The 71311-nt window shown below is 30.5% G+C and overlaps 7 protein-coding genes and 1 non-coding gene across 10 annotated transcripts in view; 6 read left to right on the forward strand and 2 right to left on the reverse strand.

Moving 5' to 3' along the window:
• The window catches only part of LOC137809952 (uncharacterized), a 4715-nt gene extending 4290 nt beyond the window's left edge, over positions 1-425 (reverse strand). Inside the window, exon 1 of the mRNA XM_068611019.1 lies at positions 1-425. This exon is cut by the window's left edge and continues 315 nt beyond it. Coding sequence (XP_068467120.1) covers positions 1-63 — 63 coding nt within the window. The 5' untranslated portion in view covers positions 64-425.
• Positions 426-4250: 3825 nt separating this feature from the next.
• LOC137809951 (serine/threonine-protein kinase SRK2A-like) lies at positions 4251-7485 on the reverse strand. Its single transcript, XM_068611018.1, has 10 exons — positions 7366-7485; positions 6973-7133; positions 6425-6499; positions 5930-6031; positions 5791-5844; positions 5616-5708; positions 5392-5484; positions 5175-5279; positions 4985-5083; positions 4251-4668 (listed from the first exon to the last, which is right to left on the reverse strand). Exons 2-10 carry the CDS (start codon positions 7096-7098, stop codon positions 4399-4401), a joined length of 1017 nt encoding a protein of 338 aa, XP_068467119.1. The 5' UTR covers positions 7099-7133; positions 7366-7485; the 3' UTR covers positions 4251-4398.
• Positions 7486-9706: 2221 nt separating this feature from the next.
• Positions 9707-14152, forward strand: LOC137809574 (calcineurin B-like protein 1). The gene is made up of 9 exons (XM_068610686.1): positions 9707-9909; positions 10596-10746; positions 11090-11172; positions 11855-11914; positions 12238-12346; positions 12436-12488; positions 12976-13056; positions 13185-13297; positions 13403-14152. Exons 2-9 carry the CDS (start codon positions 10674-10676, stop codon positions 13467-13469), a joined length of 639 nt encoding a protein of 212 aa, XP_068466787.1. The 5' UTR covers positions 9707-9909; positions 10596-10673; the 3' UTR covers positions 13470-14152.
• A 1647-nt stretch (positions 14153-15799) lies between these two features.
• Positions 15800-20308, forward strand: LOC137809954 (NAD-capped RNA hydrolase DXO1). Its single transcript, XM_068611021.1, has 13 exons — positions 15800-16243; positions 16831-17078; positions 17350-17415; positions 17527-17605; positions 17762-17841; positions 17938-17961; positions 18221-18345; positions 18737-18953; positions 19073-19126; positions 19212-19258; positions 19475-19559; positions 19864-19927; positions 20007-20308. The coding sequence occupies exons 1-13, from the start codon at positions 15907-15909 to the stop codon at positions 20108-20110; spliced, it is 1530 nt and encodes a 509-aa protein (XP_068467122.1). The 5' UTR covers positions 15800-15906; the 3' UTR covers positions 20111-20308.
• A 3229-nt stretch (positions 20309-23537) lies between these two features.
• On the forward strand, positions 23538-26830 carry LOC137809955 (casein kinase II subunit beta-1-like). Of its 2 annotated transcripts, none has more exons than XM_068611022.1 (6): positions 23538-24052; positions 24382-24600; positions 25055-25164; positions 25249-25414; positions 26334-26490; positions 26598-26830. In XM_068611022.1, the coding sequence occupies exons 1-5, from the start codon at positions 23821-23823 to the stop codon at positions 26462-26464; spliced, it is 858 nt and encodes a 285-aa protein (XP_068467123.1). In that variant the 5' UTR covers positions 23538-23820; the 3' UTR covers positions 26465-26490; positions 26598-26830. The 2 variants fall into 2 exon arrangements, 1 of the variants encoding a protein (XP_068467123.1); XR_011080827.1 differs by having other exon boundaries at positions 23553-24052; positions 25249-26021; positions 26081-26490.
• A 4792-nt stretch (positions 26831-31622) lies between these two features.
• On the forward strand, positions 31623-31695 carry TRNAE-CUC (transfer RNA glutamic acid (anticodon CUC)). The gene has a single exon. It is a non-coding gene; the product is annotated as a tRNA-Glu (tRNA).
• A 1984-nt stretch (positions 31696-33679) lies between these two features.
• On the forward strand, positions 33680-37155 carry LOC137809956 (probable serine/threonine-protein kinase PBL19). The gene is made up of 4 exons (XM_068611023.1): positions 33680-34339; positions 35413-35673; positions 36167-36289; positions 36481-37155. The coding sequence occupies exons 1-4, from the start codon at positions 34013-34015 to the stop codon at positions 36895-36897; spliced, it is 1128 nt and encodes a 375-aa protein (XP_068467124.1). The 5' UTR covers positions 33680-34012; the 3' UTR covers positions 36898-37155.
• A 20223-nt stretch (positions 37156-57378) lies between these two features.
• On the forward strand, positions 57379-59424 carry LOC137809957 (BOI-related E3 ubiquitin-protein ligase 1-like). 2 transcript variants are annotated; one of them, XM_068611024.1, is made up of 4 exons: positions 57379-57962; positions 58040-58128; positions 58206-58516; positions 58675-59424. In XM_068611024.1, exons 1-4 carry the CDS (start codon positions 57913-57915, stop codon positions 59176-59178), a joined length of 954 nt encoding a protein of 317 aa, XP_068467125.1. In that variant the 5' UTR covers positions 57379-57912; the 3' UTR covers positions 59179-59424. The 2 variants fall into 2 exon arrangements, with proteins under 2 accessions (XP_068467125.1, XP_068467126.1); XM_068611025.1 differs by having other exon boundaries at positions 57700-57962; positions 58043-58128.
• The last annotated feature ends 11887 nt before the right edge of the window (positions 59425-71311 follow it).

Genomic DNA, 71311 nt, shown 5'->3' on the forward strand with positions numbered 1-71311 from the left:
CACAAGGAGGAGTATCAAACGGTGAGAGAGAACAGAGTTTAGTTCATCGTTCCTCCGACCCATTGGAGAGTTTAGCAGGAAAAGGATAAACTTGTAAAAAATTGAGTCAGGAAAATATAAAGACAAAGACCGTTGACCTTGAAATGAAAGTGGGAAACAACAGTGACAGTGCAAATGAAATGGAAGAGAGAACGATCATGTCATGTCGTGGCGATTCAAAAGCATAGAATGGAAGAATTGGTGAAAAAGAGTTCTGAATTGGGTGCTCTGTGTTCAGAGTTCAGAGTTCAGATCGTTTGCATTTTGTCCATTTTTTGGTCCCAAATGAGTCTTTCACAATGTTACAAGAACGTGTTCTTTTGTTTCTGTTTTCGATTAGATACTGACACCAAACGTTAAAGAAAAATAGAAAGTGGTGAAATAATTGAGCTCCATTATTAGAAATTTAAGTTATATTATAATATAATTAAATTGCAAAAAAATGAATAATATAATTCAAATAATAATGAACCATTAATATTTTGTGATTATTTCAACAGTAGCCTAACATGTTTGGTAAATAATTATTTTTTGTTTTTCTTTTAAAGCTCTCAATTCTTTATACAACACATCCTTTTATTAATTAGTAGCTGATCTGTTAAGAAGAGTAAATTCAACCATTGAACATTTTTTTTATTAAAGAGATAATATTATATTGTTCATATGTTCAATTTAATAAATAATGAAAAATAAAAAATACAGAAAAATGAATCAAGTCATTTGGTTCATTGCAAATATTAGTTGAAAGTAAAAAGTCAATCCATTGTATAATGTTGGGTTAAAATTGTTTCGTGCATATTTGATTTTACTTATTTTTGGAAAAAGACTCATTTAAAGTGTCTATTTTATTATTATTTAAGATAAATCAAACCAATTTTAATATATTTTAACTTCGTTTTCAAGATTGCCACTTAACAAAGTTAAGATTTATCTCGTATTAACAGTATATCCAATATTATAAAAAAGTTTATTAAAACATTATAAATATAATTGAATTTTCAATTGTCCTCTCCAATAATGAAGATGTTAAAGAGATAATATTGTGTGATCAATTTAGTAGATTGTATTTTTATCCACTTTTTTTAAATGTGATAATGTTAATAGAGATATATGTTAAAAAAATTATAAAATTTGTTATTAAGAAAGTATTTATTGTATTAAATATTATAAAATATCTAAAATCTATCATTTTAAGAGATTAATAAAAAGTCGTTGCTTGCATATAATGTAACTTTTTTCCTCTTCTAACATTCCTCTTCAATAAAATTATATATTTTATATATTTGCATGTTATTAAATAAATAACCCACGTGTCAAGATATTTCTTATCGTATTAGGTCATATCAAATTGTTATAATGAAGTAATAAATTGGAGATTAGAGTCTGTGTATTAAATTTTATTAAAATATCTCGAATGCAAATAGGTATACAAGTTCCTAAAATGCAAAGTCTTAATATAATATAAATCAAGAAGATGGATTGTGATAACTATTTAAATTGATATTTAAGTAGAATAAAAGAGTTTTGAACAACTTCACTATTTTTTATATTTTTTCAGCTTAGTGTATGTTCAAGCTTAGTAAAACAAATGTTTATGTTTATAGTAGAGTTTTGTATTACAATTCTTGAAATAATGTCATATATGACTAACCATTTATTCCAAAATGATAAGATCCTTTAAATGATTGTGTTTTGTTTCTTAAAAGTTATCTTAAATGATTGTGTTTTGTTTCTTAAAAGTTGTCTTAAATTATGTCACTTAGTGAGTAAGTCTCTTTAATAAAAATAAATAAATCTAAATAGAATAAAGTATGATGAAAAACTTACAAATCTCAATCATCAAAATCAATTCAAAATAAAATTTGATGATAAAACTTAAGATTTGAACTTTGTATGAATAGTTGAATTCAATATCCAAATTGTTTATAAGGTATAAAATAGACATAAAAGTTAAGTTTTGGAATCAAAATTTTGTGAATAGCTCAGTATGAATGTGAAACATCTGACTTTGATAATGTGTTGATAAACTAGGTTTGAATATTATTAAAAAATAAAGTTTGATATTACAAACATAAAATTACATGTAAATCATGAAATAAAAATCAATTTTAGAGATTAAAAATAATTAGTTGTTATAATGACTAAATTAGAGATCATTTTAGGAACTAAATAAATTTTTGATTTCTAAATTAGTTTCTATTATGCTTAAATGGTTTCTAAATTGGTATCTAATTAGCAACTAAGGTTTTTGCTACCAAATTTAGAATCTAAATAATTGGTAGTTAAAACCTTAGTTGCTAATTAGATACCAATTTAAAAACTATCTAACAATAATAGAAACTAATTTAGAAACCAATTTTTTTTTTTAGTTTCTAAAATGGTCTCTGATTTAGTTACTATTGCAACTAATTATTTTAGTATCTAAATATTGATTTCTTTTTTATGATTTTCTTGTAATGTTAGTAAGTTGATTTGTTAATCGAGCTCGTTGTAATTAATAAGAATATAAGGTAATCCTTGAATTATGTTATGTTAAGTATGTTTACATTAGACATTCTATGAAATTGAATGTTTATGCTCGGGATAACTTGATGTCCAAATTAAAATGAAGTTGAATACTATTATATAATTTTTTGAGTTTTATCTTTTAGTTAATTTATGTAATATATTTTATCATATAAAATTGTTGCTATTAAGCAATATATTAGAAATAAGAAATTGTATTTTAGGATGATTATCTAACTATAAGGATATATTAAAGATAATAGGTTAGGTTGTTTATAAGGATTTAGAAAATAATTATTAAGTATAAGTGGTATATTTTAAATGACATTAATATTTTATTATTAAAATAAAAAATGTAGTTATTCAGGCTTCATTTTAAAACGATCATTATCACTATATAAGTTTCCTTTATTGCTTTCTTTACCTTTTCTCTAACTTTTTGAATTCATTGTCATTAGATTAACAATTAGAGTCTACCATTGGACTTCTAACAATGATTACTACAAGACTGTTTGATCAAAAATTCAGTTTGAATAAGTTCAATTTTTCTTATATTTCCTTTGAGTCAGATTTTAATCTTTAGGTTGTCTGGTTGGTATGTTGCATGTGACGTTTAAAGCTTCAAGATTAGTCAATGTTAATTTAGAATCATAGTAATATAGTTAGATTTTTTTATAAAAGTTTTCATGTTATGCATCAATATGCAACTTGACATCTCAGCTAGGCTGACACCTCAAGCAACAACAATCATTTGTCATCACATGAAAAAATATTATTAAAAAAATAAAAAAGAAAGAAAACACAAAAATATGGGGGACTAGACCAAAACTCATATTCTAACAAAAATGATACATAGACTATACCTATTCATAAAAATTTTAAGAACATACTAGATGGAAGGCTATTATACCAATGAAATGATTTTTTATGAATATATGATCCTTACTTTACTGATATCTTGGAATCATATAGATAAAGAGTATTAGGTAATGACAGTTGAAAGAGGTTCATATGACGGAGTATGACATTTGAAAGAACTGATCAATGCATATCTCATAGATTTACCCTATCATATGAGGTGATTTGATATTGAGATGATTATGCGTGTGGATTCACAGTGGGTAATATGACATATGTTGGTCTCTGAGTGTTAATTTCAATACACGAGTCTTCCAAAAGTAAAGTCAAGTGCTATGTATTGGTGTGAATGAATTTCTAGTATGAATGGTGTGGAATATGAAATAAATTTATAAACACTTAACTATTTGTGAATCATATAATGATTGATACGTTTGTGAATGAAATTTGTTTTATTTAAAACTTTACTAAAAAAATTAAAATTTCTATTGTGTTGTATGTTTTCTTTATATATGATGATTTTATATTTACACGAGAACCGATGATGTTTCAGGTGATAGAACTTCACTCCTTAGTGAGGAGATGATGTTTTATTTTGAATGTTGTTTTAATTTTATGCAAATAGGGATATATTTTGAAATAATGTGAGAAAGAAATGCATATATGTAAATATTTAATTTGATACATATTATAGTTTTTATATGTGGTAAAACTAGGGATATTACACGGTTAAATTTTATTTAATTTAATAAAATCACTAATTATTTAAATATATAAAGTAATAATTAATTTATAAGATAATTAAATAAACATTTAATCATATTAGTGAAAAAAATAACAATGGTAAATACACAAAACTTGTTTTTCATATTGGTGTTTTATAAAAAAAACTTCCATTGGAAGTGGTGCAAATTGTTACAAACCCAACCTCATGAAGAAGGCATAGTAAATTTGGTAAACAAAAATATATAGAATCTGCTGAACCATAAATTTAAATTACTGAAGGGCTACATATTTGGTAAAGTGGTCATTGAGTTCCTCATTAGCCTCATCACCATGCACAACATTTGAGGATCCTGTGGAAGTTTGCTCACTAGTGTGGATTTTTGTCCTTGCTTCATCTATGATTTTCATTACTTCTTCCACACTTTGGCTTGGTTGTTCCTTTTGTGTTTCCTCGTAACCCCTTCTTTCACCCTCAATTATCTCCCTTGCCAAGTTCTTCCTAAACCAAAGGTGTTGTTTTATCTCCGACATCGTGATCCTCTTTTAACAAGGATCAAAACAAATACACATGAATAGATTAGTCATAAACAAAATGTTTAAATGTTTTATATCAACAACATATTCATAACATTTAATCATGACAACTACAAAGTAAAGTATCAATTTAGTTAGGTGCACAGTAAAGTGTTAGAAACTTAAGACAAACTCTTCCCTACCAAGTTAAAATTTAAGGTGAATCTCATTACATACAAATTGAAACCAATAAAATTATTTGGTTTTCAATAAATTTCAATGCAAATTGCATCTAAATGAATGTGTTAAACACCAGAAAGGAATGGTTTTCACTAATACTTACCTTTGCAGGATTGGCAACAAAAATACAAGAGATAAGATGTCTGCACTCCTTGGAAACACGTACATAGTCGGGTATGGCGTATTGAACACTCATAATTCTCTGCCAACGAGAGAATCAGAGTTTAAACTTGCTGCTATAGATCAAAGGTATTAATCATAAAGGATCTCTTTTAAGTTAAGTAAGAGTTCACCCCAATACTCTTTCTGAAATTCTTAGGATCTTCTGGATCTTCAAATGGGTATGCTCCAACTAACATCACATAAAGAGTCACACCACACGACCAAACATCTGCAATCTACATAATTGCCAATTTGTAAGCGAAATTGAGCATGTTTTTGACAATGTCATGAACTGTTTACTTTATGTGATACTGTGAGTTTCACTCTGCAAAACTATGTACACAATACCTTTCCATCATATTCCTTTCGTGACAAAACTTCTGGAGCAATGTATGCAGGAGTTCCAACTGTTGACTTAGGCTGAGAGTGCAGCAAAGCAGACTACATTCCAATATTAAATTCATTAGGGAAGTCAACAAACAGATATATGAAAGAACTGATCCATAAAGGTTCACTTTGGTGAGACGTTACTACTAAAAACAAAATCACAAATTTTAAGTCTAGGAGCTAACCTTGGAGAAACCAAAGTCACATATTTTAAGTCTAGGAGCTGGATTTTCATCAAGTAGAGTGTTTTCCAATTTCAGATCTCTATGACATATTTGCTGCAGTAGGATAGGATACATAAGATGATATTGCACGGGTCTTAAAATGAACAACAACAAAATTTTGTGAATGCCTAGATACCATGGAATGACAATAGCTAACTCCAGATACTAGTTGCTGGAAGAAAAATCTTGCCTGCGATAAAGGGAATTCATCAAAACCATCACTTGATAATTTATACTCATAGAGGATATTACACACACACAACCAAGTGATCAACCTCATCTTCACTCAATCGACCAGCATTGCATATCCTCTCGAAGAGTTCACCTCCAGCAGCATACTCCAGGACAATTGCTAAATGAGTATGGGTCAGAAATACCTGTTGAAAATAATTTGAATTCCAGAATGAGCTCTTAATAGAACACATCGTATCTGTTTAATCTTAGCTCACACAAAAGAACTGACACACTCATCACAACATGAAAATGCATGGAACCCAAATGGTGTGTACTTTTCCCACTAACAAAAAATGTCACAAGCAAGATAGCAGGATGCAGCTACACACCCTATTATGAGTTACACCTACATTTCTTTATGAGCCAATAACATCAATGAACTGCACAGTTTTGTTTTGTCTATATTCTTAAATCAAGTCTGAAGCAGAAGCAGTGTTTGTATGATAGCTGTAAGAGAAAAAAACGCATACAACTATCACATAACTTCAAAAAAATCCTACTCAAGGAACAGCTTGAGTACAGAAACAAACTTTTACCTCTTTGAACCTAATAATATTCGGATGCCTTAGAGATCGGTGGTTTACTATCTCCCTTTGGACATTTGCATCAATCTGAAACGGCAAACATAAGTTACTCAGAGGAATGTAAGATGAGAACGAATTTGGGAAAAAATAATTAGAAAACAAAAATGTGAGGTTGATCTAAGGATAAGGAGGATCAGGTGACATGAGCTAATTATGTTTAATATATTCCAAACGATAGAGCTGCATCTGGGGATCTAAGCTAATTAAGCTTGATAATAAAGAACACAGTTTGATTTTTATCATCACAAACATGAAATCCATCACGTATCAGCTTTAGGTAATGAACAAAATTGATAGATATCTTTCCAACACAATGAGATCAGCAAAGGGTCAAGGCACTAGATTGTATCTGGAAATTGAGGTGAATAGAGTTTTCACTAATGACACACAAATCAAATTCAGAATGCAAAGCAGAAGAGAAATCTGGATGAGTTAAACTCAGATTTCTCAAGGAAAAACTGAATCATCAAATGCTTCATAAAATTTCATGCATACTGAACCTTTTTTCCCCTTTCTATGTATTTGATAGCAACAAGTTCCCCTGTCTTCTTGTCTTTGGCCAACCTCGCCACTCCAAAGTTCCCCGAACCAAGCTCCTTCAGAGTCTCGTACCGTTCTTCCTCCATATCCACTCTCACCAAAGCCTCAAATCAGACCAAGCCTTTTCACAATAGAAGACCCAAATAAGGAAATGAATATGGCTTTATCTACTCACTATCACCTTACATTAAAAGTCCAATGAGGCCAAATATAACAAACAGTTACGCAAGTGAAACAAAGAAGACTTCAAATTAAATTAAAATAAAAACGAAAGCCAAGAGGGAAGGAAGCATGTGCAGTTGTCATCAATGGGGGAAGCGGAAAAGAGTTAAAACTCAATAAACTGAACTCACCCTCTACCTTAGTTGTTCTTCAACTGTAAAAGCAATTTATGTTCATTATTTTTGTGGTATAAATCCTTGGTCTGAGTACAAAGTACGATGATGAGGTTCGATAAAAAAAAAAAAAAAAAAAAAACAGTGTAAAAGACAAGGACATTATTCAAGAGGAAAAAGTAAAGTTTACTACAAAGAAATTAGTCGCTACTAGCTAGCTAACTGTCCATTACAACATCCTTGTTCACACCAAACATAAAGGAGTGGCATTTATGTGTGCTTGTTGCATAAATTGATGTATCATTACATGCCAAAAATTTTTTAATGATTGGTAACTCATAATCATGATTACTCCAATCCAACCAACACATGTCTTCAGAAATAAACAAAAAAAATAATATATTTAACTGCATCATGGTAATATGAGCCATACCCAAAAGAAAAATGAGAATGGCCAATACTGTTGTCTTATGAAAATATACCCACAAGAGAATTCTAGATTAGATGTGAAATATAAAATAAAGAAAAAGAAAAAGAAAACATTTTAAGCGTGCGTAGTCTGAAACTGAAGGCGTGATAAGGTTGCTTCCGCTTTGAGCTTTGGAGAATAACGTACGCGCAGCACTGGGTCCCACCGATTAAGCTTTCCTATTATTATTTTTTATAACATTAATTATATCCAGTGATTTGAAACTAATATAAATCCTTAGCTTTATACCATTCAATGTATTTAAAATATATAAATAATATATATTTTGTAATATAATATAAGCATATGTCATTATAGAGTCCTCGTATATTCCTAAAGTAAATATTGTTCTTTTATCCTAAAATAAATATTAAACAATAAAAATAATGTTAAAAAATTGGAAGAATAAAAAATTTACAAAAACTAAACCAAGAGTAATTAATTTTAAGAAGCTAAAAATATATCTAAATTACTTTTTATTTTATTATTATAAACAATTGTCTATTAACATTATTTTATAAATCAACAAGTTACTTCAAACTTCATCTCCGCCGTTAACTTCCTTCCAACCGTGTTATCTGAACGGCCCACAAAACAGCTCCAGTTAAAACCATTGTTCTTTTTCATATTCCTTAGGAATAAAAAGAGTAAAAATATTAAACGAAAATATATCTATATATTTGCATTATAGTATCATGTAAGAAAAGTCATATTTTGAATAATTATTTAACTTTCATTTAAAACGCCAAAAAAATATCTCTGGAATCATTTAAGTTTTATTATTTTACAACATTTAAAATGAAAATTCTTTTTTAATCCATGTTGTGTAAGAAAACATATTAAATTAATTATTATTATTATTATTATAATACTTCAAAAGATATTAATATATAAAAAACGACTAGGCTTCACCTCACCGGTGGGTGGGTGAGCCATCAAATTAGAATTTTGAAAAAAAATAAAGAAACAGTCTTTATCTAACTCAACGCATAGCTAACGGTGTTACGTTTTCATCTTTTTTTTTTAATCTGTTAACTAGGTCAGAATTTTGTTCTCTTACCATTATTTAAGGTTTTAGTAATTTTTTAGTTATTTATAATTTTGGATACTTATATTTTTAAATTATTGTTCTATTTCTATTTTTTTTTAAATATGAATGTGCTGAAAAGAAAAAAAAAACGTTACTTCCGTTTTTTTTTCACATATAAATAAAACTATATCTTATAGTAAATCAATCTTTTATATTTAAATAAAAATACTCTTAAAAGTTAAAAGAAAGATCGCACGCATACTTTACATATTCGGAAATTGAAAACACCATTTTGTCAAACAATTATTACTTTCATAAATTATTTCAAGAAATTAATGAAAAAGTAATAATATATATTTATCAACACTTTACCATACCATAATACAGAAATAGATTATATATATATATATATATATATATATATATATATCAACGTTAACATGTGTGTTATCAATTTTAGAATGTAGATAAGAGTTATTAGAGTTTTTTTTTTCAAAAATAACTGATTTTTTTAAGTGCATCAAAACATGAAAATAAATTATAGAAGTGTGAATTTTTTTTGCATAAAATTACAACGTGAAAGCTATAAATATAAAATAGTTTTATCTATGTAGGATATGGGATGTAGTTAAAAAAATAGAGTTATGATTTAAAAATTTGTAATTTGAGAAGTGAGTCTAACATTTTCAATAATGAAAATATGAATTCTAATTATAAATTATGTGGAAGAATTTTTTTAATTATTTACTAAAATACTTTTGTTGTTGAAGTTTATAATATGTGGAGTTATTGTATAGCTGTCTAGTTTCTTTTAAGAGTACGTAATTGGTTAAATGACTTGTCGAAAGCGGTTTTTTGTTGGCCATTTCCAACCTTACTTCGGTTGAGGATCCCATGGTTTAGGGCACCAACACCCCTTCAATTTCAAACCCCACTCTTAGATTTCACTTTCATCTCTCAACAATTTTTTAACCCTTTTCCTTATATTTACATACATCTTATTCAACCAATGGACAAATATATAGTTAAAACATCAAAATCCAAACACCAAATTTTCAAATTGGTGAGTCTTCTTCCCCACGTCATTCATGCACGACACTGTGTTCCCGCATTCATGTTTTTTCATGATACATGAAATGTTTTATCTTTTGTTTCATTTAGGGTTTCTCGTTGATTGCCATAAGGTTTGAGTGCATGCATGCATGCATGCACGAAGAGGGGAACGTAGTTTCAATGTCTCAAAATTTAACGGATTTCGTTTTACAATTGTATCGTTTGTTTACCAGATTCTACATAATTAGCACGCGTTGTCTTGTTTGATGTGTGCGTTAACGATACAACGTTGGTGATGGAATCCTTAATTTATACAACAATTGATCAAATAATGTTCGAAATTGTGGCTTTGGTAGGTTTGATTCTGTGAGTTTGTTGCATACGAACCCTTTTTCCCAGAAAGAGAAATCTAACATCTATTTTTAATCAATTAATCGATCATACTTTTCTCGTCAATATCCATGTTGTCTTGATGATCAAAATTATCTCTTTTTCTGCAATATTTTTTTTAAACAAACGATGAATTTAAGAGTTGGTCTTCCAGAAAGTCTCGTTTTGCGATCACGATCAAATATATATCATGTGATGGTTAATTTAGTTTCATTTGCTCCTTTTACAATGCTAATTAATGTAATTTGCAGTGATGATAATGATTTATTATTGACTATTTCTTCCTTTTCAATTGGCAATTTTAAGATGTTTTAGCGATATATTTGACTGAAGCTCGAACACTACTACTCCAGTACGTGTTGCGTTGCTTATATTTCCTTCATAATGGGTTGTTTCCACTCCAAAGTACGTGAATTTCCCATGGAAGATCCCTTTGCTCTTGCATCTGAGACAGCTTGTAAGTATTTTTTTTTCTGATGAATAATGCAAAATTATGATTCTTGCAGAGTTGTTACCTTGTTATTTGAGATGCTTGTTGTTTACACATTGTACAACCTTTGTAACATTTTGAAAAATGGTGTTTCCTTGAGGAAAAAAGCTTTTTGTGATGTTTTTATCAAGACAAAACCAACCTTATTTTTGGAAGAAAAATTTATAGTAATATATTCACTTGAGTCATGTTGCTTGTTATATAATATTGTTTTAAGAAAAATAACCTTTGTTGTACAGTTTTCTGAACCTTTCTTTCACGTAATAGACTCTTGTAGTTTTAACTTATTTGTTAATTTTTGGTTTGCCAGTTAGCGTCAGTGATGTTGAAGCACTATATGAGCTTTTTAAGAATATTAGCAGGTCCGTCATCGATGATGGTCTCATAAGTAAGGTAACAAACAGAACCTCCATTAATGATTTCTACCCTCTCTCTTTCTTCTGCATTATCATGCATTATCAGAAGGAAAAAAAATTTCTTTTTTACACCAGTACACAGTAAAAATATATACTTTACACCACGTTATAATAATATAATAATATTAAAAATAAAAAATAAATTAAATATAATCAAGATATTATTTTATTGCTGTGTAAAGTGAATGTTTTTTTATTGTTCTAAGAGATTGTTCATATGATATATCTTGTTTGAATATTAGGTTAGTAATCACTATAATTTTCAAACTAATTATTTCTAATTATTAAAGTGAATAATGAGGATATTTGATTCTATCTTTCTTAAATGACACTTTAATCTAAGTGAATTATGTGATGTATTGAATTTTTAAGTTAGAGTTTTATTTAAGTCATCTCATTCAGACTGATTAGTATGTATATAGATTCTTTAGATGGTACTTGTTTGGTTCTAATGAGTTCTGGTATAGAGATATCTATTTTATTTTTTTTATGTATAGGGTCAGAACATTTTTTAATTATTCCATTTTATTTAATGTGTTAGTTTAGATAAAAAATAAGTTGTTTTATTTTTGCTTATTTAATCATATTTATGTTTTTAATATTTTGTGTTCTTTTATATTACCTAAATGTGAAGACTGATAACAAGTGTTGTTTTGCAGGAAGAATTTCAACTGGCAATTTTTAATAATAAGAAGAAGGAAAATCTCTTTACGAGTCGGGTACTTACAATTTTTTTTTCTTTTTTAAATAGTTGTTGCAGAAATGCATTTTTTAGCACTTTAAATAATGCATTGTAATGCAAGTAATATACAAAAATTTCCAGAAAATCTTGTGTGCTATAATTGAGAACTTATAACTAATCATTCTAATTAATTGGATTCATTTAAAAATGGCTAACTTTTCTTAAGAAAGGCCCTTTTATACTCACTGTTCTTGATATCAGATCCTAATTATATATGGCATATGATTAAATAATATAGTATATATCATTTTCTATTGTTTGAAAGTACTCAGTTAAAATTAGATTTCTTTTTACATGCAGATCTTTGATCTATTTGATGTGAAGAAGAAAGGAGTGATTGACTTTGGTGATTTCGTTAGAGCACTCAATGTTTTTCACCCATCTGCACCAATAGAAGTCAAAATAGATTGTGAGTTAAAACATAATTCATCTTAATCTTTTGGTTTATCCTTATTAATCCATAATTGAACTGATATAATTGCTTCAATTTTCCTACAGTTTCGTTTAAGCTGTACGATTTAGATAATACAGGATTCATAGAGCGTCACGAGGTAATTAAGATACTAACTATTTTTTTATAAAAAAATTTTATGTTAGACATCAATATGCTACTTGACATCTCAGTTAGGCTGACACCTCAAATAACAAGAATTATTTGTCGTCATTGAAAAAAGTATTATTAAAAAAAAATATGGAGGGACTAGACCAAAACTCGTATGTTAACAAAAACGATATATAGGTAAACTATACCTATTGATAAAGAATTTTAAGAACAGACTAGATGGAAGTCTATTATACCAATGAAAGTATTATCTATGAATAAATCATAAATTAGTCAACTTATCAACACACATTCTCTTAACGAAAAATATGAATAACCTTAAACCTGATTTTTCTACGGTAATTAAGACAAGTATTTCATACGAAGCAAATGCTAACCATTTTCTTGCATGTATTTTTTTTATATATAAATGAAATTTCAATCTAAATGTTCATATATTCGTAATTTATCTATGAATATGTTATGATTTTTTACAGGTGAAGCAAATGATAAATGCCCTTCTATGTGAAGCAGAAATTAAGTTATCAGATGACATGATAGAAACAATTATTAATAAGGTGAGTTATGTTTGTTAAAAACGATTAAAGCTTTCATTTTACTTTTATTAATTAATTTCCTCTTTATCTTTCATTAGTTATCTAAAAAAAGGATTATTATTGTGTTGACATTTTATTTTTACGAGTAGACTTTCATGGATGCTGACCCTAATCAAGATGGGAAAATAGACAAATATGAGTGGAAAAACTTTGTTTTCGAAAACCCTTCATTGTTAAAAGTCATGACGTTGCCCTACTTGAGGTATGTTAGAATAAGTTTTTGGTTAAATTTAAAATCACTTTTTTTGGTTCATAAATTCTAATTATTATTGTGTAATTTAACTCGTGAATTGTGGATATAATGCAGGGACGTAACAACTGCGTTTCCAAGTTTTGTATTTCATTCGAAGGTGGAAGATGAAATTACAGAATAAGGGGTTATTGTGGCTCAATCATTACTAATAGGAGAAATATTAGGTTGATTCTCCTGTACCATGTCATTTATGATCTCTACTTAACATGTCTATTTTATTTTTAATTATTTTAAATTTTGTTTTATGGATATTCATATCCGTAAGTCAAATTATAAAGTTCTAAATATATAAATCCAGAACTAATATGTTACTTCTGGATTTCACCATCTGAAAGCTTATTTGGACAGCATAAATGACCTTCCGGATGCTTAAGATCTGAAAGCAAACATAAATGACTTCTGGATTTCAATCTTCAACACCATTTACAACACATCATTTCGGATATGAAAATCCATAACTCATTACTCACTTCTGGATATGACCATCCAGAAGCTTAAATGAAATATGAAAATAACCTTTTAGATTTTGAAATCCAGAATGTATAAAAATGACTTCTGGATATTGAAATCCATAAGCAAATGTGTGAAAAGGGTATAATAGGATTTTAAAATTTTCGTTGGGTGCTAGTCAAAATTGATTGAGTTGGGTGCAGGAAGCAATTGTCAAATATTAGTAGTTTAACTTACTCTTTTTGGTTGGTTTTTTTTTTTTTTCTTTAACAAAATAGTGAATTTTTTAGATGACTCTTACTCCTTTTATTATTTTCAATCAATTTCAATCAATAATATTAAAAAATATATTATATTAGAAAATATGTTGCCAACACTTTTCTTAGTTAATCAAATCTGGATTGTATTTTTTTTTAATATATATAGAAGACCAATTTTATTTTATTTAAACTGGTTGCGTGCAAAAAAAATAGAAAAATGAAGTCAAGATAGGTAAATATTAAAAAAGATGCTGACAAAAAAACATGATTATTAAGAGATTAAATTCACTTGCTGTCGCAAACTAGCAAAATTTCACTGTGATATAATTAATTATTAATCTTTGCGCACTCATTTTTTTTCCTTAATGAACTCAATTGACAAATCTAGAAAAAACGTAAATCATTTTTAAAGAAAAACTATATTAAGTACAATAAACTTATTATTTTTTACAATCAACACTTTAAAAACTACATCAATGAATTTTACTGTATTAATAATGTACAACTATTATGTAGAATATATTAAACTACATTTTGAAAAACGCTGTTAAAAGTAAAGCTAAGAATATTCTCCTTTAACTTTTAAAAATAACATTAGAGAAATATAATATTATAATTTAATAATATTAACAGTAAAAATTACATATTTCATAAGTTTTTAACATTCAACATATACTTAAAAATCAAATTATATTATAACATATAGTTTAATGCTTCAACAATGCATGATAATATTTTTTTTTAAATTAAAAAATTAAAAATGTGGCAAATACTTTATACTTTTAAAAGAAAAATAAAATAAAATATTTTTCAAGAAAATCACTTACCTGGCTCTGAACCAAATTTTAGCTAGATTTATCTAAGTTTCCAGATTTCAATTATGTTATTTTAATGAATAACACCAATTCACCAATTATCCCATTGAATGGGTTTATCTAGTCTTATTCTCAAAACTAGTCTGTTTTCTGTAACCTTTGTTTTTATGTTTCTTAGGCCAAAAATCTAAAAAAATCACTTAAAAAAATAGTGATATTAGAGTTCAAAGAGTGACTTACTTATAAAATAAATTTATAATTTAAAAAAAATCAAAATAGATTTTAAACTCGTAATAAAGTAATTTCGAAATGATATTTTATTTTAAAGTGTTTTGAAATGTAAAATGCATAATAGTAAAATTAATTAATTATAGAATATATTCTAGAGACTTTTATATAATTTTTCTAGAGGTAATCCTTTCTGATAATACTTTTTCTTAAAAAAATGTTCAGATTTTAAAAGATCATTTTAGTTATTTAAGGAGTATAAAAACAATTAAGGAGTTGTTAAAAGTAATTCCATACTCTGAAATATGTACCCATTACTCTTTTATTGGGCTGAAAGGGGATGAGTGTGGGGGAGAGTAATACTTCCATAATTTTTCTGCTTAAGTGTTAAAAGAAAAACTTCAAATTGTCCATAAATAAAAAATATTTCAGTTTGTATAAATAAAAAAATTATTTAAATTTTTAAATTAAAAAATATTATAAATCTTGAAAACATAATTTAGATTGGATAATCTATAGTACTTTTTTAAAATAGATTATATAATTTAAAATACACTTTTAGATTTTTTATGTTAAAAATAATTCTAGATTATGTAATATAGAATGTATTGTGGATATTTCAAATTTTATAATAAAAAAACTAAGATTCGATCATTTTAATATTTCTAGAGGTGCACAAAGAATAGACAAGTGTAAAAAGCAATTGGTGAGAGTTGTAAGTAGTGGCCCAAATAAAAGAGAAAAAACAAGAAACGAAGAATGCTTTGATGAGCATTGCATCCCACTGAAACGAAAAGCGTGTCGAATGGATTTCACGGAGAAGGACCTATTCGGCGAAGATTCCGACAACGACAATGGGTCCCACTCCTCAGCTTCCTCTTCCTCCTCCTCCGCCGCTTCCTCTTCCTCCTCCTCGTCATCTTCCACCTCTTCCTCTAAATCCAGCGAGGGCGCCGCTGACTCCTCCTCCGCCAGCGGCAGCGCCAGCAGCGGCGCCGAGGAAGACGATGGTAATGGTGACGTCGTAGACAGCAATAAGGCCGGCGCCTATCACCCTCACGACTACGAAGACAAAGATCTGTTTGACTCCGATAACGAAGATTACTGTAAAACCCTCGCCAGAAGTCCTTATCCTATTCCTGGTAAATTCTCTTTCTCTCTTTGGTTTGAAGTATGTGCTGAACAATTGTTTTGCTACTTTTTCGTGATTTATGGATTGGAAAATTAAATAGTGAGTGTTAGTCTTGTTGCTCACGTGTGAACGAATCCTGTTATGCGATGGTGAATTACTATGTCTGATGGAAAATAATATAGCATGTATGTATTACTTGGAAAGAAATCTGTTATAGTGAAAATCGGGGTAGCTTATGTAGTTGAAAAATTTGTAGAATGTCGCATGAGGTGGTTCGGGCATGTATAGAGAAAAGGAGTAGAAGAATAGAGAGTGAATCAGGTGGAGGGCATTAGGAATGATTTAGAGGTTAATGTTTGTATATAAATGTGATATTATTGACTATAAATCATTGTGGGTCGTATGACTTTTCTAGTCATCCCTACTTAATAGAAAAAAAAGTTTTGATTGCTTGTTGCCAGGCATTTTAGGTATTCATCTCATAATGGTGCTTCTGTTTTTCTGCAGAAGTTAAACATGTTGATGAATTAAAAAAAATATGATTGTTGATTTTATTTCTTAATTCGTTTTATGGCAAGATGTGATTTTCTCTGGCAGTATTGCCTGCCACCCGCAATGCGAATAATCAGGGTAGAGGGGGCTTTGGCCGCGGTCGTTGGCAGCAAGGGTATCAAAATGATAGAGGAGCCGGCCTTCTTCCTCGTCCTGGACCCTATCCTCAGAGGCAGAATTTTGGATACGGAAATAGGTTTCAGAACGGTCGCCATGATGAGCGCTTTGTCTCTGAGTTGAAGCTTTCAAAAAGTGAAGAAACTCTGTCAAGAAAGTGCATTGCTTTTCAGGAGGTAGGGGAATGCTATTTTCCTATATTTAACTTCTGCTGCATCAAGCAATTTATTGTTCATTTAAGAATTTGAGAAATTATCACAAAGACAGAGTTTTATATGTCAATATTAAACTTTACTCATTATGTTGAAGCTGGTGAGCCAAGGAAAATGAATTATTCTTTTTTCCTGTGGTGGTTTCTTGATGCGATGGTTTAGTCTAATGTTATAAATTTCCTTTCTGGATTTATGTGTTGATTATGTCATTATCTTTTCTTGATTATTCTGGCAGCCTTGTGAAATTGCCTGCTATAGTCGTGTAGAAGGCGGTGAAGTATTCTTTGATGATCGAAGCTTGGTAAGCTGTTTGATATCCTCAATTATTTTATTGCTTTTGTTTCGTTCTCTTTGCAATATATTGTCATGGTATTATGCTCATTTAAGTGCTTTCTTTTTCCTGTTTATTTAGAGACTTTTTAAGCGCCATATTACTGAGGACGTTGGAGCTGATTTGAATGAAGGTTATGATACATTCATTCCCAAAAAAGGTACATGATTTGTCTATTAATCCAATCTTCTGGTTCGTGAATTTAGTTGGAATATGGAATGCTACTTGGATGATTTGTGTATGAGAAACAATGTCCAGTTGTACACCACTATTTATGTTACCAATACTCTTGTTCTGTTGTTAATTTGTAACGCAGACTTAGGCTCAGAGGGCTTTGGTGATCTTCTTGCTTGCATTAGAGACAAAAATGTCCCCCTTCAAAACATTCATTTTGTGGTATGATATGTATTATGATCTATATTTTGAAAATATTTAATATGTTACTGAATTAATTTCTGATCGTTGTGCATCAATCTTGTTTCATCTTTGCAGACATTCCGTAACAATCTTAACAAGGTAATTTATACATTTTGAATTGGTTTGCTTTTGGTCAGAGCCTTATCAGATCTTTATTTTTTAGAAAACACTATCCCAATTTGTGATAACCTTTGTTGTTAACTTTAATTGCAACTAACTGCATGTGAACATATTTTTGGTATTGCCACGGGTTTTCCCAAACCTCACTAGGCCAGGCACAAATTCCAGTTGTGGTACTGTGATTGCCGCTGGTCCTACAAAGCATATGAGTATTAACTAAGTACTTTTGTCTTAGCAGATACTGGCAACAGCTTATATCCGCCACGAGCCTTGGGAAATGGGGGTGCACAAAAGGAATGGTGTTGTCTATCTTGATGTGCATAAGTTACCAGAAAGACCACAAAGTGATTTAGACCGTAGGAGGTAGGCTTACCTACCTTTGAATTTCTTGATGCGTGGATTTGTAAGTATTTAATATAATCAACAGAGCAGCAGTCAAGGCAGATTATTTGGGTATGTTGACTGTGCTAAAGAGAAGTAGTCAATATAACAAAACAGAGTAGATTTTAGGTAAAATGAAAAAGAATTTTGCTAAGGTGAAGTGTGTGGTATCGAGCTGATAGAAATGGTTTTGCATCCACGTCACACTACCTTCTTCCCTCTGCATGGTTGGAAATAATGCCTTATATTGTAAAAAAAATGTTTTATTTTCTACTGCTCAAGCTCAGCTGGTACACAAAATAAATTTTTTCTTCCCCCTTTTTGCTTTGATTTTATTGGGATAAACCTTAAACTTAATGAGTTTTGCAATTAGATGTTATGTAGGATATTGTTTTGAGAGCCTTGCCACTGAAGATCCTAGAAGAGCAGATGGAGAAGGGATACATCATGTTGATGCCAATGTTGAATTCTGTTCTGTGATTAAGACAAAATTAGGAGCTCACCGCATCTTAATGGGTGCTGAGATGGATTGCTGTGATTCAACTAATGAGGGAAAGAGATTTTATGTGGAGTTAAAGACAAGTTGTGAGGTTCACATAGTTCTGGCTGTCTTCTGTTATACTTCAATTTTGGCTCTTATTTTTCTTTTCTAATTAATAATACCTTAATGTTGTCTTAATAATACGCAACTGTTATTTTTATGATCCAGTTAAATTATCATTCTGAGGAAAGATTCGAGAGAGAAAAACTGTTGAAGTTTTGGGTAACATTTCCTATATTTTGAAACCAATCCATTTGTTTTTCATCTCCATGTGATATATTCAACAAGGCTCTGTTTGTGCTTGCAGATTCAGTCATTTCTGGCAGGTGTTCCATATATTGTCATAGGATTTAGGTAACTGTTGTTTCTGCTTCATATCATTACAAAATCTTTGGTTTTCCTCAACATTGTGTGGGAAAGTTACCCAATTCAACTAGGTTTGGAGAAATTGATTTATGCTCATTTTAACATAATCATCTTCTTACATCTGGCATGTATGAAAACTGAAAATTCATACTGCTAGTGCTTTCTACTTGTTTGTTTATATTGTTTATTTTCACTGTGGTACAGGGACGATGCAGGTCGTCTTGTACGGACAGAAAGACTTAGAACCAAAGATATAACTCAGAGAGTAAAAATGAAGAACTACTGGCAGGTATAACTGCTGTAGGCATGGGGCTAATCTTTTATCTGGCTGGATACTGCATCATTAGTCAATTTAAATCGCAGTAAACCCACCTGTGGGTCATGGACGACGTTTCAGATGTTATTTCCTTCTCTCACATCAATGAGTATAAAAACATACGTACTTATACATGCAATTAATCGTCGCATAGCTAATTAAGGGTCGTTCAAAATCATCTTAGGAGAATAAAATATTGGAAAACCACATTCATATCTGTAAGTTCTGAAGTGTGATAATTTTCCTTCTCATCATGATTAACAAAATCTGTTGGCAGGGAGGAGTCTGCTTGGCTTTTGCGGATGAGGTATTATGCTGGCTTTATGGAACAGTAAAAGAAGGTGAGTATACTAGGCGTACACCCTCTCTGTTTTTCGTTTTGTTGAAGTAGTGACCAATTGCTTGTATTTTTGGTTTCAGATGAAGATTACATTTTGCAGTTTGCTCCACCTTTCAACCGTTTGGAGCTTCTGCAAGGCCAGTCCTGCCCAGATGTAATTATTAGTCATTTGGAGCTGTTGTGAAAATTTGGAGACCTTAACAGTTAAGGGGAATCAACTCTGGTGTTTTCCCCGCTGCTTTGATAATTTCACGAACCTTTTTAGTATAGGGTTACCCTCTGTGAGTGCTGAGAATTGCATTCACAACTTAATAGAATTTTGCCCAAATATTATCTATGGCCTTGTTTAGTTGGAATATAGTTTTTCATTTTACTGTTCTCAGCTTTATGCCCTTCCCCATTTTCTAAACCTCACTAACTGCATAGACAACACATTTATGTTAAATACATTTATAGGACTTGTCACTTGGTATTCACCTCCGAAACAATTGTTTCCTGTGTGTTGTTATCCGCTGGAAAAAGCACTCACAGACTAATTATTCCAACTCAATTGAAACTAATTGTCTTCCAAATCTCCAATTACGGAATGATGAAGACAGTTTTATGGACCATTTAGAGTTTGGTTGAGGAATATTTATACAAAATTAAAAATGTTTTATGTTAAAAAGGATATATAACGTTTAGGTAAGTAAAAACAAACATAGCCTAAAAGAAATTTAAATTTAAAAAATTTATAAACAGTATAATCACTTAAAATTATACAATTTTAAATTTTATAATAAAAATAAATTTTGATTTTTTTTTATATTTAATGTCCATTTATGTATCTTATGGATTTTTTTTTTCTGTTCTCAGGTTTTACTTATTGTTAATGTTAACTAGGATACTAAGATTTTTTTTTCTTCTAAAATGTCGATTAAATTTATTTTTCTAATCAATGTAGATTCGTTATATTTTTCCACAACATTTAGTTGTTTGTTTTGATAGATTCCAGTGTAGATTAGGGTTATTTAGTGGTCAATGTTGGTAAAGGTTTTTTTTAACCAATATTAACTTTTGGCAAATGTTTTCCAAATTTTTTTAATTAACGTTTAATATTTTGGTTGATGTTTCGGATGTTTTAATCAAGATTGGTAGGGTTAAGTTTTTTCGAAGTTAGTTATAATTTTTTATATTATTAATTTGCGCAACGTTTAGTCAATCTCGAGTATATATACATATATATATATATATATATATATATATATTGGTTAAATTTCATCCGATTTTGATTAAACAAATTAATTAAAAGAAAACCTCATCAACCACGTAGAAAAAAACTATATTAATTAATATTATTCAAAATAATTTCGATCTACATAAATTAAAAAATATATAATTACTGTCAATTAAGAAAAACTCTTATCAACCTAGGTTGAAGTTGAGAAATCTAGTCCAAACATTTAACTCTATCTACACAAACTACTCATATTTTTACATTATCAAATATGATTTAATATTAAATTCAGTTTTATATTTAGTGGTAATTAAAATATTTCATCCAAATAAAAAAATTAAATTCAATAAATATTTTTTCTCCAAACAAAACATCTAAAGATGAAAAAATACAAAAAATAATTTGATTTTGATTTCAATTTCTTAAAGGTTGTCATGCTATAAAAGTTTTGAAATGTCAGGTTTACAGAATTTCATGAGAGTTTCTTTCTCAATGTGGTATGCTGTTCTTCCTTATTCTGTTCGGACCATTGGTTAATAATAAGGCTTACTAATTTCTTTTAAAATATTAAAATTATCAAAACTAATAAAAAAATTATTGATATTCATTTAAAATAAAACAAAAAAAATATTATTTTGTATTTTTGTTATGTTGAGAAGGGAAGCAAAATTTGTTTTATAAGCCAAATTGTGAAATTACAAAAATTCATCATAACTCTTAAAAGAGGTGTTTTGTTCTTTCATATATTTTGGCTTTTCTTTATGTTTAGAAAAGAACAAAATATACTAAACAAGAGAGAAAAGATAATAAAAAATATAAAGACAGCTGGTGAGAATTGAAAGATAGAGTGGTGTTGTGTTAAGATATTAGGAGACATAAAATGAAAGTGTGATGAAACCAACAAGAATTGTAGTTTGGATAAAATAACAATGAAACAGCTCAATTAGTGTTCATCAAACTTACAATTTTTCCTTTTGCTAAAGCTGGCACTAGGTCATTCATATGGTATAACCTTAGCTGGATTATTACAATTTTTTTTAAAAATAATGTAATTTAATATTTCTTAAAGTGAAAAAAAAAATTATTTCAGAATTGGACATACATATAAAATACAATTTAATGAAATTTGACATAACTAAAGTTATATTTAGTTTAATATAAAAATTGAAATATCATTGTTGGAGATCCGAAATCGACTAGAGATGAGAATCTTTCATTGTATATAAGTGAGTGTAAATCTCACCCCATAAGCCGGTTTTATGAGGTTAAGTTAGGCTTAAAGTTCACTTTATAATATGGTACTATAGTCATTTAAAGTCTATCTTAACGAGTGTTTGTTGGGCCTATTGTGTTATCGGACCACTTATAATATGTTGTCTCACGACGGTTGAGTTATGTTAAACTCCACTTTATAATAATCATAGATGACAAATACGATTATTCAAATTTAAAAATATTTTTTTATCTATTTCATAAAATATCAAATAAAATTATACTGTTTATAGAAAAAAGTAATTTACTTTCGTTAATTTCTGATATAACCCATCGTTGGTAAAACACAAATTTTGTTTTATAACCTTGTGTACATGGATGATTTAACTCTTATGAGAATAAATTTTTTTATTCATATAAAATATTAACAAACTAAATTACACCTTTGAAAATAAAACATTCTTATCTTTAAGTACTCACATATATATCCCATTTGCAAGTTTATTATCGTCAAAATACACGCATATGTTTGTATTTCATGACATTATTTTATATTAATTCAAATGAAATAATTATTTACTTTTTGCCAACTGTATAGTTATGGAGTGTTTAAATAATATCATTTTTTTAATTAAAAGAGAATAATTTGTTTAACCTCGTTATTATAATGTAAAACTAAAGATTTATTACCTTTTTAGAATATAAGATATTATCTTTGATGAATTTGTTTGACTTGAATTAACTGAACGCAACTATGCAACAGTGCAAAGCACTAGTTTAATTAAAATTAATTTGTCATGGAAAATACATAGAGAGAAAAAAATACAGAAAATGGAAAAAAATGTATTTATATAAAATACTAACACAGTCTTAATTTACGAGTTGAAGAAATTAACAATAATATTCTATAGTACCACTCAATTTGAAATTACTTAAATATTTTTATTTTTAGTGAGATAATTTTATGACTAAACTTTTGTTTTTTTAGTGTAATAGACGGAAAACAATTGTGTTTTTACTTATCTAATTTTATTTGAGAGGAAAAACAAAATTGAGGTACTTGAATTAAGTAGGGGATTGAATTTAAAGTTGGATATATTTTTTAGCATAACTTGTCTGTTATTATTATTACTATTATTTATTATTTATTTATGGTTTGTTTCTATGATAAAAACAAAATAAGTTGAAGAATGAAAATATCTTGGGCGAAAGAAAACCACTAAATGTAGAAAAGGAAAAAGAAAATTAATTGGAAGGAATAGAAACGAACCGAAACGGGGAATCATTGTTTGCGTCTGTGAATTGAAAATTGCATCCCTCTCCCTGAAACTCAAGCTCAAAACCCTAGCTTCCTGCAACACGGGCCACAACGGCGTCGTTTCAGTAAAGTTGTTATGATTGGGTGACAATCGAACCGAACCGAATCAAATCGAATCGCGGAGAGGAAGACAGCACCGGCGTTCGTTATGTACAGAGAGCGAGGAGTGGGATCTAAATCGGAGGTAACTTCCGCTGATCGGAAGCGAATCAACGACGTCCTCGATAAACAGCTCGAACGATCCTCGCCGTCCACATCCAGAGCCGCAGCCATCAACGGCAAGGACCGCTCATCCTCCACTTCCCTCTTAGCCGCCGCCAAGGACTCCCGCTCCGCCTCCGTCACCGCCCCTATCTCCAAGAATTCCAACGCTTCCGACGGTTCGAGATTTCTCCTTTTCTCTTACGATCTGATCTCTTTCCAATGCCAATCTCGCTAGCCGAATCCTAATCCGTTTCGGAGCTGGCCGTATCTTTACACAAACTTAGGGTTATGTTAATCCGCGCTTTCTAGAACTCCTGACTTCGGTTTTTACTGTTTTTTATTGCTAGAATAGCGTATAGATGCTGAATTAGATTCCGATAGGGTTTTTGAGACGTGGAAGGGGGTAAAACACGGTGAAATTGATTGGACGAGAAGTTTAGAGAGGTACAGTTGATATAGAGTGAATATTGAGCTGACTTTGTTTTTCATGTGTTGTTGAATGCAGAAGAGTCTGAAACAGACAGCGAGGAGTCTGATGTTAGCGGTTCCGATGGAGATGACACGTCTTGGATCTCGTGGTTCTGCAATTTGAGAGGAAATGAGTTCTTTTGCGAGGTTGATGACGATTACATCCAGGACGACTTCAACCTATGCGGATTAAGCAGTCAAGTGCCTTACTATGATTATGCTCTGGATTTGATTTTGGATGTTGAATCCTCCCATGGTAAGCTTATGGTTAAGTGCCTCATACTTTTCAAGTGCAAAATACATAGCTATTTCACTGTGTTTGCTTGTGAAACTATGCAATGCATGCTAACTCCTTGTGATTCAAATTGTGCACTTGCATGTCTGCAGTGTGGATTATGTATTTGATCATTTTTGTACTTCGGCCCTGTTTGGATAAATTTCTCAATGAACTCTTGAGAAGAAGTAAGAAGGTAAAATGAATAAGCTTCTTTCATGTGTTAAAATTACCTTATGCATAAGTTAATTTATAAAAGTTTTCTTATTTAGCTTCTCCAGAAGCTGATTTTAATTTATGCACAAGTTAATTTGAACTTATGAGAAAAGCTTGATTCATTTTATGTTTTTATTTCTTCCTATAAATGCTTATTAAGAGGTTTATGCAAACAGGACAGAATGTTTGAAATCTAAATTGGATTGGTGGGATTGTGTAGGTGACATGTTTACCGAGGAACAAAATGAGTTAATTGAATCGGCAGCCGAGATGCTTTATGGTCTGATTCATGCCCGGTACATATTGACAAGCAAAGGAATGGCTGCAATGGTAAGACCTGTCTCGCTAATTGCTATCTTAATATATCTTCTTTAGTCAAGGTTTGTAGTCTTGATGATGTTGGAATTTTCACAGCTGGACAAGTACAAGAACTATGATTTTGGCAGATGCCCAAGAGTTTACTGCTCTGGACAACCTTGTATTCCAGTTGGTCAGTCAGACATCCCTAGATCCAGTACTGTGAAAATATACTGCCCTAGGTGTGAAGACATTTACTATCCTCGGTCCAAGTATCAAGGCAGTATCCTTATATATTATATTATTGAACTTGTGTGGGTTTTAGTTGATTATGCATCTTTTTTATTCCTTGGTTTTGACTGTAAATACATATATTGATCTTTTTAGAGTCTAGTTTTTTGCATGTGGATAATAAACTACATTCTAAACAATGTCAAATGCCTATGAGAGCATGACTGGGGATTCTTGTTGCTTATTCTAAAAAGATTACTCTCAATTGAGTATTGTTAATCGACACAATACTAAGCTGGTCTATAATGGAATTGAGTGTAAGTTTAAATTATGAATGATTTATGTGGTTTGGGGTTCATTAGTCACTTGACAAGTGATATTAGATATCTAGAAAGTGTTTTGTGAACGTTTGAAAACACTGTTTTCTTTTCTTTTTTGAGAATGTGTTTTTATGTAGAGGAGGAATCAGGTTCATCCAAGAGTAACTTTATGAAAATTACTCCTTATTGTTTCCATTCATTTTCTTGAGATCTATTGATTGTAATATTAGATTTCCCAAAAATAAACGGTGAAAATGGGAAGTAACTTTCTCAGAGTTTCTTTAGTAAATTGATCCCTCCTCTCTCTTTCTCTCTCTCTCTCTCTATGTGTGTGTGTGTGTATATATATATTATTCTTCAATTTTACTTCCAGCTGTCTGGTGGCTGTATATCTCAAGGCGTAAGGACAGCAGTTTAGGGACCTTTGGGCCTGTTCAAAAATAAGTTATTTGTCATAATCTTTGAAATCCTAGAAGTTTCTAGGATAAAAACTGCAGAACAAGGAATACTTTAACTGATCATTAAATCCTGAAATGTGAATTTTACGATGATTGCATGTCTATTGTTCCCTATATATTTGGCAACATATAATTGTGGCTTATTTTAATGGTGGTACACTATCCTGTTCTCAAACCCTTAATTCTGTTTTAGACATTGACGGAGCTTATTTTGGAACTACTTTTCCTCATCTGTTCCTCATGACTTATGGACAACTCAAACCACAGAAACCATCACAGAGCTATGTTCCAAGAGTTTTTGGCTTCAAACTTCACAAGCCTTGAAGCTGAAATTTTAAGCTTCAATTAAAGTAAGAGTTTGCCTTCTTCCTTAAATTCTTTCGTAGTAGTTTGTGTCATGCTGCCGATCATAAGCTTTCAGAATCAGTAAAATCTAGAGCTTCTTTTTTTGTTTTAGGAGCATGTTGTAAAGAGAGTTGCAGACGACCTGTCATGCAAGTGCTAGTTTCAATTTCAGCTGGGAATTCAGTGAAGCTTCAAGTTCAATGAACAAGTGCTTAGGTACTTCGTGCACTCTTAAGTGCTTATTGCAAATTGTATTCTTGCGGTTAGTTTCACTTAAAGTTGTTTATGATTGTGTCAGATTACAGATACTCAACTATTTTATATTATTTTATTCCATTTGCTCTCTCCCACGTTTACGATTACGAAGCGTTTAAATTTGTGGATTGGACCTCAATGGGTTCATACGTTTTAGTCTTTATTTAATTCAATTGCTATAATGTTAAGTGGGTCCGCCTAAAACGTGATTATGATCATGGCTATATTTTGGTAAATGTTGCAAAAGTATTTTTTGGAAATTTTAATCAAACTGTTTTATTTCATGCGCAAAAATAAAATACTCTTGAATTCTTCCAACTTTCTTTCAAACATGCCCTCTATCTACATATATTAAATACTATATAAATATAATGTGTGCATGCATCATTATTCAATATATGTATTGGTGAAATAGAAGACTGACATGTCAGTTAGTTGGACCAAACCAAGGATATTATTAGCTGAACAGACATTTAACTTTTTACTTTATTTACTTGAATCCATTCAAAACCACTCACCACCATCTGTCAACGGGTTCAAGGGTTGAATTTTTTTGACTTACAAAATTCACCGAATTTAGTTTTAATTTGTAACATTTTTTAGTGGAAATTGATGAGAAAATGGTCATACTTTAACTTAGTTTTGTTTAAATGGTTAACGGCTATCACTTAGAAATTACCTGTTTGCTACATGGACCGATTTTTTATTTCAAAATTTTAATGGTCATAAGCAAGAATTTCAAAAATGAAAAACTATGATCAAGTCTGACCAAATCTTCAAGTTTGTTATTATTATATTTTTGTTGTCGTGATTAACGACTATCACATGGAATTCACCTGTACCGCTTACACGAACAATTTTTTTATTTACAAAATTTTATTGACCATAACCACGGGTTTTTTTAAATGCAGGAATCCCCACCCGTGCGCTAGATGGACCAAAATTCAAAGTTTATTTTAACCATAACCATGGATTTGGATAATGTAACAACTACTTTACCAAATCTTCAAGTTTGTTTATTTTTATGATTAATTTATATTTTAAATAGCTATTAAAAAATAGTTTATTTAAATATAAGGGGATGAAAAAAAAAGAGTTAGCAAAAAAAGAAAATAGCAAACTGATGTCAAAATAAACATGAGAAAAGGAGATTAAAGAGAAGAAAATAAAACGAAGCTAAATAAATGAAGGAGACTCAAGAAAAGATTGTCAGAAAGCACACTGTTTTGTAATTTTGAAAATTTGCATCAGTTCTTTTAAGTCTTGGATCTATTTTGTCAAATATTTACGTTAAATTAGGTAGATTTTTGTTTTTCTTTTCTTTTAACGTTAACTTTTGAAGCATTATTGTTTATTCCTCACACTCAAATATGTTAAGAATTATTGTTTAGGTCATAATCATAAAAATACTTTCCAATTATATTTAAGATTCCAGATCATAGATTCCACTCAATGGTGTTTTCTTCTTAATCTAACACAATAGGATTGAGCTTCAAACCCCCTATTTAACCTAATTTGTTTGGGCTTAAGTGGATTCTCGCTACTCACTTGAGTGAGCAAAGCGTCGAATTTGGTCATTACTGTTGGAGCATTCTCGCTCAAGCGAGAATGAGCTCTGATCCTGAGTTGAACTTTTTGTGCGCTTGTGTGTTTTGGGCCCTCCAACTTTTTTTTAGCTTATTTTATTCTTCTTTAGCCCAATCATCTTCATTCTCCCATAGAAACTTGAAATTAACACCAAATTTGGGAATAAAATGTTCTTATTTAAATAAAGATCATAAAATATGTAAAAAGGTATAAATTCATAAATTAGGGATTATTTTATACTTACTTTATCAATTAATACTCATAAGTGTCTATTTTTTAATATGAATTATTACTAATATTTGGCACTTATCAAGGTATATGAGGGGTAATCCATGGGGAAGGAGAAAATGGAACTTATGTTTTTAATAACATAGAAATACCAGGATAGTTAGAGGAATTGGTTGGAAGTGAGGGTGATGAAAGTGGTTGAAAAATGAGAAGGTGTAGTTAAGCAATGACATCAGTGTGTAAAAGGGGGCAAAGATGGGTAAAAGAGGTCTGATTATGGAGAAGGTGAGTAGTGCCATGTAGGGTAATGGGTGAACCACTGTGTAAAAGAGAGGTGAGGTGTTGAGAAACTAGCCTGTAAAGGACCTAATGAGCGTAACGGATCCATACTAAGGACAACATCAACACCCTCAATAGGGAGAAGGTAAAAAGGAATGGAAAAAAAATATGGGATTGTATAGAAATTTGAACGTCAGGGTGCAATGGAGAACAATGAATTTGTTCTCCATTTCCTACCATGTCAGAGAAAGGTGTGATAGGGAGGGTGCAAAGTCGCAGGTGAGAGGCAAGGCAAGGTTGTAACATGTTATGGGAACTGCCAGAGTCGATTAAAATAGTGACTGGAATGTGGGCAATGTGGCCTTCAAATTTAAAAGTATGGGTTGAGGGAGTGCCTGATAAAGCTTGAAAGAAGAGATGAATGTGTGTAGGGGTATCAGTTTCAGAGGTTGAGGGGGTGTTGCTGTCAATTTGAACATGGTTTACTAACGCATATTCCTCACTTAATAAGAGAAGGAAACAGTGAGTTGAACACTTGTTAATGGGAAAAACCTTTCATCACAATTGTAACACAATCCAACAACCATACGTTCTTGAAGTTGAGTTGATGTCAGCTTCTTTATAGGAATGGAGGGTGATGTAAGAGGAAGTGTGGAAGTGGAAGTCGAAAGGCATGGTGAAGGTAACAAATGAGTGGATGGTTGGAGGTAAAGTGAGGGACATAATGGACATTTAGAATCGGTAATTTTTGACTCCAGAAGCTTGGCTAGGCCCATGGCCTATGTGATGGAGGTGGGTTGTAAGACAACAAGTTTCCATCGAATCTCAGGGACAAGGCCAAAGATGAAACAATTAAGTATCATCTCAGGAGTTAACCCTAAACCCGATTGAAAAAAAATTTAAATGTCTTTTGGTACTCAGTAACTATGTTGTGTTGATGTAGTTTAAATAAATCTGCCTGGTGATTAGCATATGTTGAGGGTCCCAAACGTAGTTCCAAGACTCTACTAAAAGAAATCCAATCACTAAGTTGGTGGTTTGATACATCCATTTAAATCAACTCAGTGCATCACCTCGCATATAAAAAAACAACCATATTTAAACGAGAGTCTCAAGAAATATTGTAAAATTGAAAAAAAACTGATCTTCTTGGAACCACCAGTCTAAAGGGTCTGAACCATTAAAGAAGGAGAGTTGAATTTTGGGTGGTCGTAGTGTGGGAGAAGTGAGGGAAAAGATGAATGGGGAGGTATAGTTATGGTTGTTGAGGTAGTGAAAGTAGCGTGGGAGTTATTGATAATAGGGGGTGGGATGGAGGATGTAGCATCAAGGAAAAAGTTGGTAAAAGGAGAAGTCGAATCAACATTAAGGAGAATAAAGGTGGTTTGAGATTATAAGGTGGTGAAGAGGCCAGTAAAGGTATGAGTGATTGACTCTTGTTTTGATTCCAAAGCGGCTTGGCGTGCTTCTAAAGTTTGCTAGAGAGTTTGATAACGTACCTCATGGTTTTCCTTTGAGGTGTGAAGCTGGGTCCAGAGGTTGACCAATTTGTCAAGGATGGATTGGAGGGTATCCTCCATATCTTTGGTTGGTTTGGGAAACATGGAGGTGTGTCAATAAAAACACCAAAATGTTACATTAATGGGGGAATGGTAGAAAAAGATGCAGGTAAGGGAAACCATTGTGAGAAAGAGCTAACTAAAGATATGAAAATTCTAACAATATTATTTTTTGTCTCCTCTAAATACACAAATACATTTTATAATATTCTTGTCAGCTAATAACTATGAGACAACTGTAACTTCTAACAGAAAACATAACATAATTGTGACAAATCATTTTCTTCTAGATGAAATCTCTGAACCTTATAGACTTTTCTCTATTTCAAATGGGCCTTGGTGTTTTAGGCCTATCACCATCACAAATTACCAAATTAAAACAAAATAAAACAAATATATTGGTTAGAATCCTTCACATTAGATTCCATTTTATTCAAACAATCTAGTAATCGTAGAATGACACTATATAAGGTGCCTAATATAAGAAAACAGTGACTTGAAGTCTAACCCAACAAGACTAGCGTAGTGTCTTCCCAAAACACATATTCAATTATGTACAGAGAAATCCAAATTCTTGTAGTTATGATGAGTGAAATAAGATTATAGAAGATATTTTTATGATAGAACCACCAGAAAAATTATATGACAAGACATTGGACAGAATAAAATTCATTACAATAACAACAAAGTTTTATCTCCCTAGAAGATGGAATAAAATTCATTACAATAACAACAAAGTCTTATCTCCCTAAAAGATGGAATAAAATGCATTGCATTTACATTAAACTCTATTTCATGAAATGATGAAACTTCACATTATTCCACTCCATTATGACCATTAATCAAAACATAAAATACTTAATAGTAAATGCCTAAACTAGTGAAGTGGTTAAAAATATAGTGTCATGAAAATTTACCCAAAATCACTCAACTATAACCCTAGCACTACCTATGCAAAATGCACTTCAAATAGCAATTATTTTAGCAACACTGTCTGAAGTATATACATTTAAATCTTTTAACAAAAAATGCATAATCAATAGCAAACCCTTTATGTAATACCGTATTAGTACTTACCCCAATTTAATCAATCCAACACTGTACCATTATTATTGCGTGATGAAATTACTAGTGTTTAGCTTAACTCGAAGCTAACGCGATAGTTTAATTGGAATTTAGGATATAATGATTATAAATAATTAATGTTGTTTCAATAATATAATCACAAGTCCGTTGTAGTCTAGTTGGTCAGGATACTCGGCTCTCACCCGAGAGACCCGGGTTCAAGTCCCGGCAACGGAATTCATTTTTTCATTCATTTCATTTTTTCATTCATTTTCTATTTTTTTCTTTTCTAAATTTGCCACTTCACTTAACTTGTAATTTATTTATAATTTTTTAAATCACGAAATGTGTATTTTTTTAGTTGATAATTTTTTATGTATATAGAAGAATATTCAATTTAGTTATTTTTTAGATTGGACGTGTCTGTCAATTATTTGTAAATACATTCTCCTTTCTCCTTTATTGTTGTGATTAGTGAATAGTTATAAATAGAAGTTCCAATATTAGTATGATTAAGGAGTAATCTATCATAAAGGAGAAGAAGAAGAAAATGGGAATTGTGTATATCTATTGAGCAACAACTTGCTTTTTAGTTTGAACATGATCTTAGTTTCAAACCTGTCAACTGCAAGACTAAGTCACACTATGCTCATAAAGCAACTTCCTTTATATTGATTAATAATGTGTTCAATACGTATTTCATAAAAACATTTCAATATTTAGAAATTCATTAAATTTATTGCTTTTTTGGTAACGTTAGTTTTATCTAAAATCACTACAAATATTTTAATTACTTTTCTCCTATTTAATTGTTTGAAAATTATTTTATCATTTAAGAACTATAATAAATAACATATAAAAAAAATATTTTGTGGCCAATAAACTATAGAGTACAAAAATTACCGCACATAACACTACAAGAAAATCATCAAATAGAAATCAATTTTTAGAGACTAAAATAATTAGTTGCAATAGTAACTAAATTATAGACCATTTTAGAAACTTAAAAAAAATTGGTTTCTAAATTAATTTTTATTATTGTTAAATGGTTTCTAAATTAGTATCTAATTAGCAACCAAAGTTTTAACTACCAATTATTTAGATTTTAAATTTGGTAGCAAAAACCTTGGTTGCTAATTAAATACCAATTTAGAAACCATTTAACAATATTAGAAACTAATTTAGAAACAAACATTTATTTAATCTTTAAAATGGTCTCTAATTTAGTCACTATAGCAACTAATTATTTTTTGTTTCTAAAATTGATTTCTATTTGATGATTTTCTTGCAGTGTAATAATCCAAGTCTAAAAGTTATTATTTTAATAAATTGTGTTTACATTTATTTTCTTTCTTTAATGTTAAGGGATTATGCATTTTTAATAAAAAGATAGATTTTTCCAACCATACTTCGATAAATAATATTATTTCTCCACAAAATTATACGCGTTATTCTTTATCACGTAACACTTTTAACAAGTCTGAGGTCTTTTAGTTTCTTGTTTTATGGATAAAAGAGAAGAGTGTTGATAACTTTATATTAAATCATAGCTGAAAAATATATTTTATTAAAATAAATTAATTTTGGAATTATATCATGTAATCATAATTATAAATTAGTATATTTTTATTGTATAATTATCATTTTTTTTTAAAAAGTAATATTTTCTTAAAAACTCTCCACTTTTTTTTCTAGTTGTTCATGCTGATGTGATCATTTTTATTGTTCTCTCTGTAAGTTTGGTGGTTGTTGAAGACGCCAAAGTCTCTTTTCCAAGTTTGAAAGTCTTATTCCTCCTAATAAAATAATAATAATATTATAAAAATGTACCCTCTTGAACTTTGAAGTCTCCACTTCCATCTTTATCATTATGATTACTTTTTAGCAGTTCTTTTGAAGTTCACACTAATGAAACTAATCTTCTATTTTCCCATCTTTCACTCAAAAGTTCATATAAAAACATTTTAGTTATATCATTGGTTTTTTATATACATTCATACACTAAACGAACAACTACCTTTTGTCAAATAAAATCTCTAATGCTTCATTCACACAATTTTAGAATCACCAAAGCTAAAACATTCTCTTATTTTATTTTTGTGTGTAATTTTTTTAATTTTATTTGGTTATGGACACACAAGTGGGTAGGGTCTATGTTTTCACTGAGAAATTTAATAATTCATAACACAAGTTTTTTTCTTTTCTTTTCATACAAACAAAGGTGCAATCAGCTTTATTTTATTTTGACCATGAATTGGACTAAGGGTGTTCCATAAGCATGAAAATAAAGATTTTGAAGTGTTAATGTTGTGTTGTTCTCTGTACTAAACGCGGGTTTCCACGCGGTTCTTTCCTTAATTCCCCTGTTTCTTATTCTTCAATTTCCTCTGCTCCAGGGAACAAACCCATTTCCATTTTTTTCTCTTATCTCCATTTCATTCGTTATCTCATTTTTGAAACATAATTTGCTTCATCTGTTTTCATTATCTCTTGAACCCTCTGTTTTTCTATACCCTGTTCTGCTCAGAAACTCTGTAACTTGGATGATTAGAAAATGAACTGTTTCTTCTTCAAGAACAAATCAAAATCCCCCCCAGAACTCCCAAAGGGACGGAAGAAGAAAACTCAGGTGGTGAATGGAGCACCAAAGTCCCCCAGCACGGTACCATCGCTGAGGAGCATAAAAGAATTGTACAAAGAGAAGGAGCAGAGTTACAGAATTTTCAGTTTGAAAGAGCTTGTAGATGCAACAAATGGTTTCAATAGGATGCTCAAGATTGGAGAAGGTGGTTTTGGAAAAGTATATAGAGGAACCATTAGTGAAGATGGAGCTGCTCCAATTGTAGTCGCAATAAAAAAACTTAACAACCATGGCTTGCAGGTGCTATACACACACCCCTTCTTCACTACCTTTCTTTTTCTCATTCTCAATCTCAATAATTTGTGGTTTTCATGACTATGATATGCTCTGTTATTCTCTGTCCCTTCTTTTTGTTTAGATTAGAATTGTTGAAAGATCTTCCAATGGATTATTGCATGCGTGATACAATGTATACAAGATACAGGGATTTTGATTGGTGTAGGTGGTTCTTGTACGAAAGAAAAGGTTAAAATAATATATTTATAAGCTAAAATAATTTATATGAAAGGCAAATTCAGTTTCCGAAAAAACTAAATCAGAAAACTTCTATGAATCATGGATAAGTCACTTCTTTTCATGGCTGTTAGGAACTGCATGTTACCTTTCAGTGGACAACAATTTACAGAGTCTCAGTCAGTTATGCTTGCTGTCCCTGAATTATGTCAACACTTGACTAGTACTTTAAAAATGGAAAATATTACTTTGATAAGTCAAATTCAAAGTTACAGTAATTTGACGACTACTATTTCAAAATTACTCTATTTCTACAAAAATTATGATTGCGAATTGTAATCTGTTCTGTTCTTGAATGGGTTTGGGGTTTGGGATCTAGAGAACGATCCCTCCTGCCTATACCTTCGATCGGTTATTGATGTTCCAAGCTTCCTGTTTCCTCTTCCTTTTCTTGGTCGTCTTGTTCCACAGACGGGAGTGGTACCTGCAGAAGGCAATACAACGCTCATCAGTCAGAGTGTTAGCACTTGGGTGTCAGAGTACTGTAAACAATAACAATAACCTACATTTTTCCTTAAAATGCGTGCTATTTATTTTACCTTAATAAACTTTTATTGGTGAGTCGGATTAGGAGGTTGGTTCATGTTTAGGGTTGCGATAAACAACCCTTAACTATGAATTAATCTTACTGACTTAGTCAACCCTTGACTCGTTGCCAAGGGTCGGTCAGCACGTGACCTCTCATCATAGTTAGGTGGTTGATTGGTATGAGTGCTAATCTAGGTATGATTGTGAATGACTCTTTAAAAATATACTTGGTTTCTCATGTTTGTCTATTTTTTATATTCTATTTTGTGAAGGGGCATAAAGAATGGCTTGCAGAAGTTCAATTTCTGAGCGTTGCTAACCACCCCAATTTGGTTAAGCTTCTGGGATACTGCTCTATAGACAGTCAAAAAGGAATCCAACGGTTGTTGGTATATGAGTTCATGTCTAACAGGAGTCTAGAAGATCATCTTTTTAGTTTTTCTTTACCTCATTTGCCTTGGCCAACAAGATTGCAGATCATGCTCGGTGCTGCTCAAGGATTGTATTATCTACATAACGGATTGGAGATTCAGGTACATTGTAGTTGAGAGATGCTTCACGTTTCTAATTGATTATCCTTTAAGGTAGTAGCAGCAGTAATTAGAAGAACAAATTGAAAACACATTTTAGCTTTTTGGATCTCCCCAACTAAAAGCATTTAGCTTGTCTCATGGTAGAACTGAAGAAACATACATACTATGAGATGCAAATTTTATGTGGTGTGTGGGATCATATCTGATAGAAAGATGGAAAGAAGAAGAAAAAATTGTATTATGCAAAAGAGAGAACACAGATAGAGATTATATAGGATAGATATAACAGAAATGTAAACTGATATATCTATTTATTTACTAACAGTATCTCATTCAGGATTAATACAATGTTAACCTTCTATATAATATAATCCTAACACAAAGCATATAATAATGATTCAGATGATGTTGAATATTCTAAATGCAAGTTAGATAAACCCAGTTATCTGCCCTGGTTTATAATCTTATCTTGTTTTAACTTTTTTATTGGAAGGTGATCTACCGAGATTTCAAATCCTCAAATGTGTTATTGGACAAGCAATTTCATCCCAAACTTTCAGATTTTGGTCTTGCAAGGGAGGGTCCAACAGGTGATAAGACTCATGTATCTACTGCGGTAGGTTGAAGTCCTTTAATTTTCACTACATGAGTCATGACTCAACATATATGCAATTATTAGTAACCATCACAGATTATCTAGTTTTGGCAATTAAGCAGCATTGCTTTGATAATGTATCATTTTCAACCACACTCTTCATTCTTAAAAGAACTAAACTAAGCATTCTAACAATGTGTGGCACTTATCAGGTAGTGGGGACACAGGGATATGCTGCACCAGAGTATGTTCAGACGGGTCATCTCAAAGTTCAGAGTGATATTTGGAGTTTTGGTGTGGTGCTTTATGAGATCCTCACAGGGAGACGTGCATTGAATAGAAACCGTCCAATAGGGGAACAAAAGCTTGTAGAATGGGTTAAAAACTACCCTGCTAACAGTAGCAGGTTCAACATGATCATTGATCCACGTCTCAAGAACCAATACTCTCTTGGTGCAGCTCGGAAAGTGGCCAACTTGGCAGATTGCTGCTTGAAGAAGAATCCTGAAGACAGACCCTCCATGAATCAGATAGTGGAAAGCTTGAAGCAAGCATTGCAGGAGTCAGAAACCAAAAACACTTCGTCTAATATAACTTCTAAATCCACACGATTGAGATTCAACGAGTAAATAAATGCATCACAGGAATACTTCTTTTAGTTAGTTAAATTCAACCCCACAAAGCCAAGTCCTACATTGTCCTTTCTCTGGATCTATTTGGAAAAAATACCCTTGAACAAATTAAACAATTGAGTCTCTATAAAACTGCACAAGGGTATCTATTTGTATCAGCAAATCTGTCCCTAAGATCGTAGGAACCTTGGAGCATGTTGGAAACGCAATCTTAATGAAGTTATAGTCTCTTAATCTATGTTATTTTGACTCAAACTAATGTGTGAAAGTATGAAGGGAGTATCCCAGTTGTATACTACCACCCTCCTGATTTAGGTTGTATTATTCTCAAGCCAAAGTCTTAAAAGTGATTTTTATAGGGGTAACAAAAGTGATTTTTATAGGGCGTAACAACGTGATCTGGCCACCTCGTATAGGTCGGACGCAAGAAATGTGAGTTTATTTTACTGGTTCGTGTCACATAAGAGGTATCTTGTAGACTTACAGACTGCATAAGAAATTTTATTTTTTTCAAAATTTAAAATTTTATTAATTATAAAAAAACTTATTCTTGTTACTAATAAATTAAAATTGTATTTCTGGTTCAATTAATTCAATTAAGATAAAAATATGAATTCAAGTACGAAGGTTGTTAAAAGCTTTCGTTAAATATAATTAAAATTTTGCTTTGAATCTATTTCTTTTATATAGGTATGTAAATGTATAAGAATATTTTAATTTTTTAACCATCTTATTGAAATCTCTTCTTTATATTATTTTTTTATTAATAAATTTTAAATATAATACTTTACATAAAATTATATCTACTTCATTCTTAATATTAACTTCTTTAAACGATTAAAATATAATATTCATTTTTTTAGTATATTAAATTCAATTCTTTAAAAAAAAAATAAAAAAAAATCATATTACAATAATAAATTAGTAAAATATGATTTTTTTTAGAATAAAATTTTATTTTTTTATTCATACAAACCAGCGAACCAACCTATCTCGTTCCGATGTTGATTTTTGTGGACCGCAAATTATACGTGATGGATTTAAAGAAGTTAAATTAGTGGTCCATCACATTTTTTATTAGCTACTTTGCCATGCTTAATTTTTTAGCTCAAGAAATATTAGGCAGCGTTTGTTTATCTCCACAGAAATTTGAAGAGTTGGAGAAAGATACAAAAATCCAAAAAACGAATAAAACTATTTACGTAAGACTTTCCACAGTAATTTGTCAAGAAAGTCGGCTTTCATAAATATTTTATTAATTTTACTTATAAACAGAAGTCATAATCGGTGAAAGAAAAAAAGTTAATAGATTAAAGTTAAATAAAATGCAATAGATATTTATTATTTTATTCCAACATAATAAATTATTAAAACATCTAAATGTAAATAATAACTAAATATTTATAAATATATTTTCTTATACTATAACAAAATAAAAATAAAAAATTAATAAAATATAATATAATTAATTTAATATTTTGTTAATATATTTTTTATAAAAATATAAACACTAAAATTAAATAATTTTGATTATTTATTTTACCTTTAATTTATATTTTTAAAAACTAATTTTTACATTAAATTATTTTACAAATTTCCTTTTTAAATATACTAATATACAAAAATAAAATATCAATCAAATTACCTACTCCCTTTCTTTCAATTCAAATAATTTTAATTACCACTTTTTTTTCCTTTCCCTTTTCACGTGTTAATCCAAGCAAAACCTTATATTGGTGGGAAAGTTTGAAACAATTTCCAAAATTCTGAAGTGTCTAGTTAGTGAGATATAATCCCAAAATAATGTACAAATAAACTGACGTTTGAACAAAGAAGAAAAAGCAAAAATAACTTATTCAATCTAAAAGAAAAATGATCTTTATCTATTTTTTAAGTTTAAAATGATATTAGTTACTAAATTTTTTATTATAATTTTGTTTTCCCTAATTCTTAATAATATACACTTACAATAATTAAAAAATTAATAATTGAGTTCATATTAGGAAGTAAAATATAATTTTCAACATAAGTGATGATATTAACTATACTATTTTTTTAATTTATTTGTTATATTTTAAATTGAATAGATAAAATTAGTGTACACTGCTTAGTTAAAATCACAGTTTCATCTTATTAATTTATAGTTGTATAAATTAAAAAAAAAATTGTAATTAAAGAATAGTAATTGAAATAGAAATTTGGAGGATTTGAGCAGAGTTACAAAGCCTTCATCAATGATGTTTGACTAAATTAGGTTTATGTTGCTGTTGGAACTAATTAAGGTCAGAACTTTAAAGATAAAATTAAAACAGAATAAAAGTATATATCATAACATTCTCGATAATTAAATTTCATAAAGTTTGTATTTATTCATATGACTTTAGTTTACTAAAAAAAAATAAAAACTTGTACATATGAATATATTTTCTAAACAACTTCTTTTCCTGAAAGAATAGAAGAGAATATAAGTATTCTTAATAATTAAAAAAAAATCCTTTAAATTTAAAGGCCTGTTATGAAATTTTTCAGCTTTCTTTTTTAATGTTTTTAAGTATAAATTATATATTTTGCATAATTTTTAAAAAATTGACCATTTTAATTACTTAACCCTGTGTTGCTGTGATAAAGTCAAGAGTGTGAGCAGACTAATTTTAATAAATAAGTGCTTTTGTGTAGATTTAGGATTTTCCGGATGAAAATATCTATAATTTGAATATTCTTTTTATACAATAATTCAAATATTATTTTTTATACAATAATTTGAATATTCTATTGGTTCTGATTTTATTTGCACAAAATAATAGCTGAAGGCCCATTATGGGAGAGTAGTGTGAGGCTGAAAGTATTTGTACCATCTCAACAAATTAAGGAGTGAGGCTACATTGAGGTCAACTTAATTATTAAATGAAATTTTTTAGTAGAAAATATTAACTAATAATCTAAAAACTATTTTAATTCAATTAGTTTACATGTTCTTATAATTATATTATTTTTAATAAAAATCATATAATTCAGAAACCTTATACCATAATTTTGCCGCAACATATTTTTTTTTCTTTTAAAATATGGATTGAATACTTTTACTATAACATAAAATTGAGTTTTTATAATTAATATTAATATTATAATTAAAATTTAAATAAAAAATATATTATATTATAATATAAAGACGAGAAACATAATTAACTTATATAATTCAATTAGTTCATACTATTAAAAATATTAAAAAGTCTCACGCAAGTTCTTAATTACAACCTATAATGAAATACGATTTTAAATATTCTACAGTTGATGTTATGTAATTAACGTAGGTTTAATTCCATTTATAAAATCCATACATTCCTCTTAATTAGGCAATTGTTCATTTCATAAATATTTTTCACAAACCTATGGTCAAAACTAAAAAAAGAGAATACTAGTCAATATTTAATAGTCACTTGTGCGTATGAAGTGCCATGGACCACATAGCTTTGCACACAAATCTCATAAAAAAGTAGGTGACACATTACATTAGTTAAAAGTTTATCTTTGTGCACTCTAACTCATAATTTTTACAATGGGCATATGTGACTTTTGGATTATTTAGTCTGAAAATGTTTTAGAACAAATTTGTTGGAATTTTTAGAACATATTTTTTTAAATATGTTTTCAGAACAAAAAATTTAAATATAATTTTAGAACAAATCTTTTAAAATATATGAAGTGTATTTTAAATGAATTTCTTAAACAAGATTTTTAAAACCTTTTTTTCTAAATATTAGGTGTTTTTAAGAATAAACTTTCTTAATCATAATTTTTTGAACAAACTTTCTGAAAGGAATAAAAAACATTGAATACAGAACAAATTTTCTGTAATATATATATATATATATATATATATATATATATATATATATTCATAATGAGTTAATTCGAACAAATTTTCAACTAAATTCACTTTTTTCTCTCTCTCTTGTTCTTCTTCTTTTCGAAGAATGTAATGACTATCACAACAATATAATGACAATAATTGGGTAGTGTGATGTAACAAAGGTATTTTAGTTCTTTTGCTTAAAGTGTGAGAGATGTAGTTAGTAATTATGGAGTTGCACAACCAAAAAAAATCTTAGTAAAACGTCTTGAAATATATTTCAATAGTTGCTTATGTTTAGATTTTTGTGTTGTTTTCATATCAGATTTTTATTTATTATTTTTTAATAACATATTAAATTGTACAATTTGATAGTTATAACAAAATTTGGGATATACGTAGCGGATTGTAAAATTGTACACTCTGATACGTATTAAAAAATAAAAATTGAATTATACAATTTGATATGTATCACCAGATTCAGTATATACTTTCGGATTGTACAATCCGGTTTGCATTATGCAACATCATACCAAATTGTACAATTTTGTTTGTATTTTTTAATAACATATTAGATTGTAAAATCTGATTTGCATTTTTAATATCATATTAAATTGTACAATCCAAAAAAATATATAATTTAAATTACACATTAAATTGTATAAACCGTGATTTGAGATGAACATCCGGATTGTACAATCCAGTTTGTAAATTTAAATCACAAATCGAATTCTACAATCCAGAAAGTTACCCCAGATCCATATTTAGATTTTGGATTGTACAATTCGGTATGCATATTGCACAATAGAGATGTTATAGATTGTGCAATCCGGTATACACAAACAAAATGAAAAAAAAAATACACAAAATGAAATGGTGAAAGAAAAACTCAACTCAACCACCAACCACAAATCACCACCGCAATGAACTATCACCCTTCAAAATGAAGAACAATTCACCCACATAATCAAAAGTCTAACATATACTGACAAGGGTAAGTTTAGAATTTTAAAATTATATGGAGGTGCAGAAAGAAGCAATGGAGGTGCATGGAGAATCTGTATAAACACATGTCGTTTGTCATGGGAGTTTCTTTCTACACCCCTACATTTTTCTTCCTGCACCCCCACAATGTTATAATAATGAGTAGACCAAAAAATATTTATTGGTGAAATTGGTCGGAGGAAATTGATCTAGTGTTGGGTTTGATTTGGTCGGATGAGTCTTCAAAATGAATCCCTTATTACATTTCAAAGTAGAAGAACTATCATGATGTGAAACAATAACATCAACATGTTCAAAGTAAGAAAGAAATCACTTTGTTGATCTAACAAATTTACTCGAACGTCTTTTTTTAGCACCTTTTGTTTTGACTTTCTCACTCGATGAACAGAAAGATATCTTACGTGGATAGACAATCTCATATAATTTGGCTTTGATATTAACCATACCAACCATATCAACCTCATTGAACAAATTCATGATGACAGTCCACTCTTGTTGGATGGACAACTCTGTTGAAGTATCACCATTTGAAATATCTAAAAAGTTTAATCGTGTCCATATGAAATGCACTGACTGCAATGGTATGCTACCTACGTCAATGGAAGCCAATTCAGAAGCACAAGGAAGCCCATGAGTAGATCTAATGGTGCACCCACAACAAGATTTATCTAAAACAACATATTCAACTTGATCACTTTCTTCTGCAATATACTATAAAGCATATTTTGATACAAAGCCAACCAATTTCTTATATCTTGTCATATTAAAGATATCACTCACCACATGCAAACTTTTTTCAAATGAAGATTTAATTGCATTATTTTGCAAGATGATAATCTTATTCATGGAATCCCAAAAAAAAATATAAGTCCCCCATTGACGTCTCAAGGATCCTCTTTAAACTTCAATGTGTTGACTCAACCCTATTACTTGTCATTTTGCTTAAGTGCATGACCTTATCTGTCCAAGCCTTAACAAAATTTTCTTTGTGTGAATTTAACCAGGTACTAATCACATATTCAATAAATATAGTTCATGGTGAACAAATAACATTAAATGCATCCACACGATGTTTATAGGACTCTGCATTATGACAATCAACAATAGCTTCCCAAGATTCCATCACTTGATCCCATGCCTCTTTTAGATGAACAATCATTTTACATTTTGCTTTAACATTTTTATCAATGTGGAAACAACATAACAAATGAGTAGTTTCGGGAAACACAACATTTATTGCATTCATTAGAGCAATATCTCTATCACTAACCACAACCTTTGGGTGTGAATCAACTCTAAAAAACAAACCTCTAAGTTTCTCAAGGGCCCATACAAAGTTATGTTGACGTTCTGATGCGAGTAACATAAATGCAACACTGAAGCAAGGGCATCCTATACCTATTAATTTTGTACGAAGTGTCCATCATCAATACAATGTTAAAGGCATTCAATAGCTTCATTGAATTAGGGTGTGTTCAAAATAAATCTTGCACAACTTTCGTCCCTTCCTCAATTCTAGAATTATGGACATACATATATCACTCAAGTAACATAATCAATTGTTCCATTTCATTTATGTCACCTCGTTATGATTTTCTATACACATATCGTGCATTGTCAACTTTCTTTATTGTGATCACATTTTTCTCGTTATGCTCTATCATTGTTAGCAAAATACTTTTGGCCTTCATTGCATTGTCTGTCATGTCCATAAACATTGACTTCTCAATAAATGTGAACCTACCAACATATGGATGATCAACCAACGTATTTGCCAAGTCATGATTATGAGACCCACAAAGTAATTTCTATATTCATCATTCACTACTCTTTATTGGATATCCTCGTAATCTAAAAGGACAATCACATTTCCTACTTCCACTCTTAGTAACATGTAATTCGTTCTTATGTCGCTTGTATTTATCTCCTCTCTCACAACCTAATAATACAAATGTCTACCTTCCTCGTTGGCCAGTTGAAGTATCCGATCTCAATATCACAATTAAAAAACCAAAATGAAACACAACTTTTCTAATCCACATCAAGAGCTCATCTCTAGTACGAAATATCTACAAAAGTTATCACAACAAATTATTTAATTTACCAAATAACAAACAACCTAAACATACTTTACAAACTTCAATTTTACCTCATCTGTAGTAAATGCATCTGTACATTCATATTCCTTCGATATATTGTTTATTGCTTTGTTGGATAATGACTTCTCGATATCATCTTCATGTAGACCATCCCACACATCAATCATCATATAATCCTCGTTTGAATCCTTTACTATTGTCCATACTTCTACGAATTAACATTGTACCATAAAATTCCAACAAATTATTAAAAATCGCACCAAAAACAACAAAACTAAATTATTGCATTCCGGATCCACCAATTCATAAGTCAAAAAATGCATTTTGAATCAACCAATTCATAAGTTAAAAAAACTTCTAGATCCACGAATCCATAACTGAAATATTGCTTCCAAATTTAGCAATCCGTAAGTCAACAATTTGTTTCCTGAACACCCCTCATCCGGAAAACAAACTACTTTACTTACGAAACAACCAATCCGTAGATCATATTTTCACTTTCGGATTGATCTATCCATAGCACAATCTCGGATCCCAATTTATGGGAACCTAAAAACTCTATTACCACCCAACCTCTTAAAAAAACTTATTTCATACCTCTAAAAGTCAATCAACACTTCGACAACACAACTCACTCCTCCACCTTGTTCCGCACAGCTAAAATGAGCCTCCACCAGCGTCACCGATAAACAAAGAAGAAGAGCAGTAGCTAAGCAACTCATCCACGATGACCTTTTTAAATAAAAGATCAAGACTAGTTTGGGAATTTTAAAAATTAAGGGCGTGCAGGGAGAAAAATGTAGGGGTGCAAAAAGAAACTCCCGTTTGAAATTTCTAACTAAGCCCACCATTTTTTGTGAGTTGCAACCCAAATGAGTTAAAAGGCATACAGTTTATAGAATCTAAGCATGTCTCATGATCATATTCCGGTCCTACCCTCTTAAATCTTTGAATAGTTACAAACCAACACAACCTTAATTACCAACTATCAATAATCATTATTAGGACAGTTTATTTTGGTCGGGGGGGAAGTTTTCAAAACTCCTAATTAACCCATCATCGACACGTTCCAAAAGTCACAAACCATAAATACAATGGAATTTTTTTTTGTTATAAGAGACATATTAGTAATTTCAATAATTTCTAACATCGTCAAGATAAAAAATAATTTATATATATATATATATATATATATCTTGAATTACAAAATCCTGATAAAACTATGAGTTTAAAAAGTTAACAATATCTAGAATATTTAAAACATTTAATAATTTATTATTATTATTATTATTATTATTATTATTATGAGTAACAGTATTGTAAATGTAGTGATGAATCCATAGATCACGCATCGACTAATTTTTCAAGATGACCTATGATGGAAGTTTACCAAAGAGCAATTGTTTATATAGTTGTGCACACGTACTGTTGTTGTGGGTTTGGTGTAAGCTCCACTGTATGCTACTTTTATCACTCTTGCCTTCCCCAGTCAATATCATATTTTCTTTTTTCCCATATATGGTTTAATTCAAGATAATACAAATGCTCAATTATGAAATTGATAGATGTGATGAAAAAGTAAAAAGATAAAAAAAATTATATATTAATGTTGATCACCCTTATAAGGAATGTGCTATGAGTCTATGACTCAATTTAATGCATATATTCCTTCCCTTCCACTCTTATATTTCATAATTAACTTTATCTTCTTCTATAGTCTCTTGGACTGTTCTATCTCCGTTGAGTTTCTGCTTCATTCGAGTATTTTTCCTCTTTAATGTCGCTATCTCTTCTTCATTCTTCCTCTTCATCCCTTGGATCTCTTCCTTGTTTTTCTTCTTCAGCATCTTCATCTCCTTCCTCATTTGCAAAATCAACGCCATAGGATTAGGTTGGCTAGTATCCCCTCCTTGCGTATTCTTGTCATTGCCTATCACGTTCTTTGTTGTTACCATGTGGACATTTTGAAGAGTTTCTTCTCAGCCCCACGGTGGGCGCCAAATGTTCTTACAAGGTCAACCTCCTCCTCGAGTGACTCCTTCAGTCTTCATCTTCCAATCTTCTGGCCTCCAGGCGCAATGATCTCCGATTAGTTCTTCGTTTCACCAAGATGAGTTGGGAAAAACCTGCATAGGCACTCCAACGATCAAGTTAGTCTGAGTACAAGGTGTAGGTGAGTTGAGAGAGTGAAAAATTACATTTGACGTTGGGTCTACTCTGGTATTTATACCTTTTGGATGAACCTCAACTGTCATGAATATGCTCGTGAGTCCAATGGAGGACCCAATCATGCCTTAATTATGAATTAAGAGAGTCATTCAACCTTCTCGATCATTCGGTCATATCGATTTTCTCAACAATCCGGTAAAAAAAAAACATGAAATATGAGATGGAGTATTTTATACTATACATAAGGTTAACTTAAAAGTATCATTTCCAATAATAGGGTGAAAGTCAATACAAAAATTTGTCAACTTACTCAAAGGTTATTGCTTCTTAATTTGGGGTTGCTAAATCGTTGTTTCAATTTTAAGAATGCCTCGTGTGGATTCGGATTGGTCTAGCTTTAAATGGACCCTTGTTTGAATAGTCTTATAACAACTTTTTTTCAATAGAATTTTTTAGTAATTAATTATCACGCAACTAATATCATTATATATCTATTATAGAACTTTGTTTCTTTGAGTAATCTAAAAAGTCTCATTAGAAAACTTAATAAAACTAGATTAGTATATATATGATCGTTCACACACGGGTTTGTTATTGTACCTACCCCGAATGTGTACATGTTCAGAATATGTTCTGAATAGGATACACCCGAAGTTGTTATAACTTCCACATATCGGTAATCAACTTCTGATTATCATCATAATCAACCAATGAAAACGCTTCATGTATAATTAAACGGTTAATTAATGTCAAACAACTAATCGATTCAGACAACTAATTAATAGTTATACTAAGTCATTTAAGTAATGATTAATTTCTATCACACAAAGACTTCTAAATAAAAAATGCTTACTAAAATGATTAATTAATATCACACAAAGACTTATAAATCAGAATGCTTATTAAGAAGTACACACATACTCTTTTATACTATATACTATCATATTCAAACACTTTTGCTAACTTAAAAATGCTAATTTAAATAGATAATGACAGTAAAATAAAATTGATAATACAATATTTATCATCCTAGAAAATGTATTACGAAGTGAACTTTAATCATAACTCAATTTCATAAAAGCAACTCATGGAGTGAAGTTTGCACCCACTTATATACAATAAAATATCTTCATCTCTAGTTGATGTGAAATCTTCAACACACCCCTCATGTCGAGAGTGATAGCTCGTGCGTGAGACAACATGTTATGGATGATCCGATAACAGCCCGATAGCGGGTGACACGATAGGCCCAACAAACACTCGTTAGGATAGGATTTAAATGGTTTTAATACCATATTACGAAGTGGACTTTAAGCCTAACTCAACCCCATAAAACCGGCTTATGGGGTGAAGTTTGCACCCACTAATATACAATAAAATATTCTCATCTCTAGTCGAAGTGGGATCTCCAACAAGATGCAACATCAAAATTAGTAATTAGAGATAAAAATTAATTTACAAAAGAAATTATTTGTTTTTGTTACTACGTATAAAGTGAACTTGTTACGGTTTGTATTTGTTACCCATGGATCCCAAGTCACATAACGTGCTTATATGAGTTGTGGTTTGTTTACTTGTGATGGTCTTATTGGTTTAGCTCGTCGTCTATTCGGACCCCACATTTTTTTATTTTACCCTAAAACATTTTATAGCTTCGGTTGTCTGTATTCTATTCAATCTTGGGTTGCGTTAATTGAGCTACAAATTTTATTTGTTTTCTGTTAAAGTTTGAAAATTTAAAAAACAATTATTAAATTTTTTAAAACATAAATTATATTGTTTAACATTTAAAGAATTGAATAATTTGATATTTTAAATTATACACTTAATTAATAGAAAAAATAAATTAATTAAATAATAGTTATTTTATTTTCATGTTATAGTTTTGCTTGATTAAGTTGAGTTTTATTTAACTTAGACAACTTGCCATTCAATGTAAAAGATTAGATCATTAAGTTTAAATCAATAAGAAAAGTCTCAATTTAATTTATTCGAAATAAATTGAATTTAACTGGGTTATTTATTGGATTATATAACTCAAATGCTAAACTCTAAACCTAACAAAAAAACTGTTTTATTTTAGACAATTACTTTCTTTTCTTACATTTCTATAATTTTGTTTGGCATCTAACAAATTTTCAAAAAATTTATACTTTCTAAAAAACTATATTTTAAAGGCTTTTAAAAATTGATTTATATATTGAAAATTATATTTGGAAATATATTTTGAAATTGACTTTCGAACTATTATTATATTATTCAACTTCAAGACACTTTATATTATTATTTTTATAGAGTGGATATTTTAATTTTTCAAATGATTTAAAACATGTAAAAACTAATTTTTTGTTGAGAAAGCTTAAGTTTTAGTTTTCCCAATGTGACTTTAGTAAAAGTAGTTGAAATTGGAATGAAAGTTTAGCATAGAAAAGACAGAAAGAAGAGAAAAAGCATGAAAGAAAGAAATTGGAACGAAAGGGCTTTCCTTAATCATCCAACAACACCGACAAGAAAAGAGGGACAGAAAAATTGTTATGGGTTTTCACATGTAGTTTCCTAAGACTGGAAAAATTGTATTTGAAACAAAAGAATATGACGCTAATTATATATGTTTTCATGTTACGTGTTGGAGCCTGGAAGGAACCAGCAAGCCAATAAGCTGTGAGTTTGGGAAATGGAATTATTCCAACAACAAAAGTTGTCAAAATCGTAAGTGAGACACTCTAATCGTAATACGTTTAAACCTATTTTAATGATTTTTTATTGTATCATTTATCTTATGTAATAGTCAGAGTATAAAATTTCTTTTTAATAAATAAATAATATATTTTTCTTTTTATGTAAAATTTCGGGAGATCTTGTAAGGATCTAGAAAATTAATTATTTTAGAGTAAAAGTAATATATTTTAAATGATTCCTAAATATTTTATTATTAAAATGAAAAAGACATATAAATAAAAAAATTCAGTTATTCAGGTTTTATTTTTAAAAAATCATCTTTCTATAAGTTTCATTTTCCTTTTCTCTCCCTTCTCTCTAAAATTCTAATATTCTCACTCATCAGTTTGACAATTGGAGTCCACCATTAGACTCTTGGCAGCAATCAGAATCTCTGATAGAGTAAGTTCAATTTTTACTCTTCTCTTAATCAAATTTTTAACTTGTAAGTATGTCTCGATTTAAGTTTATGCATATACTTCTTTTAGTTTTAGGATTATTCTTTGTTAGATTAGAGTCCTAAAGATATAGTTAGATTTTTATCAGGACTTTAAGCTACTTTTGAAGCTTTTGGTAGGTTTTGAGCTCTTCGTGAGCATATGCTCAAGTAAAGGTAAGGGAATCTAGTTTAAATTGCCAATAGAACCCTAGGTTAGAAGAACTGGATGTGGAGGTGGCATGGTCACCAATTCCAAATTTTGTTGTAATATTTTCTTGTTTTGAGTAGATTGTATTTTGATTGAAATTGAGAGTGTTGTGATTGAGAATTGATTATTGGATTTAGAAATCATATATATGTATAGATGAACATAATAACTCAATGATTCAACGAGAGTGATTGTATCATGCTGAGCAAGATTGTCAATGTAACGTGTAGATTTATAAATTTATTAGTTTAATGAAATCTTGATTTAGAATCTAACAGGTATAACAAGTTATGCAAAAAAATTCTGCATATTTCGCTCAAGTTAGAATAAAAAAATAAAATTATGGGTGCTCTCGGGTTGATTTTAGCTCAAGCTAGCAATTTTTAGCTCAAGCTAGACTCTCTAAAAAAATCTGATTTTTTTTTCTATATAAATTTTTATTTTCTTTTGAATAATTGTCTTAATTTTATGTACATATTTAAAATTTCTTGAAAAATGATATATTTTGAAACACTATATAAAAGAATTGTAGACATATTTGTATTATGTTTATATATTTATTTTGATATTTAAAACAGATTATGGTTATTAGATATGGATAAAAATTTAGGGATGTTATATATCTAGTGTAAAATAATAAGAAATATGTCTTTTATATTATACTAGCATATGTATACTAAATTTTTATTTTATTAAATATATATATATATGTATATAATTTTATAAGAATTGTATTAAAATAAAATGCATGTGATGAATTTTTTTTTACATAATTAATTTGTAATTAGAGAGAATTTGATAATTATTTATTTTATTAAGAAATATTTTATTAAAAACAAATATTTTTAATTAAAAGACGATACTAAAATAATTATATAAAAATGTGCATTGATATAGAAAATATAAGATTTTACTTATATTATATATTATAAATTAAAAAAAGAAGAAAAATTACGAAAAATAAGTAATACTATAAAAAGACAAAAAATATAGGTATACATAGAAATACTGTAATAATTTATATTTATTGTAATGTATAAAATCATTGTAAAGTATATATAAACATATTTTTTGGACGGAATAGTGCTCTTTAATTAGTCCTCTCTCGCAATGCTGGTGTTAATGAGACGTGTTCAACTCTCATCATTATTAAAATAATTTTTCCTATTATCTACAACTCCATTTCTATCTCATTAATAATTTTACATTAAACTTAGAGTATAAAAATACCAAGGATTTGTGATTCACGGATAAGAAATTTTTTCCTACCTCAATGACAATGTTTCGAAATTATTAATCATAAATATTTTCATCGTTGAAAAGGAAATCTTTAAATACAGAGTGGATTTGATTTTTCAAAATTTGAACATGTTACTTATTTGAATTCAAATTTACCCCATAAAATATAGAATAACATTGAGTTAATTGGTTTGTTAAATACAAAATATATTTTTTAACATCGTAAATACGTTATAAAATTAAGGAATTATGGACTAAAAACTAATATATGTCTTCTATACATATGATATTAAGTTATATAAAATAAGAGCTTAACAAGTTTTGCATTATCTGTATAGAAGTGTTTCACAGTTCCGTGGGTCAAAATTCATTTTGTTGCTAAATCAGTGATCATAATTCTAATGTTAGAAAACAAAATTTAATAAGACTTTTTATTATATATTAAAATTTAATAATCTCTAACACTTTATTTTGAAAATAAAGCATTTTGTAGAATAATAGAAAACAGATATATCAGAATAATCAACAAATCAATTAAAGCACGAACATAAACATTTCTATCGGTCACATTGAAAATGCAAGAATTAAATATAAGACGTAACAAAAATAAATAAATAAATAAATATGAACGATTTTATAAATAATTCAATCTTTATACATTAAATAAATAAAACTTAATTCTTAAACCAATAAAACAGAAATCACATTCTCTTACAAAGAATACAACACACAAACCTATCACTATCTCTTGTTTTTAATTGAAAAAATATTATATATATATATATTAAGTTAAACTTGATTTTAGATTATTATAAAATTTAACAAATTTAGTGTATATATAATTATAATTGTATAAATGTGTAAAAAAACTGTAAATGGTTAGTACGTACATATATCATTTATTTTACTGTAACTAAGTAATAAGTCACATTAATTGTTGAAAAATAATATAAATTTAAAAGAATATGAAACTTTGGACCAAGTCTAACTAGAAACTCTTTCTAGTCTTCAAGTGAATCAATACACTTATATTGAACGATAATGTTTCAAAGAGTTATCCTTCAAAAAGAACGCGTTAATACACATACGTGTTTCTAGATTTTGTTTTCTTAATCTCTAATCTCCTTCATCTCATCATTTTTTGTATTTTTAATTGAAAATACTAAACAAATAATCTATAGTTAAAAATAAATTGTATCGCAAAATAAAATATTTATCTAATATTTTAAATATAGTTTATTATTTTATTACTCATTTTAATTATAATATATCTCATATATTAAAGTAGATTTATTTATTATTAATTTAAAAGTATTTATCATAAGGATGACAAAGCAGGGCGGGCTGTGCAGGCCGGTCGCGGGCCCGTTGGTAAAAAAACGCGGGGTGTGTTGACCTTTTCAACCCGCAAACCCACATTAGCCCGCAGCCCGCGCGAGCCAGCAGCGGGGCGGGCTGACCCGCTAACCCGCAAGAAAAAAAAATTGGCACTTAGCAGCAACAGGACAACGTAATTAGGTTTTCACACAATTTCAAAGAAAGAAACACAACACAATCGCGTCAATAATGTTTTTGTTTAATTTTTTGAATTAATGTTTATGTTTAATGTTTTGGAATTAGGTATTTTTAATGTTTTGGAAGTGGAAGAATGGTGATATTTGATATTTATCTTAATGTTTAATGTTTTGATGTTTGACTATGTTTGAAAAGGAATAAAACAAATTTAGGTTTGATAGTAACAAATATATAGGTTTAATTTAACAATTTTTTAAAAACAAAATGTAAAAAAAATATTTAATTTTAAAAAAAAAACGCGGGCCAGCTCTTATGCGGGGTGGATCGAGAATTCTAGTCCGCAATAACTTTGCGGGGCAGGCCAACCCAGCCCGCATTTTTGCGGGTCAAGCGCAGGACGGGTCAATGCGGGGCGGGCTGGCTTGCTTTGCCACCACTAATTTATCATGTCTATTAGACACTTAGTTTAATGCTTATCTAAATTATGTGGCAAACACACTAAATTTAATTTTGTAAAACTAACATTAGTCAAAGTTAGCTTTTATGTTTAGTGAATTAGTGGAGAGGATTTAGTGGTTGTTGTGATATAAACCAGGCCTGTTTTGTTTTATCAATATATCATGATCAAAATGTTTAAGTGCATTGAAAATAGCACCTACTTAAAATAATTAAGAATCCCAAAGTTTGGCACAGATATGTTTGTACTGTTTTTCAAAATTAAGAATAAAAGTTAAATAAGGTGAGAAATCCCTTTTTTCCCATAAGAAAGAAGCTAAATAAAAAGCTTTGAAAGACAATAGCAGCTTCCCTTGTTTGTATCCAAAGCCAGTATAATGCCAATTATCACCACACTCATTCCAAACAATGCCAACCCATGCCATGCCTTTTTTTTATAACATATAAACAAATCATCAATATAATTAACAAACCTTTATTACTTTTGTACTACTAAGTCTCCCAATTGGAAAATAAAACTTAATTATGGTTAGCTAGAACCAAATCCATCACAATTCACAACATGGAGGTCTCTAGTGTGTAGTAATGAAATAAATGGTTGGGTTGGCATTATAGTGGTGGTGCTAATAATAATAATCTTGAGCATATAGCAGTAGAAGTCGCTTTCTCTTCTGCGTCTTCCCCTCTGAATTTATATTCCTACTTTCTATGCATGACATAATTTGTTTGTTCACCAAGATACATTGAAAACTCCACAAATCAATCTTTCTCCTCCTTCTCCCTATGCTTATCTCTTTGCATTTATATATCCTAACCGTGTTAAACAAAAACGCTTCTGTGCCTTCGGTGCCTCTGGACGGTGAATATAAAAATATACCTCAAAACGCCATCAATTCTATCACCAAATTGCAGGGCCATCCAAACTTATTTATTACTTTGTAACAAAGTTTGACTAGCCACACACTAAATCATTGTACATACTATTCAAATTATCTAAAATTTATTATAGTAAAAACTTATTAAATTTATCAAGTCATTCACATTATTATTGGATCATAATATTCAGGGAAAAAAAGCACGTGAAATAACACACAATCACGAATCAATTGGACAAAATAAATAACACAGGATCTAATGTGGTTCAGTTGTCAACTGTAACCTCAATCCACATGGATAACTATTAGGTTTCATTCTGTCATGTTGCATACAAAATTACAAGCACAATGATATCTTTAAATAGAGATAATAATGATTAAGCCCACCATCATGATGTATAATCAGTCCAACTCAATTGGTTTTAGGTTTATACTCAAAGTTGACAGATTACCGTGTAAAATCTCATATACTAATACATACAAAATCTTATAAATCAGTTAAGAAGATCATGTCATGTCCTGTTTTATAACAATCATTAAACAAAATTACAAGTACAATTATCTCTTTAAATAGATATAATAATGATTAAATTTACTCACTAAACATAATGTCTAGTTAGTCCAACTTAATTGGTCCTGACTTTATACACAACCTAATATAGTTGACACATTAATACATACAAAATCTTATAAATTGGTTTATAAAATTGAACTAAATTTAAAATTTATTTTTTAATAATAAACTAAAATAATAGAAATAAGACACATGAGAAAAAAATTTACTTAAAAGAAATAAAAAGAACTTGAAAATTTAAATCAAGGTTTCTGAATTTCCAAAGTCCTTTTTCATTTGCCTTCTTCTTCTTCCTCTACTTTCTACTTTCCTCTGCAAACCAGAGCACGTTCTCTGCGGCATTGCCATTATCATAATCCAAAACGGAAGCCACAGAGGTTCTTGTTCCTGCCATTTACGTTATCATCATTCAAATGGAAACCACTGTACCTACTATAATCCATATAATGCCACATAAATTATAACATCACCCACGCTCTCCATTTTCTATACTCAAAACGTCATTAATATTTCGCTACCTATTTTACCATCTCTTTTTCAGCATATCTTGCATTCAATTTATTTATTTTTTACTTTTTTTAAAATACATTGATTTCTCCGTTTGTGTGTGTATATATATATATATATATATATATATATATATATAGTTATTAGAGTTTTCTTTTAGTTTTATGATTATTTTAATATTTTTAATATGAAAAACCATATTAATAGTTAATATGATTAGTTTATTATGAAAATATGATAAAAATATTTATTTATATTATGCCTTTTTATTATGATAATATAATTTATGTATTAAAAAATATTCTGTAATCTCAATTTCTTTTAACGGCCGGATTTTGAAAGTATTTTTCCTATTTATCTATCATTTTTAAAATCTAAAATAACATTAATTTTTCTTTAATATTTAATCGATTTATATACATAACTAATATTTTTCCTAATATCAGTGTATTGTTTTGGTGACAACACGAATATTAGTTAACTTTAATTAATTTTCACAAACTACTGTGAAAGAAAACAGTTCATTCTCAAAATATATTAGTATGCGTGTAATGTTTGGTGTATTGTCATATTTAACATTAATTTATTTTGGTTATCTTTGATTTTATTTAAGAACATTTATTTTAACACGTACAAAAGTAGAGATTGCTTCCGGCAAATTCTTCATACATTTTTTCTTGTAATTTTTTATTTCTTTTTTAGTTCCAACATATTTTTTTAAGAATAATAAAAAATGTGTTGTCTTCTTCTACTTTCAATTACTTTTAATTGGTGGTGGTGGTTTGATAATAAATATTAGTGATAGAAATAAGTTATTGAATTATACAATCCAAAATATTTTTAATTAGAATTATTGAGCATACTCTCTGTAAAAAAAAAGAGTAAAAATAGATATCTTATCATCAATGAATTTTAATTTTATTTTGCAATTGCTATCTAAGTTTCTGCTTAACAATTTTTGGATGAAGAAAACGCATTGGAAATATAGTTACATTTCAAAGTGGTAAATATTCTAGCATGTTATTTTTTCTTCCTTATATCGTTTTGCATCCTTGAACAGAGGTAGTTATTGTGAAAATTAGCAAAGTCGTTAACCGCGTCGTGCTTTTAGATTAATGATTTATTAAACAAATAAAAATATATAGTTTGATAAAACTAGCCAAAACTTATTTTTTTTATGGTAATATAGGATTTAAAAAAATTAAAATTGACTTTTAAGTATAGAAGAAAGTAAAAAGGTGGAAGGTGGAAGAAAAATTTGTCATTGTTTTCTTTAACTTTTTTTTTTCTTTTCTCTTTTCTAAAGTAACTTTTTAAAAACAGTATGAAGTTATAAGTATTAAAAATAATCCAGCATTGTCTAATAACGTGACTAAGGTAAGTATTAACCCCAATTCGATCGGAGATTAACCTTATAATGATTAAGATCAATAACGATCATAGCTTAATTAGAGATTAATTTTAGAAGAACTAAAGATAAGTAAAATTAGTTAAGGGTTTAATAGAGTTAAAAATGAGTTTTTTTCCTATCACTTCAAGTTTTTACCCTAAAAAAATTATTTGTAGTAATAAAAGTTTTTTCATTTTAGGAATTTGTTTTCTAGTATTTAGGATTTTACCTCAAAATAATTTAAGGAAAATCTTCTTACAAGTACAACTTAACTCTAACTAAAAAATAACTTAAATACTCTGATTTGATACCACTTAAACTTATAAACATTAATTGCAATTTGTAAGTGAATTTTTTAAAGGATGAGACAAATTTGAAATGTTAGTTTTGAATGTTTGAAATCGTCCTATGTGAAATGTTTTTAAGATTGAATTAATAAAATTAAATTTTAAAAAAGTTAATAATATTTTGAACGGTTTATCATCAATTTCTAAGAAAATAATTTCAATATATATATAAATATATATATATAAATATATATATAAATATATATATATATAAATATATATATATAAATATATATATATAAATATATATATAAATATATATATATATTAATGATATCCTTAAGTTAAAAAATTTAGTTTTCTTCACTAACTTTTTTTTATTTTTATATTTATATTTATATTTATATTTATTTTATATTTAGAAGACCTACATATAAATTGATCAACGTTATACTTATAGCAAATTTATTTTTATCAAAATATTTCTAGTAGATGTGAAATTTGTAACGTGAAATATGTAACACAACAACCTGTTAAAAATGACTGGTTAAATAAATTAAAATATATAAATTATATATTTTAACCAACGAAAAGCAAATTGGTTAAATAAGAAATAAAGAAAATCTTGATGTATTAAAGACAAGGGAGAAGATTTTTTTTTTTATTTGAATGAAGAAAAAAATCTTACAGAAAAGAATGTGATTTGATCAAAGAAAGTTACAAGACTAAAGTTATTTGTCTGCAATTTACACATATACAATACACGCACATCAAAATCATAAAAAAAGTCAATTATGTATCCAGTATGATGTAAAACTTCTTAATAACCATTTGGTTATTTGATTTTTTATAAACATTAAAATAAATACAAAATCTTATAGAGTCATATAAAGAAACAAATCTTATAGATAAATAAAAAAGATGTTCTTAAAGTATACTATAATTACTGGGTTAATATAAAGAATAATAATAAAGGTGGAAGTAATTGTCCATAAATAGTAAAAATGGAAAGATATGTTGTTTGAAACGAGCGTGTGGCATGTATTTTGAAGAGTTCCGTCACCTCTCAAAATGAAACGGAAAAGAGGAGTAACCAGAAGTTTAGCTTAAGCATATACTTATTTTGATGTGATGAATATGAAAAGATTTGATGCAGTTAGTGTTTTTAGGCAAAAAGAAGAAAGTAGAAGGTTGTGAAGAAAGCAAAGGGAGACATGTGCAAAGAATTTTCCAGAGGCAGAAACCTGCAGTGGTGACCCTTACAATGATAACAGCACCAAGGACTCCTTCATTCACACAGTAACCACGCATATTAGTGGTGTTATTATTAGTAATTTTTGTTATCAATGGTTAATTATTGTTGAGGAAATAAAAAAAAAGGGACTAAATTTGGTATATGATATTAAAATAATTTTGGCATTAGGAAAGTAATAATAGGAAAGGAGAGAAAGAAAAAAGAGAAAGAAAGGGTAGGCAGCATAATAAGGTGTTTTATTGGACTGTTTCGCTTCAAACGCATCTATCGCTTCCCCACCTCTTTCTACTACCACCACTCTTCAAACTTAAATCTCCTGCTTCTGCTGTTGCCTTTGCTTCTTTCTTCCATTTTTCTTCCAGCTGTTCCCATCTTTATTTCTCTCTTTCTCATTATTATTGCCTTTTTCCTCTCCCCTTCACCTTCATGGCTGTTCAAGCTCAATACCCCTCCAATGTACTCTTCCTAAACTGCAGGTATGCCTCTTCTTTTCCATTCAATTTTTCAATCCACCTTCTTTTCCACAACATAACCATCTATATGCAAATTGCAGCAGCAAAAGTGGAAAAGAACCGCATGACTATTCTTTGCCGGGAGAACTCCTTGATCATAATCAATCTCCTATGTTGTTCAACAACGGAGGTACTTTCTGTGTCCCAGATGAGTGCACGACCTTTTTAGCCTATTGGGATAACCAATTTGAATTATTGATGAAACAGATAGTAATTCTCGAAAGAGAGGAAGAGAAGGAACAGGAGCTAAGGCCATTGGGCCAAACCTTGTGAATTCGTTCTCTTTACAATCACAATCACCGCAGCTCATAGAACTCACTCAACTTCATAATCAAAATGTAGTCTCCACGGGGCTGGGGTTATCCTTTGGTGACCAACAGCAAAGACAACAACTACATCATCACCAACAACAACAACATGGGTGTCACTCCTCTTCTTTCCTATCTCTATTATCGGATGGTTTGACCTCGCAAATCAAACAACAGCATGACGAAATTGACCAATTCCTTCAAGCCCAGGTACCTTTCCTTTTTAAATTTCTATGCTGCACTTGTGTTATCAAGAATGGAGTTTGGGTTTAATCAAAGACCTGTTTTTTTTGGTAAACCAACGTTTCGATTTTTATTGGCAGAGTTAGAAAAATATATTAGTTTGAGAGTAGCGATGAATTGTGCAGGGCGAGCAATTGCGGCGGGCATTAGCGGAGAAGAGAGGGAGACATTATCGGACGCTGCTAAGGGCAGCGGAGGAATCAGTGTTGCGGCGGCTGAGGGAGAAGGAAGCGGAGGTAGAGAAGGCGACGAGGCGCAACGCGGAGTTGGAGGCACGCGCGGCGCAGCTTGGCTTGGAGACCCAGCTTTGGCAGGCCAAGGCGAAGGCGCAGGAAGCGACGGCGGTGTCGTTGCAGGCGCAGCTGCAGCAGGCCATTATGAGCGGCGGCGAGGACGGCGCGGCGGGAGGGCTGTCATGTGCCGGGGGCGAGGCGGAGGATGCTGAGTCAGCATATGTTGACCCGGAGCGAGTTGGTCCGAAATGCAGAGGGTGCGCTAAACGGGTGGCTACGGTGGTGGTTTTGCCGTGTCGCCACCTATGCATCTGCGCTCAGTGCAACACACATTTTCGGGCATGTCCAGTTTGTCTCACCGTTAAAAATTCAACCGTTCAAGTCTATCTATCTTAATTTTAGTACCAATTCACATGCCTCTCCTTCAAAACTAAACACACCCAAATCAATATCTTATTAAACAATAATAATAATAATAGTAATAATAATAAAAATAAAATCAAATAAAATGTTTTTTTTCCTCTCTTTCTCTAGTTCCTATCTTTTTAATGAATCCAAGGGGAATTTTTTTTTCTTTCTTTCTTGTTGTACATGATTGAGAACAGAATTGAGAAGGCAGGGTGACTCATTTTTTATTTTTTATTTAACTTTTTAACCCTCCTTGAGTTTTATATTTCTTCTCAAGAGCACAGTTAATTTAATTCCGTAGGTGATGTACATGATGGGCACGTGGTTATTATTGTTTTTTTTTTTTTTATAGAAATAGTATCCAATAAATACATTTATTGGATAAATACTTTGAATGTGATGCCTTTCCAAACTCAGAGTGTCAAGGTGCTGTTGTCTCCATTTGGATGTCAGAATCTTGCATAATTAGAAAAAGTTTGGTTAATTTGGCATCCATGCCACGAATAATTTGAAATTTGGTTTGATTTGAACAGTGAATGAAAAGTGAAGAACATTGGTTGGGCAAATAGTGTTTGAATTTACAAGGGCACACAAATTGAATTGAATTATGGGATATGGTTTTGGTTGTGGGAAGGGAACCAATTCATGGACTCCACTGTCGGCTGGAACACATTACATATCTTTTTCTCACTTTAAACAATTTTAATCTTTCAATTTTCTCCCTTTTTGGGAGTTTATTTAAATTATGTATAGTATTATTGAAATTTGTTAATACATGCTTTAAATGACCCTAAATGCGTAGTAGAATGAATCACAAATTTATATCAATAATAAATCAAAATTAAGTTTTTCTTCGTATTTTTCTTACCATCTTGAAATCTATTTTTATTTCAACTCTTCCACTTTCCCCTGCACAACCACCCTGAATTTTGGAATGGCCACATGGGACACGACCACTTTCTTGTCATGACCTCTGCCAACCATTTTCTTAACTTTAAATGCAATTTTTTTTTTCTGAGCACGATGACATGGTTACTTGGTACCATAGACCACAATATAAAGAGGCTTTAACAGTGCATGTAATTGTACTTTCTTGCTCTGCAATTAGTTAAGATCAAAAGTTATTTAGTGGTAACAAAGCGACTCCATAAAATTGTATTTTTTTAAAATTTCAATAATTTAAACAACATCCAAGTTTTTTAAATTTATATATTTCTTCTCTTACATAAAAGAAAAAGTATATAAAATAGTACAATAATTGTATGAAATATCTCTTGGTTGCATATGAGCCGAAAGAAAAGGAAAAAGTTGAACATGAAAAGAAAATTGCAAAACCATAGAAGAAGAGAGACAATAAATTGTGTAGTTTAAAGGGAAAAATATGTAATTCAAAAAAATCAAACTTACTTTCCAACATCCAACAGTTTAACGGTCATAAAAGTAGTATTCAGTTGTCGTTTAGTGCACGAAACCTGAACATTTACCAAGATATTAACTTCAGAAAAGCCCAAAACATGTCATAAAAAGGCCCATGTGAGTTTGGAGTACTTGTCCAGAAAACATTGACCCCATCATCATTCTTCTCAAATCTCTTTCCAAAATGTTATTTTTTTTTGGCTTTCATAAACAATATCTCTTTAACCATATTTATAATTTTCATTGCTTTTTGCAGTATGTAACATGACTAATCGCTTGCTTTTTCCCTTTTTTTTCTTGCTTCATCTACCCAAATCCAAGCTTTCAATTAAAGAAAGTTAAAGTGGTGCACACATAAGCACTGAACTGGTAAGTCATTATTATTACAAACACTGGCAGTTCAAGTGATTCTCTTTTAACATAGATTATCTAAATTTACTATTATCCAAGCTTTTAGCCAATCCATGTACTCCAAAGTCAATAGGAAAATGACAAAAACAATCCCTCAGTTTCAACTTCCAAGATTTGAAAAAACAAATACAATCTTAAAAATCAAAATTGACATTATTGCTACTTGTAAAACCAAAACGAAAGAATCAAAGAAGAAGAAAAATACTATTCGGCCAAACAAAGAGAATTGAACAAGTCTCAGCATCTCATTTGATGTGAAGTCTTCTATTAAAAAAATACCATTATTATATGGATAGACACACAAGTTTAAAGCTTCCCATTTCAAAAATCTTATTATGATTAGTATTCTGTGATTGATTATGGAACACAAATTGAAAACAAATTGTTAGCCAAAAACTGAGAATAGGGTAGGTGTTATTAATAGAACAGAGTCAAAAACAGATTATATATATCTTAGGTCTACGTATCTATCCATGGAGAAAGTATTTTGTTTTGATATTACATGTTATGATAATAATACTGAGTGGTTATGGCACTGACTCGTATGAATATTACACAGACACCATTATCAGATTATCACACATGTGATCACACTCCACCTTGTCCACGATGCTGTCCCTAAATTAATAATATATAATTTTCTCAATTATTACTGTCGAGTATTATATCTAAGACATTAAAAGTATTTTTTCTAAATATGTTATGTTGTTCTTGTTCATAATGCACAGTGATACATTTGATTATTATTGTTGTCTAAATCATCTGTCTGAAAAAGTTTGTGTCAAATTTGGTTTCGGCAAGAGTACGTAACATGTAAAAGAAAATGGTTTGTTGTGAGTGAAAGGTTTACATATCAAACAAGTTTGTGACGTTATTAATATATGGATGGATGCAAGGTCCTATTCCTAGTGTTTCATTCAAGAGGATCATGATTTGCTTTTGTAAAATTGAAGTCATGATCGATATTGATGATTGCATTCAAATTAATCTTAACTAGTGTGAACCTTATTAAAGCCTTGTCAGATTTTTCCTGTGAGTGAGTGAATAAAAAAATGGCACACTTTTGTATGATCCAGAAAGTGCAGGAAAATATGATAGTCATGAAATAAACTACTACAATTAATAAGATAAGGTTTTCACGGGAAGGAGTTCTTAATTAAAGAAATTAAAGCATTATTGATTATTGATATTGATTCTTATAGGCTCTTGCCACGGATCAAATGCATGATCTCAATAATAGTGTGGTGTGGCCCTTTTGGAGGGATCCGATTCATGATTCTCTTGTGCGATTCTTGTTTTTGGCATGTGTAACACTTTCTGTAAGTCACATTTGGTTTTTAAATTTATTCCTATTCGGATTTATATTCCTTGCCCTTTAAAAAGTATAATTAAATTATCTTTTAGTTGAGATTATAAATTTATTATCATTTGATTCAATGATTAATGTAACATTATATCATGTGGTACATTTATACGTATCTATAGTTATATAGAAAGAAAATTCTTCATTATACAAATTTATTTTTATTTAATTCTTATTAATATTTTATTTTGAATATTTCAATTATTTTTATTTTTAATTATTTACTAAATAATTAATTATTCTTATAATTAATTAAAAATTGGTTTTTACTAATATATTGTCATTTTGTAAAAAACAGTTATCAATTTTAAATTTTAAATATAGAGTAGTTTGTCAAATATGGAACGAAACAGTGAAACACTTCTTGCAATCTGAAATAATTTTTTTTTCATATCTTCATCTCTCTTAAAAATAATTATGGTTTTTATTTCTTCTTATTATTTGATTTACTTGTTATCCTTTTTATTATTTGATTTTTTATTTCTTATTCTTTGTAAAAAAATACGAATATAAATAATGATAAAAATAAAAAATGTAGATACATAGGTGTAAACTATGTTCCCGCTAGTATATTGCTAGAAAATAGTGGTCGCTAGAAATTAAATGTGAAATGGTTGAGTTTGTTAAATTTGTATAGTATATGTTGTTTTTGATCTGAATGAGTTATGGAATGTATTTTATATGAGATTGAAAGTTTTGAATGGTAGTCTGAATTGAATTGTATTATGGATCCTTTGAGGTATAAAGATTGACGAATATTTGTTTGATTTTGAGTGACTTTGATTTAGAGATAATGAACATATAGATATATAGGTTGACAAAGTATGTCTTTGAGAGTACCTCTACAACTTTGAGTAAAAAGATGTTATTTTGATATTATAGGTTTTTGAAATATAAGTTTGAATGTAATTTTTGGTGAAAAACGTTAAAAATCAATTTTTAGGAACTTTTTCCCTACATATCTCGCTCAAGCGAGAGAATCTCACTCAAGCGAACATGGGGTGTTCGTGGGTCCATTTTCGCTCAAGCGAGAGGGAATCTTGCTCAGGTAACACCCAATTTCACTCAAGCAAACATGGGGTGAAAATGGGGTGTTCTCGAGTTGATTTGCTTTAAAGTTGATTTTCTAAGCTTTGGCGTGATTTAATGGATTGATTTTTTATAATGTGAGATATGAAATATGAAGTTGTAATCGAGACATAGTATTTTCATGAAAGAAAATACTGTGTTGAAAATGTTAGGACTTGCATTGGCTAGTGATTCGTTTAGAAGGAGGTATCCTGACTATATTGATATAATGGAATCACATAGATGAAGTTATTGAGGTGGTGAGAGTCGAATGAGGTTCATATGAATGGGTCAATTGTTTGAAAGATAATTGATTTGACCTATTATATGAATTAACTTTGTCATATGAGGTGATTCGATATTGAGATTATTATGCACATGATTGTATGGATTCATAGTAGAGTTGTATGACAAATGCAGATCTCTGAGTCTAAGTCAATGCATGAGTCACTACTACAGAAAACAACATTTTCGACAGTTAAAAAGAGCATTTAAAGACGATTCTAAAACCGTTGTTAATTTGGGTGTAGTTATAAATCAAGAATTTATAACGATGGTTCTAGAACCGTCGCTAATTCAGAAAATAATAATAAAAAAAAAATAGAAAGCTGGTGGGGAAACGGAGGGAGGAACTCCAGTGGGGGGCGGCTGGGTGCAGAGGTCACAGTTGGGGTAGTGTTGCATAAAGCTGAATCGCGAAACTGACGCGTTTTCGGTGCAGTGCAACTAGGAATGAGGGTGAAGGTTGCAATGTCACGTGAGCTGGCGCTTTTCCGCTGTGGTGCAACTAAGACCGGGTCGCGCGGCTGGTGTGATGGAGGTTGTGCGGCAACGGTTTTGCGGTGTGGTGGAGGTCGCGGTGTCGCGCGATTGGAGTGATGGAGGTTGCGCGATAGTCAGTTGCATGGTGGCGGTTTCGTGGTGTGGTGGACGTCGCGGTTGGAGTGTGGTGGCAAAGAGACGAGTGTGTGAGAAAGTGAGAGAAGTGATATTGAGAAGAATGAGTGCGAGACAAAATAAGAGAGGGAGACGCGCGCGACGCAATACTTTTTCAAAAAAAATTACACTTTTGAATGACGGTTCCTCTGAGATTTATATCTCTCCCAGAACAGTTTTTAACGACAATTCTTCCCAAAATCGTCTTTATATGTCTCCCATAACCATTTTTAACGACAATTTTCCTTAGAATCATCATTAAAAATACAATATAATTACGAAATTGTCATCGTCTTTTTTTTACGACACTTTTCTACTAACCGTCTTTATATAGGGTAGTGGTTTTGATATTTTGTACAAGTGGGTCTTCTGAAACTAAAGTAAAGTATCGTTGTATGATGATCAATAGAAGTCTGACATAAGAAATATGAATTGTGAATTATTATAGACACTTGATTGCTTTAAAAAAAAATGTATGAGAATGGATGAATTGATGGTCTTTGTATAAAGTTACATTTATATTAAAAAATTTAAAAATAGTTAGTTTACCCTGTTATTTGTATTGTATTTATTTTTTTTATCTGTGATGGTAGTATTTTTACACATAAGCAGATGATATTTTAGGTGAAAGAACTTCACTATGAACAAATGGAACATTTGATGTTTTGTTTGGATATTTTATTTTAACATATGTAAATATTTATTTTGATAATAAAATGCATAATGTAGTACTTAGACCCGATTAATATGAATATTAGAGTAATTTTTATTAAATAAAATTTAAATAGATTAATTTTTATTTTATAAATTATTTTAACTTAAATAATAAAATATCCATATTTTTCATCCATTTAAATTAGTTCTATTCTTAAATTAATTTATTGGATCATTTCAAAAGGTGAGTTGGTGAAGTTCGATTGAATTGAATATTGAATAGTTTATTTAGGTTAACATGTTTTATTTATCTTACTTTGTTTTTATATTTATTTTAGGGTTTAGGGTTTTTATTTTATAAAATAACATATAAGTCTAAATAGGTCATTAAAAACAATATTAATAATTATATGTGTACCTGAATGGATATTGGAGGCCAAGTAATGTTGATCCACGTCGATACACAATAGTTGTCGTATCTTTAGATGTCCAATTCTTCAAGCCTCTCTTCTTCTTCGTGTGCTTCGGCCGGTCGGTGGGGGTACCCGTGATTGCACTCCGACGCTCAAGTCAGTCCAAGTGCTCAGTGAGAATTCTTTGATAATATGAAAAACGTACCTTTTCCCCCTTTCCGAAGTCCCTTTAGTAGGTTGACTTGTGTCTTGGCCCTGTAAGCCAAACAACTGATGGCTAGAGACATGTTTAGTGGTCTTTGGATCGTGCCTGGTGGTTTTCTGAAATCCAGGGATGGTGGGGTGCTATAGAGAACGTGCTTGACGTATTCAACGAATGTTATAATTGTTCACTCCACGTGTAACCACGTTCGTTATTAAATTAATTGATTTAACGTAAACACCTCGGTTGTCCCGTGTCGACCGGTATATGTGTTACTTATATATAATGTAAAAGATATTTATATATATAATGTAATAGATATTTTTATGTATACAGTGTATTTGTGTATGTCAATATGGTTGTCTATTAGGTATACTATTTTTTTTTAAGATCCAAATTGTGACATTTATTTAAACGTGTACCTTATTTTCACCCGGTTTCCAACAAGAGATATGAGAGAAAAAAAATCGTAATGAAATTAATAAAAAAGTATTTGTAAGAATATGATGATTTGTGTGAGTTGAGCATGAATGGTGGTGAGTGTTGGGGGCAACGTGGCAGACACAGAGAAACGTGGTTCTGGGCAACGAACACATTAATGGCAGTTTCTAATTACATCACTGCCACTTCAACATCCACCAATTCACTCACTGTAACCATGACTCTAATTTTCTGACAACTTGCGACCTATTTTTTTGGTCTCAACACCGACATTTTATGCTTTGTCTAATCAGTCATCAACCCTGGTCCCCGATGTCACTGTGCTTGCTGCTCACTCTAAGATCATTTTTGACCTAAGACTCTTGTACATTTTATTACTAATATATGGGTTGATGTAAAAAGATATTAAAAAAAAATTATATAAGATTCTAGATTTTAAAAATAAAAATAGTTTCTAATATTAATAAAATATTTGTAGAATATTGATATCAAAATAGTCCACATTAATAAATTTACAAGAATTGTAAAGCTTCTAACAACCTTTCACCAAGGCTTCATAATTAATAATCATAAAGATTTATATCACAAAATTATTTAGGTGTGCAACTACATATTATTTATTTTTAGACTTTCTTTTAAACATCTTGCTCCATTTTATTTAATAATTAGGAACCACTGCAAACTTTTATCACTTCCCAACATGACACACTAAACCCCAATGATTACTGTTATCCCTTATGAAATAAGAACTCTAATAAATAATAAATAAATTAAATAACAGTAATAATAATAAAATTAAAATTATTAATTAATTATAAATTTTATTTTTATTTAGATAAAATTAATTTATATTATTTATAATAATATAAATTATTATATATATATTATTTTATAAATTTTAAATTCATTATATCTATCAAATTATTAAAAAAATTATAATTTTTTTATTTTATATTCTATTACCTTAATTCAATCAATCTTATTTTTTTATAATTTAAATTCATTCCTTCATATCAGATTAAATATATAAATAAGAAGAGAAAAATAATTACATACAATAATGTAGTCTAAGTCATGAAGTCAGTGGCAGAGTCTTGAATGGCATGTTGACATTTATAGCAGATTAGGTATGTAGGTAACAGATTCTGGTGCCCTTTCTTGTCAACTGCTTTTAATAGTACAGAATACACCATGCAATGTAACAGAATGGAAGAGTATCATGCTGTAATGATTCACATCTAGTGCTTAATAATATTGTTGAGGGTTGAATTAATTCACAAATTCACTAACTGCAACATTGCACTTGAAAAAATCAATTAATATGGATGAAAAAGGACCCCTTGATGCGAGTGTGTCAAAGTTCTGATAAATAACATGGTACTCTTACCTCAGTTGTGACTTGTAGTTGAGTTGTAAAGCATAAAGATTGTTAAGGTAGGGGGAGAAAATGATAAAATCGATTGGTGAGGCGATTAAAGAGGGAGAGAGATGTAAGGTTAAGTGTTCAAGTTAAAGGAGATTGTCTATGTCATTTTGGTGTGTAAATCCTACCTTTACCATCATTTCTCCACCAATTTGTAGGAGGATAATTTCGAGCTGTTTTGAAGTAGAAGAGTTTTCATTATCTGTCTTCTTATGTGTGTATACATAGACAATTACTTTCCGCGTCATATCAAATTTGAATTTTCAGAAAATTGGTTTTGTTCATTCTCGGTCTCCGACTCACTACGCCTTACTCCTTGGGTATTTTGGTCTAAAATTTTTACCAGACATTCGTCACTGTGTCTATTGATTTTGGCTGAGCTTTGAGCCCCAGATTCGTCCCACAAGATTGGCAATAAATTTTTTATTCGTCACTGCCAGGGCTGAAAGGAAGGTTCGTTTGTGTGTGAAACTGTTTGATTTTTTTCGTGAGTGAATACTCATCCGTTTGACCTGAAATTTGTCGCGTTTTGTCCCAAATTCAGTGGAGATTCTTGGGTGGAATTTCAGGAAAAAACTATTCCAGGAGAATTTTTCAGAAATTTTGTGCAAACCAAGGCTATCCTCTACCGAAACTTGTGAAATTCTGGCCTAATTTATGCAACTTCATTCTGGGTCCGTATTGCGCTGAAAAAAATTCACACAAGCACTTTCGTATGTTGTTTGCACCCAGGAAAGGAGGCACGTCCATATACGAATCACAAAAAGAAGATACGGGGAAGAAAAGCCAGGACGTTTTGTATTCGGAAAACCGGTTTTGTTAATTCTCGGTCTGGGACTCACTACGCCTTACTCCTTGGGTATTTTGGTCTGAAATTTTTACCAAACATTCGTCACTGTGTCTATTGAGTTTTGACTGAAGTTTGAGCCCCAGTTTCGTCCCACAAGATTGACAATAAATTTTTTATTCGTCACTTCCAGGGATGTAAGGAAGGTTCGTTTGTGTGTGAAACTGTTTGATTTTTTTCGTGGGTGAATACTCATCCGTTTGACCTGAAATTTGTCACGTTTCGTCCCTAATTCAATGCAGATTCTTTGGTGGAATTTCAGGAAAAAACTATTCCGGGAGAATTTTTCAGAAATTTTGTGCAAACCAAGGCTATCCTCCACCGAAACTTGTGAAATTCCGGCCTAATTTCAGCAATTTCATTCTGGGTCCGTATTGCGCTGAAAAAAATTCACACAAGCACTTTCGTATGCTGTTTGCACCCAGGCAAGGAGGCACGTCCATAATCGAATCACAAAAAGAAGATACGGGGAAGAAAAGGCAGGACGTTTTATTTTCAGAAAACCGGTTTTGTTCACTCTCGGTCTGGGACTCACTACGCCTTACTCCTTGGGTATTTTGGTATGAAATTTTTACCAGACATTCGTCACTGTGTCTATTGAGTTGTGGATGAGGTTTGAGCCCCAGATTCATCCCACAAGATTGGCAATAATTTTTTTATTCGTCACTCCCAGGGCTGAAAGGAAGGTTCGTTTGTGTGTGAAACTGTTTGATTTTTTTCGTGGGTGAATACTCATTCGTTTGACCTGAAATTTGTCGCGATTCGTCCCTAATTTAGTGCAGATTCTTTGGTGGAATTTCAGGAAAAACTATTATGGGATAATTTTTCAGAAATTTTGTGCTAACCAAGGCTATCCTCTACCAAAACTTGTGAAATTCCGGCCTAATTTCAGCAATTTCATTATGGGTCCGTATTACGCTGAAAAAAATTCACACAAGCACTTTTGTATGTTGTTTGCACGCAGGGAAGGAGGCACGTCCATAAACGAATCACAAAAAGAAGATACGGGGAAGAAAAGGCAGGACGTTTTGTTTTCGGAAAACCGGTTTTGTTCACTCTCGGTCTGGGACTCACTACGCCTTACTCCTTGGGTATTTTGGTTTGAAATTTTTACCAGACATTCGTCACTGTGTCTATTGAGTTGTGCATGAGGTTTGAGCCCAAGATTCGTCCCACAAGATTGGCAATATTTTTTTTATTCGTCACTGCCAGGGCTGCCAAGGCTGAAAGGAAGGTTCGTTTGTGTGTGAAACTGTTTGATTTTTTTCGTGGGTGAATACTCATCCGTTTGACCTGAAATTTGTCGCGTTTCGTCCCTAATTCAGTGCAGATTCTTTGGTTGAATTTCAGGAAAAAACTATTCAGGGAGAATTTTTCAGAAATTTTGTGCAAACCAAGGCTATCCTCTACCAAAACTTGTGAAATTGTGGCCTAATTTCAGCAATTTCATTCTGGGTCCGTGTTACGCTGAAAAAAATTCACACAAGCACTTTCGTATGTTGTTTGCACCCAGACAAGGAGGCACGTCCATAAACGAATCACAAAAAGAAGATACGGGGAAGAAAAGGCAGGACGTTTTGTTGTCGGAAAACCGGTTTTGTTCACTCTCGGTCTGGGACGCACTACGCCTTACTCCTTAGGTATTTTGGTCTGAAATTTTTACCAGACATTCGTCACTGTGTCTATTGAGTTTTGGCTGAGGTTTGAGCCCCAGATTCGTCCCACAAGATTGGCAATAAAATTTTTATTCGTCACTGCCAGGGCTGAAAGAAAGGTTCGTTTGTGTGTGAAACTGTTTGATTTTTTTCGTGGGTGAATACTCATCCGTTTGACCTGAAATTTGTCGCGTTTCGTCCCTAATTCAGTGCAGATTCTTTGGTAGAATTTCAGGAAAAAAGTATTATGGGAGAATTTTTCAGAAATTTTGTGTAAACCAAGGCTATCCTCTACCAAAACTTGTGAAATTGTGGCCTAATTTCAGCAATTTCATTCTGGGTCCGTGTTACGCTGAAAAAAATTCACACAAGCACTTTCGTATGTTGTTTGCACCCAGACAAGGAGGCACGTCCATAAACGAATCACAAAAAGAAGATACGGCGAAGAAAAGGCAGGACGTTTTGTTGTCGGAAAACCGGTTTTGTTCACTCTCGGTCTGGGACTCACTACGCCTTACTCCTTGGGTATTTTGGTCTGAAATTTTTACCAGACATTCGTCACTGTGTCTATTGAGTTTTGGCTGAGGTTTGAGCCCCAGATTCGTCCCACAAGATTGGCAATAAAATTTTTATTCGTCACTGCCAGGGCTGAAAGGAAGGTTCGTTTGTGTGTGAAACTGTTTGATTTTTTTCGTGGGTGAATACTCATCCGTTTGACCTGAAATTTGTCGCGTTTCGTCCCTAATTCAGTGTAGATTCTTTGGTAGAATTTCAGGAAAAAACTATTCCGGGAGAATTTTTCAGAAATTTTGTGCAAACCAAGGCTATCCTCTTCCGAAACTTGTGAAATTCCGGCCTACTTTCTGCAATTTCATTCTGGGTCCGTATTGCGCTGAAAAAAAATTCACACAAGCACTTTCGTGTGTTGTTTGCACCCAGGAAAGGTGGCACGTCCATAAAGAATCACAAAAAGAAGATACGGGGAAGAAAAGCCAGGACGTTTTGTTTTCGGAAAACCGGTTTTGTTCACTCTCGGTCTGGGACTCACTACACCTTACTCCTTGGGTATTTTAGCTTGAAATTTTTACCAAGCATTCGTCACTGTGTCTATTGGGTTTTGGCTGAGGTTTGAGCCCCATATTCGTCCCACAAGATTGGCAATAAATTTTTTATTCTTCACTGCCAGGGCTGAAAGGAAGGTTCGTTTGTGTGTGAAACTGTTTGATTTTTTTCGTGGGTGAATACTCATCCGTTTGACCTGAAATTTGTCGCGTTTTGTCCCAAATTCAGTG

The sequence above is a fragment of the Phaseolus vulgaris genome, chromosome 2, assembly GCF_000499845.2.
Source record: "Phaseolus vulgaris cultivar G19833 chromosome 2, P. vulgaris v2.0, whole genome shotgun sequence".
In the NCBI taxonomy this organism is placed as follows: domain Eukaryota; kingdom Viridiplantae; phylum Streptophyta; class Magnoliopsida; order Fabales; family Fabaceae; genus Phaseolus; species Phaseolus vulgaris.

What these genes read in the sequence shown, in the direction of transcription:
- LOC137809955 (XM_068611022.1), top strand. Translation starts at nt 23,821, where the DNA reads ATGTACAGAGAGCGAGGAGTGGGATCTAAATCGGAGGTAACTTCCGCT. An exon ending in GGATGTTGAATCCTCCCATG is followed by an intron (nt 24,601 to 25,054) that starts GTAAGCTTATGG and finishes GGGATTGTGTAG; the next exon opens with GTGACATGTTTACCGAGGAA. An exon ending in GCAAAGGAATGGCTGCAATG is followed by an intron (nt 25,165 to 25,248) that starts GTAAGACCTGTC and finishes GAATTTTCACAG; the next exon opens with CTGGACAAGTACAAGAACTA.
- LOC137809951 (XM_068611018.1), bottom strand. Translation starts at nt 7,098, where the DNA reads ATGGAGGAAGAACGGTACGAGACTCTGAAGGAGCTTGGTTCGGGGAAC. An exon ending in TTAGCTATTGTCATTCCATG is followed by an intron (nt 5,709 to 5,790) that starts GTATCTAGGCAT and finishes ATCCTACTGCAG; the next exon opens with CAAATATGTCATAGAGATCT. An exon ending in GAAAGGAATATGATGGAAAG is followed by an intron (nt 5,280 to 5,391) that starts GTATTGTGTACA and finishes GCAATTATGTAG; the next exon opens with ATTGCAGATGTTTGGTCGTG.
- LOC137809954 (XM_068611021.1), top strand. Translation starts at nt 15,907, where the DNA reads ATGGATTTCACGGAGAAGGACCTATTCGGCGAAGATTCCGACAACGAC. An exon ending in AAATGAAGAACTACTGGCAG is followed by an intron (nt 19,560 to 19,863) that starts GTATAACTGCTG and finishes ATCTGTTGGCAG; the next exon opens with GGAGGAGTCTGCTTGGCTTT. An exon ending in TTATGGAACAGTAAAAGAAG is followed by an intron (nt 19,928 to 20,006) that starts GTGAGTATACTA and finishes TTTTGGTTTCAG; the next exon opens with ATGAAGATTACATTTTGCAG.
- LOC137809957 (XM_068611024.1), top strand. Translation starts at nt 57,913, where the DNA reads ATGGCTGTTCAAGCTCAATACCCCTCCAATGTACTCTTCCTAAACTGC. An exon ending in GTACTCTTCCTAAACTGCAG is followed by an intron (nt 57,963 to 58,039) that starts GTATGCCTCTTC and finishes TGCAAATTGCAG; the next exon opens with CAGCAAAAGTGGAAAAGAAC. An exon ending in TATGTTGTTCAACAACGGAG is followed by an intron (nt 58,129 to 58,205) that starts GTACTTTCTGTG and finishes TTGATGAAACAG; the next exon opens with ATAGTAATTCTCGAAAGAGA.
- LOC137809574 (XM_068610686.1), top strand. Translation starts at nt 10,674, where the DNA reads ATGGGTTGTTTCCACTCCAAAGTACGTGAATTTCCCATGGAAGATCCC. An exon ending in AAAATCTCTTTACGAGTCGG is followed by an intron (nt 11,915 to 12,237) that starts GTACTTACAATT and finishes TTTTACATGCAG; the next exon opens with ATCTTTGATCTATTTGATGT. An exon ending in TAGAAACAATTATTAATAAG is followed by an intron (nt 13,057 to 13,184) that starts GTGAGTTATGTT and finishes TTTTACGAGTAG; the next exon opens with ACTTTCATGGATGCTGACCC.
- LOC137809956 (XM_068611023.1), top strand. Translation starts at nt 34,013, where the DNA reads ATGAACTGTTTCTTCTTCAAGAACAAATCAAAATCCCCCCCAGAACTC. An exon ending in ATAACGGATTGGAGATTCAG is followed by an intron (nt 35,674 to 36,166) that starts GTACATTGTAGT and finishes TTTTATTGGAAG; the next exon opens with GTGATCTACCGAGATTTCAA. An exon ending in AGACTCATGTATCTACTGCG is followed by an intron (nt 36,290 to 36,480) that starts GTAGGTTGAAGT and finishes GGCACTTATCAG; the next exon opens with GTAGTGGGGACACAGGGATA.